This window comes from Setaria italica, chromosome III (genome assembly GCF_000263155.2).
Source record: "Setaria italica strain Yugu1 chromosome III, Setaria_italica_v2.0, whole genome shotgun sequence".
Classification (NCBI taxonomy): domain Eukaryota; kingdom Viridiplantae; phylum Streptophyta; class Magnoliopsida; order Poales; family Poaceae; genus Setaria; species Setaria italica.
Window position 1 is genome coordinate 11,436,785 of NC_028452.1, and position 68,270 is coordinate 11,505,054.

Below are 68,270 nucleotides of genomic sequence, written 5' to 3' on the forward strand. Positions count from 1 at the left end.
CCAGCGCCGCGCCCGTAGGTCTTCCCCAATCCCCAATCCACCACCGCAACCTCGGAGGCGACCTCCGTCCTCCCGCCTGGATCCCCGCCTCCGCCCCCTCGCCCGCCCGATCGCCAGCCTCCTCCTCCCTCTCGCCCGCCCGGGGTCGCCGGATTCGCTGCCGGGTGGCCACGTCTGGCCTGCGGCAGTCACGTTGGCGGCCTGGCGACCGCGCATCCGGCGCCCTTTCGGCGTGGATGTGGGCGGGGGACTCATGCCCACTGTTGAGGAAGCTGCCGCAGCCGCAGGCCCGCAGCTGGCACGCTGGATTGCCGGATAAGTCTTTGATTTCTTTGGGAGTCCTGAAATCCTGTCTTCTCTAGTGTTCGTTTTGGACTCGGGCTGAGACACCTCTCCGTGCCCGGTGCCCCTGCCCCCATCTTCTACAATAAAAGTTGAAAAAAAGGGAGAGATTTTTGCATCTTTGGGGGCAATTCATCTCACCTTAACCAAACGCCGCCGACGCCGTTCAAGCTAAGATTTTAAGGGTGCGTGTTTCTCTTCTCTACTCAAAATTTTCACAATATTTAGTGTCTCTTTTACGTATTATTACACTCGATAGTTAATACTCGATTTTCAGAATTCTCTTGTGTTTATTTCAGTGCAAGTTATCTCATCAAGTTGATCAATTTCGGGTGCCATGACGACGGGGAATAAGAGGGTTGGAACATCTGGCGGTGCACAGGTGCTGCCGGAGGAGATGATGACAGAAGTGTTCCTGCGGCTGCCCGTCAAATCCATCCTCCAGTGTCGGGCCGTCTGCCGGTCCTGGGCTGATGTGCTTTCTTCTGAGGAATTCTGCCGCCTTCACATGGCAAGGGCTGAGGCAGCGTCAGCGACACCTAAGCTGTTTTTCACCTCACCAACATCTGGTTTCGATGCCACATCGGTGTACTTAGGCTCATCATCGGGCCCTGATGATGGTCTGCTGTTCACTTTGAACAATGTACGTGGTGATTTCATGGATATGACATCTTCACCGTGCCATGGACTCACCCTTCTATACGATGCTGTGGCACCAGCTTACTATGTTTTCAATGCAGCCACAAGAACAGTCACCAGGTTGCCGCCTTGCCAAGATTCGGCATATGCCACTGCTGGACTCACGTTTGATGCCCGGACTAAGGAGTACAAGGTGGTGAGGTTGTTCAATGGGAAATATCTTGAGAAGCAGCATATTAAGTGTGAGATATACACGCTGGGTGGTAAGCAGGGGGATTGCTGGAGGCCAGCTGTTGGAGGAGTACCCTTCAGGTTTTGCCTTGCTGCTGATGTCGCTATTAGTCATGCAACATTAGATAAACTGCAGCCGGTGTTTGCAGATGGATTTCTGAATTGGCTTATACATCCTGATTTTCTAGTCATAAGACCACGAGCTGCCATCCTATCATTTTCCATCACAGACGAGTCCTTTAGATGGGTCCATTCACCTCCCTTCGTGGTATCTGGTGTTCATCTGGTGGAACTTACTGGTCACTTGTGTATGGTCCGGGATCTTCGTAATGTCTCACCTGATTGTAGCATGTTGGAGATTTGGAAGCTGAATGATTATAGCACTGGTGGTTGGTCGCTGAAGCATCGCATTGATTTATTACAGCATGCTGCTAGAGATTTAACTGACCCACAGATTATTAGAGTTATCGGTTCAGTTAATGCTTACGGGTCAACAAAGAAGGTAGTCATTGCTACATCCAAACGCAAGGTTATTGCCTACGATCCTGTGTTGGGAACTCTAGAAACCATTCTTGCAATTAGAGAAACCTATTCATCTTATCAAACTGAGCAATCTGCTCTTAGACTCTCTTTATTTAAAGAGAGTCTTGTTCCAGTGCATCAAACAAATGAAGAGATGGCATTGTCAACTCCCCTGGCTGAGGCGACTAGGGAGATCCTACTCCGACTCCCAGGTGATTATACCGTGCAAGCCAAACTTGTATGCAAGCAGTGGCTTAGGTTGATCGAGAATGAAAGCTTCATGCACTATTATTATTCACATAACAACATGGACAGGAGGCCAAAGATCATGCTTGTGGGCAAGGGTACTGGAGGATCGGGTTTCAGTTTTGCTCCCCTAAATGAATTGAAGCAGCACATTCCCAATCATGATACATGGCTTGACATGAAGGTGGTTTGCTCCAAGCCATGCCATGGTATGAATCTGATAAGCACTGAAATGAAGGACTACCTCTACAACCCTTGCACAGGTTACCGTTTTGTCTATCTCAGTCGAGAGCAGTTCACTCATATGCCCTGTAATAATCCTGGCTATGGCTATATGCCACAAGACCATGCTTTTGCTGTTGGCAATAAGAATGTTGGTTTGGGGTTCAATCTGTTGATGCAAGAGCATGTTATAGTCCGTTTTTCGTATCAACGAAAGGATTTCAAAACCCGCCAATATTTATTGACGAGTACAGTTATTACCTGTGGCATTGGCTGTACGCAATGCCACTTGTATCCGCCTTTGCCTGTGAATGACATGCCACCAACCTATATCAAAGGGCTGCTCTACTGGATGAGCGAACCAAGGTTGGGCCAGACTTATGAGAGAGCCATCGTGTCGTTCGACATAGCAGCAAATTCATTTGGTGTCATCTCCTGTCCTTCATGCATTGCAACATGGAACAATAGATGTTCTTCCCTAGCTTTTGTGGTAGAGCTTGAGGGAAGTTTGTGTGCTGTTCTTGCAAATCCAGTTGCAGAAGAGCTAGATATTTGGAAGCTGGAGAATGGTGAATGGAGTATAGCATATAAGGTAAATTTGAAAGGTTGGTCAGGCTATTCCCTCAGGGCAAATGTTGTCATGCCATTGGCTGTTGATCCTAAGGATGGGAGGATCTTGCTGAACACAGGAAAGAAACTAGGCATTTATGATCCAAGAAGGCATTCTATTGAAAGCTTGTACGATCTTGATGAGATGCTACATGCCAGAAGTGCAGAAAAATCGTCACGTTTTGGAGTTTGTGAAGGTTTTGACGTTAACAAATGCAAACATTCTGTGAAGAAGTCCTGTACGTGGAAGCCACCGGTAAGGCAGCTCAAGATCTTTAATGGGTCTTCGCCTGCTTTATCTTGGAAGATTTCTGCAAGCTCCAGTGGTGCACAACCTTTGGAGGAAACAAATCAATATACTAGAATTATGCCCTTGGTCCCTATATTATACGAGGAGAGCCTAGCAAGTTATCCCCGTGTGCGCAAAGCAAGGTGTTTAGAACGATAACATATTGTTAACTACAATCTGCTTCTTTTTTAGTTCATATTTAGAGCCTGGGATGTCGCAGACAAACCCTTCATTGCCAATGCTGTCTTTCTAGTATAGTTTGATAATGTATTAGGGTCTCTCCATGTTTCTTGTACATTTGATTTCTCTTTGGTTGTTATAATGAAATCAGTCTCCTAGTCAATGTTTCCAAGAAGATTAGTGTGTTTTTGCTTGTGTTTATATTCACAAAAAAGGGATAAATAGGTTTAACGAGCACAAGGGTGAATAAATATATTGATGCGCAGCTCTCTTGCGCGTTCCAGAAAAAAAATATTGAACTCGACATTGTATTGTAACTGAAGGAATATCAAGTGGGTGAATCGATTTCCCTACTTGGAGTTTGAAGAATGGCTTTGAGACAACATGGAAGCCATGCGCAGATGGCTTTAAAAATGGATGTAGGCCTTACCTTGGGATTGACTTAACAGCCTTGACCGGCTAGTACCAAGGACACCTAGCATCTGCTTGTTCCATGGATGGTCATAAATTGGAGTGCCCTGGATCCTGGTGTGTTTGATTTAGAATCTAAAGATTGCCGCACCTGGTTCATGAGAAGGTGGCAGCGCATCCAAGTCCAACAGGCAAATGTATATTAATATGAAGAGACGCATGCAAGGTCTTTAAAGAATGTATAATGTATTCGCTGGTAGTGCATTCAGCAATGAAATACATAGGGAGAGTAAAACCACAGCCCTCGCAAACTCAACGTAGTTACAGAGACAATCTCCAGATATTCAGCACTTTCAGTTTCAAGCATCAATAGCCGTTCCTTCAAAAAAAAAAACTACAGCCAGAATGACAATCTATCCCAAGAGGCACCCTCCACCGGCCTCCTACAGTTGCCACATAATCCACAGATATGACAAGTTCTCAGCATTGTGTATCTGTCTGCATGTTAACAGATCATCCGAGTAACATTCATCAGAATAGAAACATATCAGAGGCGCATGGACCAAAAACCGATACTTCCGTCTGAATATCTTGAATGCTACCTGAAACAAATTATTCCACGCAAACATTCATTGACACCATAACTCCTAGGAACCAGTTCATCTGAACATGTCAAGTAATCACTTGAATTACAAACGAGTCATAAAATCTACTGCTCAGCAAACATCACGACACAAGCGAAATAGAAGAATTTGCTCTCATCTCACAGCTAAGGCGCTAAGATGTTAGCCCGCGGCAACGACACTGTCCGACTCGTCACCTCCTGAATTCTGGTCGACCCCTCCATATCTTGAACCTTGAAGTTGTCGATCCGCACGTTCAGAACTTGATTGTTGCCAAACAGCTGATCGGTTTTAACGTAGTAGTAGATGATCCTGATCCTAAATCCCAAGCGGACTCCTCTAATGAGCATCCATGGAAAGGCAGGCACGAAAAAATACTGGTGAATTTGAAGGGCGGATAAGCTACTTCCATAGAGCGCTGGCTTAGGTAGATTCTGACGAGCGGGTTGTAGGCAGCCGCAGCCGCACTCGAAGCAGAATACCTGACTGCAACAACTGGTGTAAATTGCAGCAGGGTGGCGGCACAAGACGCATCGTACCAGCGGCAGTGGCCGAGGGAAGAATGCAGCCTCCTGTCCGCCACCGTTGCCGCCGCCACCGTCTCCGTTGCCGCCGCCACCGTCTCCGCCGTCTCCGTCTCCTCCTCCGTCGCCTTCTCCGCCATCCCCGCCGTCTCCGTCTCCTCCTCCGTCGCCGGGACCCGGACCACCTCCATTGCCAGGGCCCGGACCTGGACCTCCATCGCCGGGGCCCGCACCGGCTGGCACGCCACCAGCGCCTTCGCCAGGTCCTCCCACATGTCCGCCGACCCACGTCGCGATCGCCGGCGAAGAACCGAGGAGCGCCGCGCCATCCGCGCCCGCACGCACCGCCTCCATGCGGGTGCCGAAGCCGCCGCATCGCACGGTCCGCGCGACCTCGGATGCTGGGGGTGGCCCGCGCAGCGCGTCATCGCTCATGCTGGCGACGTCGATGCGGACGGCTCCGCCTTCGCCATGGGTGGTGTCGTCGTCAGCGGCCGTCGTGACCGCTCCGCCTCTGCCTGCTTCGACACCTCCTCCAAGGCCGGGGCTGGGACTGGCACCGCCGAACCGGGCCGCGCCAGCGCGAGTGGTGTTGGCGATGAGGGCCACAACGCTGCTCGGCACGGCGCGGTGCGGCCCGCGCATCGCGCGCGTGACTCCGTCGTCGTACGTGACGTCGGTGACGCGCTCATACGCCACCGACGTGTTCTTGCGCGCGGCGTCGCTTCGCCGTAGGGACTCCTTCGCCGCGCCGGGGCCTCCGCCTCCTCCACCGCCGCCGCGGCCTCCACAGCCACCGTGACGAGAGAGGCTTCTAGCCCCGTGCTCCGCGATCTCCGGCTTCGTATCTCTCAGGCGGGGAATCACCTTGGTCTCGGCGGCGATTCCTCGGCGGCCACGTCCGCCACCTGTCGCCGGCCTCGGGCTCCGCAAGACGTCGACGTAGGACGACGTCGTGCGCGTCTTGGGTGGCTTGCGTGCCGCCGGCGCCGGACCTGGGAAGCGCGGCACCTCCTCTCCTAGTCCTTCCAGGACGATGAATCGGTTCGCCGAGCGCGCGGCGCGGTGCGGCCCGTGAGGCGCGGGCAAGCCGCTCCTCACAACCGCACGTGAGAGCGCGCGGCCGGCGGCGCTGGTAGGCGATGGGAAGACGCCGCTCCCCCGAGCCGTACGCCGCACGAGTGGGCGGTCGGCGCCGCTCGTCGTCGAGCGGAAGCCACCGCTCCCCGCGGCCGTACGTCGGGCGAGCGGGCGAGCGGCGCCTGTGGTCGGAGAGTGGGTGGCCACTCGCGCGCGACGCTCGCGGGCGGCTGCTGCGTCGATCCAGAGGGACAGCGGCGGCGGAGCAGGGGCGGCGGCGGCGGCCATGCTCTGGAGGTGGGGTTTTGGAGAGGAGGGAGTTTTGCAAGAAGACGGGGGAAAAGGTGTTTGGGAGACGCGAGTCGGATTGGCGTGAATAGTGACAACCTTGTAGGAGAAGGTGGGCAGCTTTTAGGAAAACTCGCTAAACGACGTACCTCCAATTCAAGTTATCCAGGGCGTCCACGTAGTTGCATCGAGATACGTGCCGCGTCTTCTCTCCCTCGTGTTTCATCCTTCGCTTCCTCTTCTCTCCACGCCGCCAATAACAAACCAAAAGATCCATCAATTCGCCACTTCCCTCAATCTACCAATTCGCCACTTCCCTCAATCTACCACAGCAATCCACGGGACCCTAATTCATAGAGGGGGACTCGAACTGGCGGATTGGCGCTGGGGATTTCAGCCGTCTGGGCTTGATGGATTTGGATCTGTGGATCGCCAAGGTCAAGGAGGGGCAGCACCTCGCCGAGCACGAGCTTCAGTCCCTCTGCGAATACGTACGGTTCTCTCGACTCCCCGATGCTGTCCTCCATCCTCTAGGGTTTTTCCTCTGCCCATTACTGTCGGGCGGCCTGGGTAGCAGCGTTCCCGGGCATTCGCTTCTACCTGTTGTCTAATGAGCTGAGCTGGGAATCTGGGGCACGAGTGGGAGAAGTAGTTGCCTTCTCTGATTTCTGTGTTGTATTGGAGCTTTATATTTATGCGCTGAATGCGTGCGCTGTATTATTTTGATTATGATCGACGGCTCTGTGTTTGAATGTTTCAGGTGAAGGAGATTCTTATCGAGGAATCGAATGTGCAGCCTGTCAATAGCCCTGTGACAGTGTGTGGAGACATCCACGGGCAGTTTCATGACTTGATGAAACTCTTTGCGACCGGAGGACATGTCCCCGATACGAATTACATATTTATGGTCTGTTATTGAGCTATTGCTGTTCTGGTAGTTGAATATCTTGTTGGTTTGCTGCCCCGATTCCTGAACTGAGGTTGGATTGGCTTGCAGGGTGACTTTGTGGATCGCGGGTTCAACAGCCTAGAGGTCTTCACAATCCTTTTGCTTCTAAAAGCAAGGTACTGCACTAAATGCCTTTTGGTTGTTGTTTCGCCATGGTCGATGTGATGTCATAGAGTCTTGAGCATTTTACAAAGTATTTATTAATGATCCTGTTGCGATTTTGTTTCCTTGATGTCATGTAACTGAACAAAGGAGGATTGTTGAATTACATGAGAAATATCCAGATAACTTCTGCAGAAATAGGGCCTTCTTAATTAGGTCTGCAGTCTACAAACTATGGCAAACTGCCATGCATATATTGCCAATTAGCTGCTGGTTTCCTTTCTCCTTATTCAAAAATCAAAATAGTATCAAGGTCAATTTATCTTGTACTTCTAGTTTGTAAGCACTGTTTGAAAAAATTGGCTGCCTGGGCACTATGAGCCAATCGACTGCCTGACTTTGTAAAGCACTGCTTGCCAGTGATTTACCATGCTCTAGTTTATGATTGGGCGCATGGGATTTAGTATGAAATGCTTCTAAAGTCTATCTATTACTGTTAGCCACCTAAGTAGGTACACAAAGGTGGTCATGTTAGATGCTATATTTATCTACAGAAGGAAACATTGCTCCTCAATTCCTTATTAGAATTTTCTAAGAGTAACAAAATTGTTTTAGCTCCATTTTGGTTGATCTGTCTAATCAGTTATTTCTGTTTGATTCCAGACTTGTTTTGCCTTTCTGGAGGCTTCTTCTCAATACATCATTTTAGGAAGCTCGGATTATAAACATATTTAAAGCATCATTCAAATTTCTTGTTGTTTCATTCATTTTTTTGCTGTATGTTGTAGGTACCCTGCCCACATAACCCTTCTACGTGGGAATCATGAAAGCAGACAGTTGACACAGGTAATTCAATCTGTATAAAGATTGTTCTCCCACTTTGCAGTTTCCCTAATTTGCGTTCACAGATTTCTCTTGTAATAAGAATCTCATTTGGTTCGGTTCACTTCTGCATTTCATGACTTTCTGTCATTTTTTTTATCGAACACGCACGACTTTCTGTCATGGAAAAAGCTAATCTTTTTATTTCTTCTTTTAGGTGTATGGTTTTTATGATGAGTGTCAGAGGAAGTATGGAAATGCCAATGCATGGAGATATTGTACTGATGTTTTTGATTACCTTACTCTTTCAGCAATCATTAATGGCACTGTAAGTTACTGGTTAAGAAATTGTAAGCTGTGAGTTTATGCTGTGACAAGTGAGGAGCAACATGCTATCTAACAATACTTAATGACATGTTGAACATTAGGTCCTCTGTGTTCATGGTGGCCTTTCACCTGATGTACGGACTGTTGATCAGGTTAGTGATTCTCTTCGGTCGTCTTTATTTCATAGAGATGTTTCCATTTACATGGTCCTGATGAACTATCATAACATAAGATACGTTTATTTAGAAAAGCTCATTCCATATTAAGGCCTGCTATCCTTTCCTTTGCCAAACTAGTTGGGAGCATGTTGTACCCCTTTATGTTTTGAAGGACACATCGTTAATAGAAGCATCACTGCATGATAATAAGTGGCTGTAACTAGCATCAGAAAATAAGTGGTTGTCAGTTATTTTAACTCAGTTTCATGGATGTGGTTGTCTTTTTTGAATTTAATGCCACTAGAAATATTTGTGATAGTTATTTTCTTGGGGAGCAAAATGTGCAAGCCACCAACGCTGCCATGCATTTATGGAAAATGCTTGTTTAGTGGAACTGTACATTAACCTAAGGATAATCCACATTTTTGTTGTGGCCAGATACGAGTCATCGATCGCAATTGTGAAATTCCCCATGAAGGGCCTTTCTGTGATCTGATGTGGAGTGACCCGGAAGAGATAGATACATGGGCAGTTAGTCCCCGTGGAGCAGGTTGGCTTTTTGGAACAAGGGTGACTCAAGAGGTATGAAAATAAACTTGATTTTTTTGTTTCCATTTTTTTACTTTTGTTATTATACAAGCTTCTTACTGCTGTGCCTTTTCTAAATGCAGTTCAACCATATTAATAAGATTGAGTTAGTTTGCCGAGCCCATCAACTGGTCCAGGAAGGCCTAAAGTACATGTTTGATAACGGCCTTGTAACTGTGAGTTTTCATTTGCATGTCGACTCGCCTCAAAATGCAGTTCCATATGCTCACTAGATCTTTTCCTTCCTTTTCCAGGTGTGGTCTGCACCTAATTATTGCTACAGATGTGGCAATATTGCTTCTATACTAAGCTTCAGTGAAAATATGGTAGGTCACTTCATCCCTATTTATGCACCAGCTCTTAATCCCCCTTTTGTTATCTGTTTTATCTCATGGTATTTGGATGGTCAACTTCAAGTTGAGGATGTTTTACTTGCATTAGAAACATTCAAGGAATCCTTCCTTTTTGTTGAGCTTTGATAGTTTACATGAAACCAATTTTCTACTGTGTACATATTGGATGTAAGGTGACAATATTTTGTTTTTAGATGAGCTGTAGAAGCTCATTGAGTCCTGATAGCTTACTCATGTGGGCCGAAATCGCTCACTATAGCAATTTGCTTCTTCCTATGACATAGTGTACTTAATGCAGCTGGGAGTTGGATCAGTTCAAGTGTTGAAAGCTTTTTTTTTTGTGCCTCCATCTAATGTAGCTAAAAGTAACTTTTAAGCGGCCGGTTGTTGCAGCAACTTATACACTGGTCTACGCTTACAGTAGTTCCGGTTTTGTTATTTTCCTGTTCTTTCGCTGACCCTTTTTTCGCTCTGTTGGCAGGAAAGGGAGGTCAAGTTCTTCACAGAGACAGAGGAAAACAACCAGATGCGAGGGCCAAGGACTGCCGTCCCATATTTTCTTTGACCCTTTTCTGTACAATTCTTTTTGCCTGTGGCTCTTATTTGTGTGGGCTAAATGCCATGGGATAGGTGTTCATAGTTAAAGGTTTCAGCTCAACGCAATCTGGTGCATTGTATGTCAGGTTATTTTATCTGCCTGTACAATAGATATTGAAAGAAATACTGCTCCTGTTTACGACCTCCATTCTCGGTGTCACTATCACTTATCCTCTTCTTTTTAACCTTTGCCACCTCCTTTGCTCCTGAGCCATACATGATGCAATATTCTGCCGTTCATCCTAATTCCTAAATCACACGTGTAAATGTGCTTTGCTTTCCTGGATTTTTGCAGAAACTAAGATATATACTTCGCTAACCATGAGAGAAATTCTCCGACATGCTGACACGGAATGAGAATGGAAGATCATCAAGAAATAGAGCTTTTCACTATCTCCAGACTACGGGAAGGGCGAGCTGGCGCCCGCGGCGGCATTTCCCTGCCGCCGTGTCGTGACGGCGCGGCGGTGTCCTCGCCTGCCCCATCTTACGCGGCTGCGGCGCTCCTCCTGCCGTAGCCTGTGTTGTCGATTTCCTCGTCGGAGAACGACGACGTCGAGGCACTTGGAGCCAGCGCGCCCCGGGCGCGACGCGGCCGGACGCGGCAACAACCCCGCGCGAGCGCGAGCCACGCGCGCGCCGCGCAGCAGAGCGCGGCCACGGGCAGGCACGCGCACAGGACGCAGCACGCGGCCGTGCACTCCGCAGCCGCCGCCTCTGGCGTCGCGGCTGCAGCCTGCGGCTGCGGGTGGCCTCCGCGACCCGCGCCCGCCTCTCCTAGTCCTAGCCCTTTGCCATGGCCGCTGCTCTTCACGCCAGGGGCCATCTCGGGCATCTCGCTGCGTTTCTGCTGCAGCTGCTGCTGCCGTGGCAGGCGTGTCCTGGGCGTCCGTTACTGATTGCTCCTTCATTTCTCGCGTAACACCGGAACATGACGATGATTGGTGATCGAGACCGGCGAGTGTAGGAGCTTCTAACGATCATGGAGCTGTCAATTTTCGCTTCATTTTCTACTCGCCAAACAGGGCCCAGGAGCAGCCAATCGTGTCTCGCTTGCTGTGTCTCCTTGGCTCCTTGCTTGCACGCACGCACGCTCGTCACCGCTGATCTGATCTGGCCCGGCCGTGCCAGTATTTCCCAGCAAGAATCTCGCATAGCAATGGTGGTGTTTACACTTGCACGGTTTGTTTTTCTTTTTCTAGGATCGGGCTGGCTTGACGTACGCACAAGCGCCAAAAGGCAAAGCAAATTCGCCGGTTGTGGTGTCCGTGCTGCATTAGGAGTCTCCAAGGCACTAGCATTGTATCTTGCTCACGAAATGGCGAGCCTGATAGATGCAGTTAACTTGCGTGACGCAAGAGAAGAGCTGTGAGCCTGTGACGGCACATTTCGGAACCATAATTTTAGTTGCAGATTGCGAGCATCTCCTGCAGACTAGCAGATATTCAGAATTTCAGATTGATGAATATGACAGGGCCTGTTCGTTCAGTCAGTCAGTCACCCAAAATGTAAATAACACCAGTAAATCTGGTATATCCGCTAAACTCACTGTACTCCACCATGAACAGCAAAGGTCTCCAAAACTGTGTTCTGGCTCCTGAGGCTGCTGACTCACCGATCCAATCGAAGGCGTTGATTTTTTAGATAATGGAAGAGAGCATTCCAGCTTCAGACATTCTTTTACAAAGTGGCACATGTTCCAACCGAATACATAGCCAAAACATCAGAAAATCTTTTACAAGAAGGCGTTGGTGATTTGTTTTTTTCCGGCACGAAGTGATTTTGGGGGCTGTCATGTAAATGCTGCCCAATGCATCAGGAAAGCTGTTCAGAATTACCGCGGCGATACCCTGTCAGCTGAATTAACAAGGAAATGCGAGCTGGGGACAGATCACAATCACCGGCTTGGTACGCTGATTTCTAGGAGGAGGCCGTGACAGGAACAGGATGGATAATGTATAGCTGCGACTGCGATGTATTGTAGTGAACTCCTCTGAATTTTGCCAAGCATTCCGGCTTGGAATTGCAAACCCGACGGTTGTCTATCTCTGATAAGACACGGCTCTCCAGACTCCTCGAACTTCTTCTCCTCCTATATAGCCATAATCTTCCAGTTTCCAAGAGATCTTCCAAAGATATGGAGATGAGCAAAATGGAGCAGAACTCGGGAGAGAGCAGATTAGGAGAAGCCATGAGCATCTTTGGTCAGAGCATCGATGTGAGGAGGCCAGGAAGGAGCAGGAGAAGAGCAACCCAAAAGGTACTAGTGCCATCTGAATCCTGATTTTTTTTTCCCGATTTGTATTTGTTGTGTTTGTGTCTGACATCGACCACGGCGCGTGCAGAAATTTTCACCTGCGGTGGAATCACCGGCGAAACCCAGCGTGGAGAGGCTGCACCAGCGCATGGCCGTTGCGGAGCGAGAGCGCGCCCGTGCCGAGTCCGAGCTGTCAAGGGCAAGCACCATGGCTAGCGAGCTGGAGCGGAAGATCGAGCAGGCCAATGCCACGGCAAGGGCTCACAGGTCGGAGCTCCAAGGAACGCGTGCCGGCGGCAGCGGTAGCAGCAGAAGGAAGAAGGGGTTCATGGACGTCGAGGCACCAGGCGCCGACCATGCTCAGGATCAGGGCAACTCGCTGTATGTCGAGGTGATGCAGGAGCTGGACCTCGTCAAGAGGGAGCTCCGGAAGCTGCAGCGCGAGGTGAAGGCCGCAAGGAACGCCATGCCCGAGAGGGACGCGGCGACGCCGACTCCCTGGGTGTCGAGCTCTGGCTCGCGTCCCCTCGACAGTGTGAAGCGAGAGGCCGGCGACGAAAACGAGGGCCGCGGCATAGCAGAACTCGCCGCCGAAGCCGGCGGATCCCGCAAGGGCATGCGGGCGCAGGACACGCGGACGCATGCCAAGAGCCCGCAGGGAGATACGAGCTGGTCGAGTGACCCCGAAGAGAGGTTCGCCACGGCGAGCAGCTCCGACGTGGGGCTCGAGCCCGCGGAGATGGCGATGGTGCCAGCGACGGAGGCGACGACGGAACACGTCGAGAACGGTGAGTCCGCGCTGACAATCACCACGCGACACGAGGAACACGACGATCGCTCGTCGCTGCAGGCCGCGGCAGAGGCCGAGCTGACCTCGGCGAGGATGGAGCTGGAGACCATCAAAGAAGAGGGCGTCCGGTTCACGAACTCCATGGAACGCAGGCGCAGGGAGACGGCGCGGGTCGCCGAGGAGATCGACCGCCTCGTGGAGCAGGAGAAGAGGGCCAGCGCGCAGGTGCAGCAGCTGAACTCCAAGCTGCTCAGGGCCAGGTCCCGGCTGGACGCCGCCACGTCCGCTGACGAGGCGGCCGAGGCGGCGCTCGCCGAGCTGTCGGCCGCGCTGCGGCAGCTGGGCGAGGAGACCGAGGCTGCGGAGAAGGAGAGGGCGCTGACGGAGCTGGAGAACCGGTGCGTCAGGGAAGACGCGGAGGCCGTCGGCGTCGAGATCGCGGCGGCCGAGCTGAGGATCAGGGAGTCGGTCGAGGAGCTCGAGGCAGCGAGGGCGTCGGAGGCCGCCAAGGCGGAGAAGCTCAGGGCCGTCCTCGACAGCGCGATGCACGCCGTGATGGCGCAGAGTTCTGGGAACGTGACGATCCCCAGTTTCGAGTACGAGTACCTGACCGGCCGCGCCGAGGTCGTCCACGCGGTCGCCGAGAAGAAGGTGGCCGCGGCGGAGGCGTGGGTGGAGGCGCTGCGCGCCGGCGAGAAAGAGGTGGTCATGCGGGCTGAGGCGATCGAGAGGGAGATCGGAGAAATGACAGCTCGGAAAGCGGTGGCAGCGGATGATCCTCGTGGAGAAGTGAGTGAACGTGAACCGCGTGTTGGCTTGCAGCGCGCACAGACACGGAGGAGACGAGCACCGAAGGAGAACGAATTGCCCATCAAAGGAAAGAAGACACTGGCGTCGGACACTCGTCGCGAGGAAATGTAGGAGTGTTAATGGAGTTGCTCATGATTTCAGACTTCAAATGTTCAAATGCTATATGTACATAAAGAGCATTTTTCAACTGCCTTCCCATTAGTCTTCTCTTCTCGCCAATAACACATAAGATGCAGCAACTTTTTGAACAAAAAATTGTACTGAAGAACTAATGCAATCCGGCTATCATGCGTTGAACCATTATCACTAGATAGATACTCAATAGCCCATCGGGAAAAAGACATTGTACTTTCTATATGAAAAAAAAAACTCTTGGATGTGTGCTTGTACGAACCTATATGTAGAGGGCTGTACAACAACAAAAGAACTAACCCTTCACATTTTTAATTCAATTATACTCAATAAAAGTGTGGTTTAGACTCTAGAGTAGGACTTCAGATCTTTGAGACAGTGGTCTTGCAAACCGGGCAAGCATTCTTCCGAGAAAGCCACTGCTTAATGCAATGCACATGATAGCTGTGGCCACAACTCAGCTTCCCAGTTTCCTCATTTGCTTCAAACTCTTCCTGAAAAACGAAATATAATACACAGCTAAGTATCATCTGATGACCTGCTGATTCAAAGATACAGGAAGGGAGTAAAGAGAGACAAGGGACACACTTGACAAATGCTACATCTCCTATCCATTTCTGCAGAAAAATGCTTGGGATTGAACGCGGAGTATTTGACCATCCTAAGACTTCGAGTGATCTCATCCTCACGCAGCCCTGTACTTACATATCCAATTTGGTCCTCAAGATCAAGTAGTTCCTGCCAAGGGAAATAGTGTGAGCGATGATGACCATTAAACTTTCTGTTTTACATGATATTCAGTGCTGAGGGTACCTCATATGTCATGTTATCAACATCGAGGCGCCAATCCTGATACTGATCATACATACCCATTCTTCCCAATAATATCCTTGTTCGGAACATCATCATCTGCAAGTTGCAAATAAGAAGTTTGAAAATCATGGAAGAAAACATGACTTCATACTCTTAAGAGAAAGCACATCCTAACTCAATATATCAACAGGGACCCCCCATAGAAAAATACTGCTGGATCTACAACCCACATGGATGACTGAGATATGTATACTTGGAGTCACCAACAGCCAAGTGGCAACCTGTTAACTCCTTTACCTGAACAACTAAGTATTTTGACCGGTAATTGCAACACTCTAATCTAATACTAATTAAAGAACACTTACAAGAATGTTAGTTCACACTCTTTAATACCTTCTTATAGAGTAATAAACAGTTAAACACGTACTGCTACTACAGAACCCACTTTTAACTTTTTTTTACGGGCACTACAAAACCCACTTGAACAGCCAAATTTCAATCCGTGGTGAGGCGTATAATCCTTCATTGCCTCTGGCCTGCTCCAAAAAGCACAGTAAACAGCGAAAGAAGCATCATTCCACAACATGGTAGTTAGCCGAAAGAATCAGCAGGCAGCCCAGCACAATGATTCAGCAGTGATGCATGTAACCAGAAAAAGGAAGGCAGCTCTGCATCTACACTCAAAGGTCCCCTTGACCACCTAACTTATCTATTCTTGAGCCATGTTCTGCTATCACGGTGTCACCTGCTCTCATGTGAACCCCTCATATCTCTTGCCGACTCCTCAATAAACATGAGTACATTACCACCAAGTAGATAGCATGCGGTGCCACACGCTTCCCCGGGTGCAGCCTCTTAGCTATTGAATGTCTAACTGAAAGTCACACCTTAGTTGACACTCCATATTTCAAAAGGATGCTATCACGTGACATGCTCAACTAATAACAAAATGAGCCAAATCAGCACACACCGTCAGCTACCTATGAAGGGATCACCCTATTGATGCTGGCATCAACCTTTCTAACAACAAGGTTACAAGACTAGCGACATCACATTGTATTTGAAGTTTGGAAAGCTAAATGGTAGCACACGACACAACGGGGTAAGTTGAACAGATTCTGCATAATTGCATCGTTACCTCTTCCTCAAGCCGTGCGTGCGAGTGCCGGCGCCCACTCATATGTCGGTTTCGGACAGAAGGTGCACGGTCGGCATCAATGAACGGCATGCCATGGTGTGGCGGTGAATTCATCGGAGACGACGACATGTGCTCCCGCATGGTGACCCTCCGAGCCGGAGGCGCGCCAGGCCTCTGTCACCGAGCAATTTGAATGGATTAATGACGAAAACAGCCACGAAATGCGGATATTACAGAAACACAATGACGAATTGTGATAGATGACGCATCAAACATGACGAAATTAGTAAATTTGAACACATTAAGACAGGAAATCCAAGCGAGACAGGAATTGTTTGTAGAAACAGCTACAAACATTCAGCATCTAGAACTAAATCCACAAGGAGAAATAAGGCATACCTCTCTGCGCGGCCTCTCGGCCTCGGCGCGGCGGCGTGCACCCGCCGTCTGGTGCGGCGCCACCACGCAGTTCACCGATGAGGCCTCGGCGGCGAACGGTATCCCGGGAGTGCACCAGACGTCCCCGCCCACCCCACCACCACCACTGACGCCGCCGCCGCCGCCGCCTCCCGCGCCCCTCGCCTTCCGCCTCTCCCTCCCGTTCCTCCGCCGCCTCCCGCGCCACTCCTCCGACCGCCGCGCGGCGGCCGGCTCGTGGGCCTCCGACGCCGCCACCGCCGCGGCGGCTGGCGCGTGTGCCTGCGCCGCCGCCGCCGTGCACCCGAGGCCGCGCCAGTCCGCCGCAGCGGCCGGCACGATAGCCTGCGACGCCGCGGCCGACGTGCACCGGAGCCCGCGCAGCAGCCCCTTGCCCGACGTTCTCACGGCCTCCACCTCCGCCGCAGGCACCGCGGACGAGGACGCCTCCCCACCACCGGCGAGGAAGGCACGCAGCGCCACTCGCCGCCGCTCCGCGCCCGGCGAGCCGCCGCCGTCGCGTGCCATTCAAAGGCTGCTTGCTCGCGCGTGTGCTTCCTTCCGCCTCTCGGTAGCCGGTAGGCGAGGACTCGGGAAGTTCTCGGAGAACAAGTGGGCAGTCGCCGAGCACGAGCAGTCGATAAAACACGCGCATCGAACCGTCACGATCGGCCACAGCCGTCCGATCCGCGCGGTTTCTTTCGATCCGACGGGCGTTGGACCGGCTGACCGTCAAAGGAATCACACGTCGGCTACACAAAAAGGCAACTGCCAAACAGCAGCACATAGATTAGTGTCCAGAAAACACGAGGGTTAGTTGACGACTAACCTGCCTAAGCCTTGGATAAGGATTGGAGTAGAGACACCTCCCTTTACCGTGGCACGCAGGAGCGCAGGGAGCTTCTCAGCACGGCAGCTCAATCAATTGGCTCCAAATATCTGACGGGAATGTCAGCCTCTGAAACTTCAGTACTACTTCATTACAGAGCGATGTCGTCTTCTGAAAAACATGTCCGAAAGCAACGTTGTGTTACTGCAAATTGGTGCCCGTCCGTCTGCATGATGGTGGACGGACTAGCAGTTGAGCAATTAGCACGGAGCTGACGGAACCGCTGCTGCCGTGTCTTTGTTTGTACTCCGCCAGCTGCTCCGGCAGCGAAGTGTTCTTTAGTGTTAGGACGAGACTGAAGGTCAGACGTCGTGGTCGTGGATCGGTACAAATACATGGGGTCGATTGTTGTCTCTGCCTAGCGTGGATCCCAGGACGTGAGGATTGACAGGTGTGATTGATGGGCACTGAACGGGCCGATGTGTTTGTGTTGGCGTGGTGATTGTTCGGTAGCGCACGTGAACTGTCAACTTTGTTGGGCTTCGCTGGTTGCATGGGCCACAGAAATGATGCACACCTCTGAAGTTCTGCGTCTCATCGTGCGCCGTGCTCTCCGTGTTGAGACGGATTAGGAGTATACGCTAATTATAAAATTAATTAGGAGTATTAAATATAGGTTAATTACAAAATTAATTGTATAAACGAAGGCTAATTCGTGAGACGAATCTATTAAGTCTAATTAGTATATGATTTGACCATGTGATGCTACAGTAAATATGAGCTAATAATAAATTAATTAGGCTTAATAGATTCGTCTCATGAATTAGCCACGGCTTATGCAATTAGTTTTAGAATTAGCTCACGTTTAATACCCCTAATTAGTATCTAAACATTCGATGTGACACGTGGTAAAAATAAGCAAAGGGAACCAAACGCCACCTTAGTCCATGGATCCAAATACCCATACGCGTCACAGAAGTAATCAGATCAGATCACGCTAGTTTATGAATCCGTGTCTTCGTTTCCATGATACGATCTGAAGATTCTCTTGAATTTGAGTTTTCTTGTGATGTTCGAACCCCGGCCATGTAACTACCCAGTACTCAGTATCCTGTCTTCGTGCTTCCTTAACTGCTAAGGGTCGTGGGACATATCTATAAAATATAGCCGTGTTTGTCCTCATCGGAGAGGGTACAATCTCCTTGTCCAGTCCGAGGTTGGATGTCAGCATTGAACAGCTTTTCCTCCCCTGAAGATCAAGGACGGAGAAACTTCTCACGATAAAAGTTCTCGTGACTTCGGGGGTGTTTGGATACACCCCCATAAATTTTAGTACCCGTCACATCGGATGTTTGGATACTAATTAGGAGTATTAAATATAGTCTAATTACAAAACTAATTACACAGATGGAGTCTAATTCGCGAGACGAATCTATTAAGCCTAATTAGTCCATGATTTGACAATGTGGTGCTACAGTAACCATTTGCTAATGATGGATTAATTAGGCTTAATAGATTCGTCTCGCGAATTAGTATAGGGGTTCTGCAGTTAGTTTTATAATTAGCTCATGTTTAGTCTTCCTAATTAGCATCCGAATATCCGATGTGACCCCTCCTAAAGTTTAGTACCCCGCATCCAAACACCCCCTTCATATGGAAAGAAAAGGCTAAATTTATTAAAAAATCCAGTTTTCTAAGCTTTTTTACTTTTCTGAACTAAGAAAACTAAAAACATACTCCACAAAATATTGTTGGCCCAAAGTCTCCTGGATCGAAGCTTCTCGTCTACGAATGAATTGGCACACTCTTCAACCTGCCCTGGTTGATTATCGGCATCCCCAAATAATGCAGTGCCTACTCCATGGTGCTCCATGACGTAATTTACTTGTATCATAATTTGGATTAGAAGTTACCAAAATTATTTAGTGTCAAGATGTCTTTTTTTGTAAATTATGGTACAATCGATTTATAATTGATTTATAGTAAATTACGAAATATAAGAATGGACATATCAATTCTAATAAGTTGACTACATTATTGTCCGAATCATTCAAGAGTGTGTTGGATGGCTAGTTACAGAATAAGCTATTCTATACTCTTCATATACATGTGTACTGATCACAATCAGCCTGTTTCGATGCTCTGTTCTTCGCTGCTGTCGTGCCGTGCAGGGGAGGATCGGGGTTCGGAGAGGACCTCGCTGCGGGGGGCGTTGACTTGTAGGCGCAGGAGGCAACTCTTCTCCCCTCATCCCCTGTGAGTTCTGCGTGCTAATCTCATGTCGTCTCTCTCTTACTTTCTTTCTCCCGAAATTGGCAATTGCATGTTCGGATCACGGCAGTTGCTGAACCAACAGGCAACTTGGCCGTTGCAGCTGCCGTGTAGTAGTACCATCCGTCGTCTTAATTTCTGCAACTGTCCTCCTGTCCATGCGATCGAACGATCGTTCACCCTGTCATTCTTCAATCGACATGGGTCGATTTGTTGTCTCTGCCTAGCGTAGATTGTAGGACGTGACAGTGGACAGGTGTGATTGAACGGGACGACGAATTATGATTGTGCAGAACTGGAGGGACATTGTCTTCCCAAGTTTTGGGAAGAGAGTTTGCTCTTTTGTAGTCCGTCAATTTGTGCTCCGCAAGGACTAATAATAATTTTAAGAGACATCTATATTAGAACATATAGCTCTGTTTAGTCTCTCGTTTGTTAAACATTCTTACACAGTTTTTTGATGAAAATCTCCCCTCCCCCATACACTTGTTCATCAATGTTCATAATTTTCCTCTCCTCATCACATCTTTAATATAGAAATCAGTAGTCTCATTGCTTCCTCTATGTGAGTGCATGGTGGCACGTATCATGCATATATTCTTTATTTATTATTTTTTTTATTAAATTTGACATAAACAAATGATACGTGTATTTTTTTAATGACATGTGTTGGTAATTTAGATCCACTACTTCTCATTTGCATAGTCACTAAGAGTCAGTTAGAACAACCAGGACTTACGTTCCAACTAGTGATGGCCAGGCTTAACACCAAGTAATGGCCGCATGCATTCCTGGTAACTTTGGGCTTCATTGGCTGCAAAGGCCAGATCGAAATGGTGCGCATTTGCGCTGAGATGGCGTAGTAGCAATGCAGATAAGCCGAGGCATCTCACGGTCACCTGTTTCCGGAATATATCTTCACAGCACCGTTTCTGGTACTAGCGAACGGTGAGGAGCCAGATCGCTGCTGCCGATCCAGATTTAGTTCTGCACATGAGTGAGATGGCATTAGCTTATGATGAACCCGCGCCGTCCATTCACAGGATCCTCTGAATTTTGGTACCTGACCGTGGAACCGGTCAATGCAATGATACGATCCAGATATTTTCCATAGCAACCCTCGTTGATTGAAATGAGTAAATGACTAATAGCATTTATGTTGAACTGGGACGCGATCTTCCTGGTTGGTTGGTTCCAAACCTACACGCCACAGATGCAGCAGCAGCTGCTTTGCTTGCTTCCCCTGACGAACAAGCGCGGGAAGCTAATCTGAAGCCACGAGCAGTAGCAGCAGGCGGCTACCAAGTCTTCGGCCTTCTCTTCGACGAACCCCCGCGGCCGGAAAACCCCTGGCACCCTTCCCAACCTGCTCTGCCTGGTTGGTCACCAATCTGGCAATTCCACTTAAAAAAATACAGCAAAAGGCGCATTCCATGTTCGTTTATTCAAGCGGTCTTGCTGATCTGTTCATCGCTTCTGTCGTGCAGGGGAGGACGAGGATCCAAGAGGAGCTCGTCTCGTGGCCGATGCCCGAGCCCCGAGGCCGTTGACCTCAAGACTCAAGAGCTCAGGACGCAACGCCTCTTCTTCTGTGAGTAACCTGTTGTAATTCCATGTGCGTCGTGTCGTCTCTCCCCTGAGCTCGAGATGTCCGGAACTCCGGATCGCGGCAGTTGCAACCTGCCGGTTGCCGAACCGGCGGTTGCAGCTGCCATGTACTCGCAGCAAGCAGTGCTCACCTTAACTCCTGCAGCTGTCCTGTCCGATCAGGCGATCAAGTGGAGAAGGAGAAGGAGATGCCGCCGCCGCCGCCCATCCGCCTGGGCCCTCCGCACCCGTACCTGAAGACCCACGGAGGCAAGGTCGCGACGGTGCACCTGTTCGACTGGGTCGTGCTGGCCCTCCTCGTCGCCATCGACGTCGGGCTCAACCTCATCGAGCCGTTCCACCGGTTCGTCGGCAAGGACATGATGGCCGACCTCCGGTACCCGATGAAGAGGAACACCGTGCCCGTCTGGGCCGTGCCGGTACGTGCTGCCCTCCCTGCAGAAGAACAAGAAAGTTGTTTCGCTGGATTATTAAAAATTTGCTGTTTTTTTTTGGGATTGCGCAGATATACGCAGTCATCGGGCCGATCATCATCATCGTCGGGATATACATGAAGCGGAGGAACGTGTATGACATGCACCATGCCATTCTAGGCAAGTTCTTCTTGCAGTGGATTCACAGTTTGTTTCAGCTGTTCTTCTGCAGCTCAGCTGTGCCCAGTCAGGTGTGCTGTTTCTGACATGTGGTTGCTGCGGCTGAACAGGCCTCCTGTTCTCGGTGCTCATCACCGGCGTCCTGACCGACGCGATCAAGGACGGCGTTGGCCGGCCGCGCCCCAATTTCTTCTGGCGCTGCTTCCCTGACGGAGTGCCGGTGAGCTCTGCTCTGAACCTCCATCAATGATTTCATCTGTCATGAAGCGCCTGGTTGAGTTCAGAGCTAAGCTAAGCTGGTTTCATCTTATCACCACGGCGAAAATGAACGATTTACTCGCTCCATTTCAGAAGTACGACAACATCACTGGAGGAGTCATATGCCATGGAGTCCCGAGCGTGATCAAAGAAGGGCACAAGAGCTTCCCGAGCGGCCATTCTTCATGTAAGCAGCCACCTGCAGCTCTGAAAGCCATTTGCTGTATGCAAAGCAACCTACCACTGGATCCTGAAAACTCCGGATAAAAATCATTACAGGGTCCTTCGCGGGGCTAGGCTTCCTGTCGTGGTACCTGGCCGGCAAGATCAAGGCGTTCGACCGGCGCGGCCATGTGGCCAAGCTCTGCATCGTCCTGCTGCCGTTGCTGCTCGCGGCCATGGTCGCGGTCTCGAGGGTGGATGACTACTGGCACCACTGGCAGGACGTGTTTGCCGGTGGGATTCTCGGTAGGCTGGCTCCCCGTTTCAATTTGGCTCACCTGGCCACCTACCTCGCATCTGTTGCCAACTACTGTTCTGAACAGAGATCTCTCGTTGGCGTAACTTGCAGGATTGGTGGTTGCGTCCTTCTGCTACCTGCAGTTTTTTCCACCACCCTCTGGTGAACAAGGTACAGTGCATCATTCCGTACAAAAACCTACTCCCTCCCTTCGAAAAAGAATAACTTTCTAAGCTTTTTCAGGCATATTAGGGGTGAATGAAAAAGACGCATGATCCTTAATTAGTTCAGTTTGCATATAGAAAATGAGAAAATATGTTTCCATTTAATCATGCATGCATGAGATCAAACACACCAAATTATGCATGCATAAGATTTAAGTCCTAAACCGCATTATATTTGGGACAAATTTTGAATACCAAAACATCATTCTTTTTGGGACGGAAGGAGTACTCCCTCGTCCCAAATTAGTATTTGTTTTGATTTTTTTTAATACATAAATTTTGTTATGTATCTAGACATAGTATATATCTGGTGCATATCAAAATGTATGTACGTAGGAAAGTCAAAATGAATAGTAATTTGGGACGGAGGGTGTAGTACCTTTTCTTAAAAAAATAGTACTTTGTTGACTAGTTCGGGAAAAAAAATAGTACCTTTTTTCTATCTATAAAAAAAGAAACGAAGAAAGCTACTAGCAGTACTTTGTTGACTATAGGCACTAACGTTTTAGTTTATTTGCAATAAAAATGGGCCTGAAAAAGCCCAGTTTCTTGGACAAGGCCTTACACTAATAATGGGCCGAAGTATGCTCGGCGTCTTGTCCCAGTCCATTTATGGTGCCCTTTGTGTTAAGTTTTTTTTTTCTTTTCTTTTCCGAATCTTTGTTAAGATTTTTCTTTATGAGCATTCCTTATTTCAGCCCAAATGAAAAAAAAAACTTCTCTCTATCTTTATACACCTGCCAATACAAGACTACAATATACAATCCATATTGAATCCAAGTTTTGTTTGCTAGCGATTTATCGGTTTAATGGAATTAATGTTCCATCCATCCATAAATAAATACAAGTGTACAAGACTAAAGGCAGCAAGAGAAAAAAGAACAATAGCACAAGACTTGTTGAACATTACAATAGCACAAGACTAGATAGCTGATGTTTTACCTGTGGAGTTGCAGGATTTTGGCCTCATGCGTACTTTGAGCACATTCTTAACCCCGAGGGCGAGGGACAAGTACAGTCAACAACCAACTCGAATCACCATCAATCACTGTCCGGAGGCCCAGTTGCAATGGAGATGAGAAGCACGGGCCAAGAATCGCTGGATTCCATAGAAGAAGGCCGCAGAGCTCGGTGACCGGATGCTGCCGCTGCCGTTATGAACAGAATTCAGTCGTTTTTTCTTGTTTGATACTAGATTTTTCCCATTTGTTAATTGCGTCTTGTAAATAAAGGTAGGTGAAATTCATCCACAATGTTCGTATGTTTGAGGAGATGATGGCCACCACACCAACCAACGCGTCCGCATGATTAGCACAACGGTAGCACGCGCAAAACTCAGATTCCTGTTTCCCGGATGAGTTCATCTGCATCTCGCCTAGTTCTGATTGCCAGAGTACAAAAGGACGTGGTATTTTGCATAGTTTCCCCGTGGTCTTGTCACATGTTAGGTGTTTCATCAGAAAGATGCCAGTGCCAGTGCCAGACATAGCAGAGAACATATACATAGTACAAACAAGTCTAGGTTCAGCGAAGACTGATATCTTTAGTCTAGGAAGTGTCGATCATGACTATCGATCGCATGCTATTGTGACCTGTATTCAGCTAGAAAAAGATGTGCAGCTGCTGGGTTTTGACTTGTATAGCCAGTCCATCTGAATGAGATACTGCGGCACACTATCCATGACCGCTAAGTAGGAAGCCTATCATCACGATTTCTACAGCACAGACGACTTGATTAGTTCAAGACTTAAGTCAACTACCGGATAATCTCACTACTATTCTTGATGCCATACTTATATTGTGAATTACTGAATTACCCATGGAGTGCCGTTGCAAAGACTCGGAGGCAGCTGGTGACTTTGAGATCACAGCCAGCTAGCTCGTATGTTGCTTCTGCTTTCTTCTTCCACGTGATTTCCCTTTGATTTTGCTCGGGAGAAATTATCACCTAGCTAGTACTCTATTGTCATGATCTGTCTGCTATGTGATCCAGACATTCAGGTGATAAACGTTTCTAGCACCTCCAGCAGGATTGCAGCCATCCGATCGAAGGCCAAAGATAATCGGCAAAACTTTTGCCGAAACAGTGAACCCTGCCGCTGCAGGTTCTCGTACATACGTGCAGTTCATTCTCCGCTATGCATGTGATGTGTGTTGTGTAGGACTGTAGGTCATCATGGTCTCGTGGAGACGCATCAGCTGCAGAGAAGAAACACATGCGCACCGGCTGCTTGACCATGTGGTTCTTTTTTTTTTAAGGAAGAGGAGGGTGTGTCCCTACTGATTAATATATTGCAAATAAAAGGTAAAACAAAGGTTCAAAATTACAAAGCCGCAGGAAGGATAAACTAAAGGAAGACTACAGAGCAGAAGAATCAGACAAGAGGAAAACAAATAACAAGGAATTTAGCCAAGCTTCCACGGATGGCAAAAGAACTGACTTTGCTCTCAGGAGCACCAGGGCAAATTCTGACATAAATTTCCTTTTGCACCTTTCCACCGTGGGGTCAATGTGATTGAACATCCGGTCGTTCCTAGTTGTCCAAATACTCTAGGACATCAGTACAATAATTTTCATGAAGAAGGGGCCAGTTGCTGCTTGATTCTCATCCGTGTCTGAAAGACTGTTCTTGTTGTTATTACTGTAACACCAATGAATGCCCAACATGCTCTTGCAAAATTACATCGAAGGAAGAGGTGTGCTGAAATTTCTGATCTTTGAAGGATGCATAAGTCACAGGTGTATGAGTCTAGAATCATTCCTTTTCTTCTTAGCAGATCTCTGGTGTTAACCATCTCCTTAAGTAGAAGCCAGAAGAATACTTTGTGCTTCATTTGGCATCTGGATTTTCAAATCCACAGAAATGCTGGGTGGGTACTTCTGTAACCAATAAAACTTTTATAGGCTTTAGCCGCTGAGCAAAGTGCATTTCCCCAAATGTAACCCCAGACATCATTGGTATCCTGTCGGTGTGAGTTTGGTACTAGGAGGGATAACTGTAGAAATTGTTGATGACCCTGAATGGACAGTGGTAAGTGAAAGTTTTGGGAAGGTGCTGGTTGGAGTAGAACTTGCTTGAAGGTGACGTTGGTGTTTTTGGCAAAGGAGAAAAGTTTTGGGAATTGTAGTCTAGGGATCTGACCATTCCAATTGTCTTGCCAAAGAAGAACTTGAGGGATATGGGTACCCCATGGGTCCCCACCGATCAGGATACTAGCCGGTCCTGACAAGTGGCTCGCTTGATCAGGGCGTGTGGGTCAAGGACATGAAGATACTTGGAGTACAAATCAAGGAAGCCGAACAATTCAAATCAGCCCGGATATTGCAGGATACGTATTGTAATCCGACTCAGATCACCTTCCATGTAACAACCAAGTAGATTAGATTCAAACCGACTTATAACTCTAAATTGTCATCCTATATAAGGTGGCCAAGGGCACCCCCGAGGGTATCCCAACACATCAACTCTCGAGCAATACAAACCACTAACATACAGGACGTAGGGTATTACTCTCCGGAGGTCCGAACTTGTCTAAAACCCTCGTGTCCCTTTGTGTTCTCGCGATCACCTTCGAGTTCTTGGTTTTGCAATCGCCTCCACCTACAAATCAACCACTTGGGTAACCTCTAGGTGGACTGCCGGGCTTATAAATCTGACAGTTGGCGTGTCAGGTAGGGGTGATTGTGAGATCCTCCCTAGGGAGCTCGATGGCATCCCGCCCCGACGTTGTTTTTCCTGAGAGCATAAAGAAGTTCCTCCCACCTTCCCTGCGTCGGTGCCTCTCTTGCGCGGCTGCGCCCGCCGACCGTCGTGTCTGGCCTCTTTTGCGTCCGTTCTCCCTGGCCCCGTCGACCGCCCGCCTAGCCGCTGGGCAACTTCCCTAAGTGGCTACGCCTGCCGGTTGTGGGCTACCCACGCGCTACCGGCGCGGCATGAACAAGCCTGCAGGTGCTGGCGAGCACCTGCAAGCCATGCGTCCACAGCCAGTCGGGCATAGGTAGGTGCGGGAGGATTAGGAGATGATGGCATTTTCGATGTGATTCTTGTGAACCTTAGGGGCATTTGTGTACTTGTGCCTGCAGGCTTGGGGAAGCCGTGGGGAGCCGCTATTTTTGACTCCCGCTCCCCCGCATCGCTTCAGTCAGCAGATTTTGTGAAGCTCCTCATGCGGAGTCGTTCTCCACCTTACCTTTTGGCACGACTTCATCCGAAGCCGATGGAGAAGCTGTCGGTGAAGTCCTGCCAAAGGGACCTTTGAATGGATCAATCAGGCACCCACCATGCAGTCTGCTGCTGCACAGCTCGATCAGACTGCTGGCGCTCCTGCGCCAGGATCCATCGCCCCACATGCGAACAGAGGGAAAAAAAAAACGCGAGCTGGAGGAGAACCTGGCACGGCGACTTGACTTTTCACTTTCTTTGCCCGCAAGGCTGAGCAAGGTCACTCAACAGAAACTTCCTCCCATCTGATGTGCAAGCTTTGTCTGGGCGAGCGGTGACCGGTTGATGTTTCTGTCGTCAACGCATTCCCTTTGAACAGTGGAAAAGTTAGCGCTGAACAGAGAGTGTACTCGCGCCATTAGTATTCTTTGTATTTCTATCAGAAGAGGATTCGGCGGTGGAACAGTATAATTCTCGTAAGATCTTTACATAATTCTGGTGTTCTAAATGCTGCTACCAATGAACTCTTGTAATAACGACAAATTTTACGTCAGATAGAGATGCTTAGATAGAAGTTTGCGTAAGCTGCATTCCTTTATTTGCTTGTCGCGTCAGGGATGTCTCTTTGGCAAAATCAAGTTGCACTCTCAGTCTCTGATCAAGCTTCACAAGCAAGAAAACCAGTCATTCCTCAATTCCTGTTTGTCCCATTCGGGAACCTCTCGATCCAGCGATTTAACGGCGAATCGACGGCACAAGACCAAGATAAACACACACATAAATCCGGTCACCGTCTTCTCCTACCTGTCATTCTCCTATTTTAACAGTCGCTGCGTTGCTTGCGCTCTCTGAACTCTCTGACCGGCACCTGATGCTTTGCTTGCCAAAGCAGCAGCTAGCACCAGAGCACGCCCACACAGGACAGGCCAAAGCAGCCAGCACATGGCTTCGGAGCTTGGACGGACGAATTGGCTGGATGGATGGCCGAGGAATATTGTAAGCAGATGGCTACCCATTTGAGAAGTCCTAAATCTTGGACTAGGTCCATGGGTGGCTCGCTTGCGCGGCACCCAAAGATGCCAGTTACTGTAGATGGATACCGACCTGATTTGTTTAGGACTCTGATGAACCGACGACCTGAGACGAGATCAGGTCGCCTTTTTGTTAGGTTAGAAAGGTACAGTGTGGCAGCGACAAGCGGTGGCTCATGAGACACTCCGCCGGTGGCATGTGGGATTTGTAGATTTGTATCATCATCTCATGGCTAGAGAGTAGCTAAGCTAGCAGAACATATCTGCAGTTCTCTGAAGATGACAGGCACAATGCAGCTAGCTAGCTGTGCTGATGGCCAGTGTACAGCGAACTGAAGTGTATGGCTAACTGAAAGCCATCGTTGAAACTTGAACTTCGCAACTGTATTTTGCTTTTGAGGCGTTTTGTTTTTACCTGCCGAAAGCGCACTGAAGAGTGAGGACAGAGCTGCTGCCATCAGGCATTTGGATTCCGTCATCTCTGTTGTGTTGGATAGCTTGAGGATCATTAATTATTTTTCTGAGGATTACTGCTAGTGGTGTGGTTTACGCACTAGCTGTATCTGTCTGACCAAGTTTGGTTCCGATGCGCTAAGCATGGGCTCCCAAGTTTGACGTCTGTCCAGACCCCACCAATGGCATGGCATGCTCTCCCAACTTGCAACCACGTACTTATCCACCCCTATATATGCATCCACTTCAAAACTAACTTTTGGCCCCGTGGGTGACACAAGTGGCACATGTTTTATTTACCGCGTCTATCCGTGCTCCCCAAGCACCTGCAAAAAATTTACTGCAACTTGTTGCATGCACACACATAGCTTCAACTGCATATATGATTAGAAAAACTGCATAGCATAGGAGTAGAAAGTAAACATCCTTATGGAGACTAACAGGCAAAGAAACACTGGTGTTGCTTCTTGATGGGGCTAAGTGAGTAAGAACGGGTCAAGGGATCATAAGTTCCACAGTAGATCTGCTCGGAGATAAGTTTCTCTTTCACCGGGATTGAACATTTTTAACAGCGACCCGGTTAGCGTTGACTCCAGCTCCCCGACATTAACGCACGCCGAGTCAAGCAGTGCCGCAGGCACGACTCACAGGCTAGAGGCTACTACTGCACTACACAGCAGGCTTCTTGCATTGCATGTCAAATGAGAAACAAGAAACTACACATGGCGAGAGAAGACGGAACGGAACCAGACGAAAACGACCTAAACCGGCGCAGCGATCGATCTGGGCCATGGCCACGCAGTGGAGGCAAGGCGCAAGGGTGGTCAGCCGGCGGCCCAAGCTGCAGGTCGGTCGTCAGGGCATCGCCCACGCAGGGTTGACTCGCCATCAATACCCGGCGTCCGCGTCTCCACGTCCAGATGAGCCTGGCACTCGTCGTTCACCGATATGATCAACGAGAGCAACAGCGCCTCATGGTCATGGCTTATTGCAGATGTGTGTGCCTGTCTGTGACTGTGACTCCGGCCGGCCGATCCAACCTCAGGTACTGTTGCGAAGCTCGTGCAGAGAGAGAGAGAGAGAGAGAGAGAGAGAGAGAGAGAGAGATCGTGGCCCCGGATAGGTAGGTCCAGGGCTTTGTCAACGGTCGCAGAAGTCGGGCCGCCTCTGCGCCAGTCTGGTGTGCTGTCTCTGACTACGTTGAGCGAGACTCCCCTAATAAGCTGTGTGTGTCCCATGTCTGTGCAAGTGTCGCTGGCAAGCTATATCTCGAGGGTATCCTGGATCGATCTCAGCCGACGAGAAGAATTCCAACAAGGAACAGTGGGGGAGGCTTTGATCGATCAGGATTTGGTGGCAGGGTTGCAGGATGGCCATGATGAGTTGACGACTACGCGTACTCGCTAGCTGCTTTGCGACTGTGGCCGCTGAAAACGAGACTCCGGGCGCTGATGCATCGAAATGGCAAGGATTATTGTGGGCTATACATGAACGGTTCAACATACATACCAGAGTGTGTGTTGACTTGTAGAGCCGATACAAGAGAAGTGCTAAAGTACAAGTGGATTGGCTATTTTTACTTAGTATTAGGATGTGCTTTTTTTTTTGAAGTGATTAGGATGTGCTTTTGCCGTCAACTTATACGACAATGAGACATCTTCTGATGAGGCCGATCGATCTACAGTTTCAGCTAACAGTCATTGTGACTTTGTTTTTGTTTTTGTTTTGTCCAGTGCAAAAGGCATTGCTTCCTTATCTTAACTTTAGTTAGTGATTACTCTATATTTTTTCTTTCAGTTAATAGTTTTTTTCCTTGTGCATCACACCTCCAATTGTATTTGATAATTTTTGTTGAAACGTTAGCTTTGAGTTATGTGTTTGACATGGAAATTGATATACTCAATGCTTCCTGCATACATGCATGGCACGCATGGTGACACACGCATCATGCATGTATTCAAGCTTTTTCTTTAATATTATAAAACATACGAGTAATTAGAAGCACATATAGACGTACTTTAGGATATTTCTCATAATGATTTAGGTACATAATTTAGATGCGTATATTTAGAGGTTACTTTTAGTTATTTTTTACAACCACTAGGAAATTTATATGTTAATTTAAAGAGTTACTTTAGACAACGAGGATTAGTATAGAGACTCTAAAAGAATACTCTAATTTAGTAACAGTAAGATTCAAAGGGATTTTGGTATCCAAAATTCAAACATATGTGTTGATTACAAGCAACTTAAAAGTGATGACATTCATTCAGTTATGACTGGCAGGAGTGTATCTTCGAAAGCTCGAATGATCGATCCGTCCTTCTACAAGAAGGTCAAGCTCCCAAAGCAAGCTAAATGAGCATCCGTTTTTGCCAAACTTTTTCTTGACGTCACGTTGAGCATCCAATGCACATTGATCGGATCGTCGTACAAAGCAGCAGTAAGCCAGTACGGCATGCGTTCGCCTTTGCCCTCCCCTCTCGACCTTTTTTTCTCGAAGAAGAGACGTGTAGGCTCGTCTGTCTTCACAGATGACAGATGGCGGCCATAGTTTATCCTGTTCCAGGAGTCGGCGACGACGGCGAGAAGCAGTGGCTGATATGTTTACCCTCGCGTCTAGGGCCTGTCACTTCTCTCCCCGAATCCACACATACTTCAAATGGAGAAGGTATGGACAGATAATTATATACCTATTAAAAATCAGAAGAGGAGAGTATAAGGAAGGTACAATTTATCCATTGAATATGTATATATATGTAGCACAAAGTTAATTATTCAGTCGATATGGGTGAGATTAGAAAGGATAAAGAGTGAATAATAATTATTTGAATTTAGTTACGAACAAGAGTGGATTTGACGATACAGTCTCGGGCAGATATACTCGCCAGATATACTCGCGTCACCGGAATATGAGCTCATCTCTATCCAGTGGGTCTAAAACCGTTGAACGGCGTGTCTCTTCCCATTGGAATTTACCACGCAACAAAATTAACTTGGAGATGCATATGGCACAGCTAACCATTTGTTGAACTAGAGAATTAAGAATCAGAGGAAGTAAAACGACAACAGTATTGCATAATGCTTATCGACCTGCATTCTAGAAACCGGCGTGCGTGCTTCCTGGATGCCACGCACTGTTTTTCTCTGCAGCATGTTCTTTATCTCGATCAAAGTCTCCAAACAGTCTGAAAGTTTATTTCTCCGTTGCTTTCTGGCCAGAGTAGTCTCTCGATAGTAAGATTCACACAAGGAAGAAATCTCACCTTATCACTTCAAGATTCACCCGGAAAATTCCCCAACATTGCATAGCACTTCCGATTATCTGTGTGAAGTGACCACTAGCAAGCAGCTAGTACACGTGTAGAGGGAATAGGCTATGAACTTTCAAACTTGCTGTAAATGACGAAACACATATGCCTACGCTTTCAAAACAGTTACCGTTGTTTGTTTCCGGAGATTCTTCTGATCATCTGTTGCTGGTAACCTTATCTACTGGCCTACATATACATCATCTCTCAGTGAAGTATATGTTGTTCGTTCCACTTTATTTTTCCGGCTGTTGCACATATATGTCGATCGGTATCACATCACACTGTGCAGATATATCAGGTGCATGCACACATGCAATTATGGGCACCTCCCTTTCCTTTCCGCACTTGGGATCAGATAACTCCCGGAGCTTTTCGCACTTCAGGTGATACATGCAATGCACCTGGGTGCAGCACACACACACACACACACCCATCACATCTTAACCCACATGAAAGCGCCAGAGCAAGAGAGTCAAAATTGCAGCATGTAGCAGCAGCAGATCGACAGCTTTAGTTTTTTTTTCTTCCTCATTAATTGCAAAAGGAAGGAGTTCTTGAAGAGGAAGAGAGAGATGAGTTCCAAACATTGCTCCTTATGGCATGTAGTAATCTCCATGGCTTTTTGATTAGTATAGTATACACTTGCCACCAAAAAGGAAGAACGCATGTCTAATTTACGGCGAGTTATGCGAGATTAGGACAGGGTATGTAGAAGAAAGAAGAAACAAAATGAACAATCAAAAGGAAGAGATGAAGGTTTAAGCAAGAGGCGCTAAGCTAGCTAGTACCACCATGCATGATCTCCGAGAGTGAAGCAAGCAAGAGGGCTGGAGCAAAAAATTTAGCTAGGTCAGCGCGAAGTCTATGCATTGCTTCTTGAAAACCATGTGTGGGGTAGACGCGGCGATGGCGTCCCTAGCTCTCTTGTTCGTCACGGCCACCATCTCCTCCTGCTTCGGCAGCGCCGCCGCCGGCCTCGCCGCCGTGAGCAGGTCCACGCCGAAAAGCCTCACCGCCTTCACGGGGGGCGGCGTGGTCGCCGCGGTGGTCTTCGGCCGGACCTTGCAGTCGATGAAGAGCTGCTTGCCGGCGGAGCGGTAGAACCCGACGGCGTCGCCGGCGTGCAGGCCCTTCTCCTTGACGAAGCGGCTCCAGCCCTTGGTGAGGACGTAGCTCTGGCTGCTGTTCCAGTAGGAGTACCGGAACCTCCACACCTTCCCCGCGGCGTCCTCGAAGTTGAGGAGCACGCCCTTGCACTCGCCGGTGACCGCGGCGGCGGCCGGGAGCTGGAGCGGGAAGTGCTTCTCCGCGTGCTGCTTCGGTATCACCAGCCGGTTCAGCTTCCCCACGTCGCTCGGCGTCACCGTCTTGTCGAAGAGGTGCTCGCGCGCCGCGGCCGCGGAGGAGGCCGCCGCGGGCGACGACGGGTTGTTCTTGGGCGGCGGCGAGGGGGACGCGGCGGCGAAGGCGCGCCTGTTCTGCGCGAGCTCCTCGAGGTAGGTGTGCTTGCGGAGCATGTCGACGACCTCGGCCTTGGACCGGGACGCGAGGAACCGGAGCTCGGCGGCGGCCTCCGGATCGGACTCGGCGAGCGGGCGGAAGTTGGTGACGGCGTCGCGGCCCCGGAACCGCTGCGCGGCGACGTCGTAGGCGCGCGCGGCCTCGGACTCGCCCGTGAACGTGCCGAGCCACACGCGCTGGTGCCGCTCGTAGATCTGCGCGCCCCACCGCCCGTTGGGCTGCGGCACCACGCCCTTGTACTTGGACGACGGCAGCTTCCCGCCGACCGCGGCGCCGCCACCACCGCCTCCCGCGCGGGCTGCGCCGCCGGAGTCCGCCTCCGCGCCTGGCTCCGCGGCGTCCATCACCGCGCTGGCCCCGCTGCCGACGCGCTGCAGAGGCCTGCTGCTCGGCGCCGACGCCGGCGCCTGCTTCTTGCCCGTGGACGCGGCGCTGCTCGAGTCGTCCACGAGGCAGCTCGTGCTGTCCATCCGATCACTACACCCACGCGGAAGAGAGGGATGTGCTTGCCTTGGGGAAGATTCAATTCAAGCTGTGGAAATGGTGGGGGGGAAGGACAAGTGAAGGGGGGGTGCGTGTGATATATAGGGGGCGGGGGGAGGTCAGGTCAGGTGAGTGTAGCATAACACTAAACCACACTTCTCACTCCATATATACTAAAGTGTACATGGGCATATGTTCCTTTTTGTTGCGTTTTAATTAGTATAGATTTGCTTTTTATGTATGATGATAGTTTTTATGATGGATTAATAATTAATTGAACTGTGTGTCATGGCCTCTTGCATGGGTGTATAGTACCTCATGGGCTTGTGTTGGTGTGGGTCAACTCAAAGTGAAGATGATGTGATGGTGCACCCCAGGGACCATGCATAGATGGGTCCTCACTGATTATACTGGTGTAATTATCCTTGCAAAAAAAATAAAATAAAGAGCTTAGATTTCATTTTGTAGGTTGTGTGTGTGCTGTTCTAGCTTTTGGGAGGAAGAGTAAAAGTAAAAAAAAAAGCTTGTGGAATGTGGACTAGCACTAGCAGTCTGCTAGCTTATTAGCTACCAGTCATGCTTGGCTTTTGTGCTCCAGCTACTACAGGCATGTTGTTGTGTGCAGGTCTTGGTGATGGTAAATGGTGACCGTGACGGCGTGGTAGAGTTTTCCGGAGTTTCTAGAGGATGGATATGCATCTCTACGTCAACAGTGTTCTCGATTCCGATATATTTTTACTTGACTATTCACTGTGTATGCAGGACTTTTGCTTGATTACCCGAAATGCCCCTGGTAGTGTGTTGATCTTGGGAGCCTCCTATAGCTAGAATATTTCTGTTTGTATTCTGCTAGAGAGACTGCAGCTTCCAAAGTATTCCTTCTCATTGCAACAATCACTAAGTTGAGTTTAGCACATTTGTGTGAACCAAGTGATCCCTACTCAAGGTGCTGACAAAGTCCTGGCCACGATCTCCAGAGAGGTCAAAATCAATGCATATTGCGCATTGGGACTTGAGAGATCAGAGGCACCTTTGGTGTTAAGCCTTTTGTTTTTGACAAATGGTTTTGGCATCTTTATCAGCTAGTAGCCTCTAGCCATTTATTTTTTCTGAAATAGATGTATATCTAGCTAGACTAGACACACATGTTGTGTAAAAGAAAATTAGGTACAGACATCAACATATTAGTAGCGATCATGCTCACTGACCTTACTTAAATAAGGTCAATGGTCCATCCAATATATACTCTCCCACATGATGTTTGAACTGAAGTAGTCGGCTCACAGCATTGGAATTTAGCGTGCATAATACAAGTGTCGTTTCAACAGATAAGCGTGGATCTGATGTTCACATAATTCAGAGCTAGTTGACAAATGACAAGTCATAAAGCAGATGATAGCTCAGGCGCAAGTTGCCCGGTTCAGAATCAAGTTTCAGCGTGCGCTAGCTGGACGGATTAGATATGCATGGACACCCGGCCCATGAAGATACGTTAGCAGGTAGTACCACAGAATTTAATCTGGTCAGGTTTGACATTGCTGTTGATGATGTTGTTGGCCGCTTGTGCTGTCGATCATGTCGCTGGTTGAGGAGGAGGAGGAGGAGGAGTAAATTAAGTGCACGGTGGTCGAAGCAAACGACTTGGTACACATGCATCTTACAGCTCGTGGAATGACCCCTGGTTTCATCGACTATGCACAGTAATAATGAGATTTGTTTGCAAGGGTTTTAGTTTTACTTATCTTTTTAGTGTTTTTTCGTTATACTCCAGCCAGTCATTTTTAATTTAATCTAAACTCAACATATAAACATGTAATTTGTAACCGCACAATGCAATTTAAAATGATGGACTGCGTCTCTTTGGAGAGGCATCAGATAAAAATGGTTGGAGTGCAGATTGCATCCAAAACAAGTACTACTTCTTTTTTATCAGATGGAGTATGTATTCGCATACCTCCTCCGACCATAAATAGAAATCGCTCTATATTTGTCTTAAGTCAAACATTTCTAATTCTGGCTAGCAATATTTGTAGAATATTGTGTTTTCCTAAATGAAAAATTTTATACTCCATCTGTCCCCAAATATAGCTACGTTTAGAGTTCAAAATTTGTCCCAAAATACAACTACATTTGAGTTGACAACTCTAATTGAATGGATGAATGGACAAAAAAACCCTATGGTAATCAATTGTCTTGTGGTCGTGACTGTCAATAAATCGCAGCATGCACAATTTATTTGTGTGGATAATTGCCATACATAAATCACATGCGTATGAATGGACAGGTTTAATGAAGGGCATATTAGACATTTAGCACTCTTCTTAATCTGTCTTAAAGAGGAGGGCTATATTTTGGGACGGCAGTATATATTATGAAAAATATTTTTGTGATGAACTTAGTAGTAATTTATATATATTATGAAAAATATTTTTGTGATGAACTCAGTAGCGCCAATCTTGTGTTATCAAGCTATACAAATCTTTTTCGCATTGATGGTCAAATTTAGAAATGTTTTAGGCCAAATCAGATGGACTTATGTTTACGATTGAACGAAGTATACTAGATGGCTGCAACTGCAACGTGCAAATTGCGCTGGTTCCACCTGCTAAAAACAGATAAGCCAGCCCCAATCAAGTCCCAACAGGCGTACGCGATTATTTGATTAATAAGTCGAGCCAGGAGAGCGACGACCCAGGTCCACATGCCAATGATTGTACATGGTCGCCGGGGGGCCGCTCGTGCTGGCGATCGGGAACCGAACCGAACCTTACTTACCAAGGCGAAAAAGCAAAGCAAAGCCATCCCGCGCCGCGAACGAGCGCGACATGCGCCATGCGCCCGGCCGGCCGGTCCATGCGGCGGCCGATGGCAAAGGGGAAGGCCGCCCCGCCGCCGAGGCCACAGCTAGCCCACCAGACCAATGGAGGCGGGGGCGGGGCCGGGGCCGCGTGGTATTGGGGGTGCTGCGCAGGTGCCTGCGGGGTCCAGGCCAGGCGCCCGCGGCCGCGGGCGACGAGGGGAGGGGAGGCAGGCGCGCGCGGCCGCGGCGTGGCGTTCACATGAAGGGTGGACCAGGCCACCAGCCGCGGCGCGACGCGACCCGGGCGGGGCGGGGCAGCTCTCCCTGTCCGCCGTGCGCCTGTGTGTGCTCGCCAGATGCATCCCCCCCTGGGCTGGCTGGCCTGGGGCGCAGCTGTATCGGCAACAGTGGCCGTAGCCTTTGCCCATTAGCTGCGGGTGCCCATCCACGCTCCGCGCCTCCATCACTGCCAGTCTGCCACTGCCGATGATGCCTACCGATCGTATCTGCCGGCCTCATCTCTCCCTCGCACTGTGAACGAATCCATGCAATCCAAGCCTCCGATCCCCCAAAATCTTTCTCTCTAGTATTTGCCAGGCGATTTCGACCAGTTTCTTAGTTAGTACTAATTTGCTGCCAAAAAAAAAAATTAAAAGGGGAGAGACATGGAGCATTTTATCTCATTAGCTCTTGTGGAAAAAAAGCGCCGCAGTAGGATCAGGAGAGCTGGATGGCGTGGCGTATATTAGGCTATTAGCTAGCTTTCCGAAAAGTGGCCTGTACTACGTGATCGGTGGCCGGATCGGATTAGTTTAGCTACGATCCGCGATGTGGGTGGTTAAGAGCATATCAGCGCGTGGCTGACGACCGCATTTTTTCTTCCTATTGAGCGTGCGCATTATATTGAAAGGCCCGGAGTCGTTTCAAAAAAAAAAAAGGCCCGGCGCCATTGGATCGCGTTGCGCCGTGCTGTTACGTTGCCGTCGTGTCGCTTTTTATCCATTCCTATTCTACGCGCCGTGACATCATATATAAGAGGTCCCCGGGCTGTTCTTTATGTGCAGCACAAGAGACGCACGCCACATCGATCTCTCTCCAACTTGCTTGCCGACTGTTTGCGAGAGCAAGAGGCCGGCCGGCCGGTGGTGCTGCAGCATAAAATATTGCGCGCGCACGGGCGATGCGGCAGCAGCAGCACACGGCCATATCCTTATCTCGCGGCCGCGGCGTGCGTGCGTGCGTGCCGACCGAGGTCGTACGTACACACCTCTTTCTTCCTGTGATTCTTTCCACGGGGTTTTATTTTCACGTCGTTTATGCCACCAGCTTTCCTTAACCGCGTACGTCATCATCTTTAATACCCGATACGATCACACATTCACACGCCTTGCTGACACATAATTAGATCCGATAATCCAGATTAAGCCCAAGCACGCGCACGTATCTGCACGCGAATATATCGACCACATCTCTGATCGATGCTCTCCTGCAGCTGCAAGTGCGAGAGTGCGACGCAATGCCTGCTGTCGTATCGCACCAAAAGAGAGGCCGAGTGCTTTAATTTTTTTTTTTGTCGATCAAGTGCTTGCTTACTCATCCTCGGGTTACATGTCATCAAACATGGGCAATGATCGCGTCGCTGGTTGGGGGATCCGCGATCCGGGCGTTTGTTAATTGCGGGGGGTTTATCCAACTGATGTGGCGCTTTTAGTTTGGTGGCAGCATCATACGTAGACGCACTAAGCTCTTGATCAGCAGTCAGCAGATGTTTAATAAATTAATATAAGGGCCCAACGTGAGCAGATAGATAGATAGATAGATAGATAGATAGATAGAGATATGATGCTGCGAGATCGATCAAAAGAGTTTGGGTTCTTTCCAACGTGGGAAGCCGATGGATAACAATCATTTGGCGCACATTTTACTTGACCGGAATTCCAATTCTCGCTCTGCTCTTTTGACCAATGGCCGGGATCCTGCTGTCCGTGCATGATTAGTCCGCCGTGTCCATATCACGGTAATAATTAAGGTGCTTTTAATTCAAATTTTGGGATTAACCGCAGGCTTTCTTCGGACAGTACATGTTAATAGCACTACAGCTGCTTGAGTAACATTTCTGTTTCTTTTCTTTTGTTTTGTTATTTTTTAACAGGAGTATATCTTGAAATGAATAATCCAGTACTGAGTGAGCTCCACATGCATGTGGATGGCGCCACAGCCTTAATTTTAATTGTTATCTTCAGGAAAAGGGGGAAACAATGCATCTAATTCAAGCTGATCTCGTCCCGGAATGGGTATGTTGATACGCATGCTTGGAAAAATGCATGCATGCATGTTTCTGGCACAGATGGGTTCGGTGATGACGACGTCTCAGTCATCACATGCATGTGGTGGTCATACCGAAATGCTCCATCGGACTGTTTCCTTTTCTTACGAGTAAAGAGAGATCTTTATTAATTGCTCATAGGAGGATTACACCCTTGATCAATGAAGTGCTCGATACATACTGGGAAGCGGTCACGCCACACTGCACCATGGTTTAGCCGCTTTGCCATCTGCGCAAGCTCATTAGCTTTACATGACTCAACACGCAACAGGGAAGTCTGCTTTGGGCCGCACTCCTCGTCTCTTGGATGGTGGCGAAGCATGCCGGCTTCATATTCTCCTCCTTTAGGTACTGGATGACCATCGCACGATCAGACTCAAGGATAACTGGAGCACGAATCCATTCTGCTGCCAAATCAGCTCCTTCTTTACAGGCCCGGGCTTCCACCTCTTCTGCATTGGAGGCGCCAAAAATGACTCGCCATGCTGCAAGCTTGACTGCTCCAAGGTGGTCTCTGATAACCACTCCTACCCCTCCTGCTCCCGATCTTTCTGAGAAGGCACCATCAACATTGATTTTGAACCAACCTGGGTCTGGTGGTTTCCACTGCGCTGTGCTCTTTGAATGGCTTGCCTCTCTCTTGCCAGCTGGTGGTTCCTGGAACATCTGTTTTTTGCCTTTATGATCATCCTGGACCTGTTGTCGGATAATGCACAGCTCTACCCTATAGCACGTCAAGAATTTAACTGACCCAACAATAGATGCTCCTTTTCCTCCGTGCGTGATTTCATTACGATTAAACCATGCCCTCCATAATACCAGTAGAAGCTGACCTCACGCATGATATGTCATGTCTTCTTCCTCCCTTGGCAAGGTCCATACCTCACGCATTGCAGCCCCCAGAGTCGAAGCCATATTGCACCTCACCACCGCATGGTGTTCATCCTCCGCTTCCATCCCACACACATCGCAGGTGCTCAACTCCTCTAATGGGCTGTTTCCTTTTACGTAAACTGGATACTGGATAGCCATAGCACTTTGATCCACAGTCCACACAGCGAAAGTTGAAACGCGTGGCGGTTTGTTTATCCAATGGCTAAATTAACCCGGGTGGTTTCTTCATCAACTACTTTTTGGCTTGCATATACCACGTACGCGTGTCATACCGCCATATGCCGTGATACAACAACAATCATATCGCTGATCGAATCATCATCCATACGATTTCCTTGGAAATCAAAAGACTAAAACATCATGGAAATATAAGAAACAAACTGTATGTATGTATATATGATATGTGCGGGTGTAGAGGCCGGAATATTTTTCCTTTATCTAAAAATATATGTATATATGATATGTATTTCTAGAAATGAAATAATATTAAGATTTTTAAATTCTTTTTCTGATTTTGTCAGAAAATAAAAGGAGTTGCTTATAATTGCTTTCCTCCAGTTGTGCTGCACTACGCATTAACACACATTAATTCACCCTGCCAATTTTTAAGTTCCATGCATGTGGACTGAATTGGGCAGGTGTTTGTCGACCCAAAGATGCGTTAAATGTGACGCGTGGCAGTAACCCACGCGGCGCCGCAAACCTCCCTTGGCATGCATCTGATTGGGGCATTGACAAAACGGCCCGGACATCTGACACGCCCTTGACGAATCCATACGTATAGACTGCAAGTTGCCTGCACACAGACAGTATCATAGCACAGCCCTGCTTGCAATTTGGACGATCCTTCTGGGAAGTTGCATTGCATGCTTGCGTCCAGCATGCTTCTCTGCTACACGGTTGGTTGGTGCCGGGAGGAACAACACACTGTAGTTGCATAAACAATAGGTTTTGCACGATCGAGACCATCTCACTGCATTGACCAACAATTACATTGGAGTAGACTCCGGGAAATCCTACATGGCTCGGTACCTATGCAGCCACACGCGATGCAACATTACAACAACGATTCAGCATGCATCCAGTACACATGCATGTCATGTGAGTCGGTCAATGTTGGCTCCACTTGCTTTATCCTACGGCACCGCTAGTCGTCGTTGATCTTGACCTCGGGCTCTGCCACAAGTCTCCTTCACAGGTTAAAAAGTCTTCACAGGTAAAAAAGGAAAAAAAAAATCCCAGCGTGTTGTTTGTGTTGTCATCGTGTGAGGGTGTGTGTGAGGCGACAGTAAGCGACCCGGCCCGTCTCGCATCTCAAGTCTTGGACTCTAAGGTAACTCACGACGTGACAAGCGGTAAAAAAGACGGGTGCTTCTCTGTAGATGTTAATTAACGCTATCTTTGAATAGAAGAAGTTGCGCCATGCATGCCGCGGGTGCTATGCTAGCTAGGTCGTCGTCGTCACCGCAGGCGGCCGTTTCAAGCAAGGAGCTGCAGCTGGTTGGGAACTCGATCGGGATCGATGAAGCGTGAGTGAATACGTACATACTATACGCCACCCCTTCATCCACATGTTGGATCATATGAGACAAGTTTCCCCATCTCGATCGATCGGCTTTAATTTGCCACTTGCTGAGCTTTGTCCGTGAAAGTACGCACTGCACGCAACGCGGACGAAACCGGTGCTGCTAGATCGCGTAGTAGGATGTGCCTGTACTTGGTACGCCACTAGCCACGCGCATGGATGGGCCTAAACTCGTTGCAAAAGTTACGCGGTTTTCTTTTGGCAAGCTCGTGTTCCATTTTTCTTTTCTTTTCTTTTCTTTTTCTGAGAGAGAGGTTTTGGCAAACTCATGTTTGTGGGTCGGGCTTTCGGCCTAGTTGAAACCTCACTGTATATTAGTATACGGCCTACTACTAGCCCGTTCTGCGGCCCCGGCCGGACGGGCAGCACCGCCACAACATGGCGGGCCGAGCATTTCCCTCCAGGGGCATTATTGGGCCGGCTGACGAGCCCGCCGACGACAGACAGCGTAGCTGAAATATGAAAAAAAAACCCTGAAATATGCCCTGAATAGGAACAACGTCTAGAATGATGATGGGACGCAAGAAAAGAGCAACAGCCAACAGGGTAGAGTTATGGGAAGCGAGTTCAAAGCGGCAAGCGCTCAGCATAAACGATGCCCCCTACTAACAATTGAAAGAACATCCAGATTCCAGAACCAGGATAGCTGTTCACAGTTCAGGATCCCTACTTTCCAGCCTGCTTGCAAAGTTCCTAGCGCTTCCTCTCTTCTGTCAGCTTTGGAGAGCTGCTGCTCCTCCTCCGATTGACATTGACTCCATCTTCTCACATCACCCCTTAAACACAGCTTTTCAGATGCATTGTAAATTCAGAAATGACACCATAGGCTGCATAGTTTTGATCGATAGGTATGTTTATCGATCTAGGTATCTAGTACTACTGCTCTTATAACAGTACAACTCCTAAGCACCTGTGACCGGGCAGCAACCGCAAGTACATAAAGTCAAGGACTTTGGAGTTGCAACAGGCGTAGATGGATTGGTTTTGATTCGTCTAGCGCACTAGTAGTTACAACAATTTTCAGAAACGAAGAAATTGGCGCAAAAGGAAGATTGGTTCTCAAGAAATAGACCAATAGTCAAGGACTGGCACGGCATAAAAAAATAGGGATGCGGTGAGCGTGGATCGAACACGCGACCTTCAGATCTTCAGTCTGACGCTCTCCCAACTGAGCTATCCCCGCGTCTTTAAAATGGTCATCCTTTAATATTATCTGACGCATTAGTTAGGCACGGGTTCAGTAATTGAGAGTGGCGAGGGTATCATCTTCGAATTCTCCAAGAATTCAGTGATTCAGTGCCTACTAAGCTATATATATGTGTGCATGTGCTTCCTGTAAGCCATGCATGTTTTCTTACCAATCCCAAACATTCAGGTTGAATCCTTGCTTCGTTGCTTGCCACCACACCAAGTCAAGAACACATGGCACCATTCTAACTCAGCATTCAGTACTGAAACGCACAGCATTTAGCAGGTTTTCCGGATTGGAATTAACCTTACTTTCCCCCACCGTAAACCGGCAACTGTATAATAATATAATACAACGGTCATACATTACATGATCCACCAGCTATCATCTATATATGCTAACACTAAAAGAAAGGTCAAAACAGGTATTGCCATACAGGCAAGGCAGGCACATTGCCTCAAAAAGAAGCAAGGTAGGAGGAAGGGAAGGAGCTTTACATTTAATGGTGTAGTTCACTAGCATCATCGTCAATGATCAGCCTCTCGTATGGTTGTGTCGTTTACACAGAACACCAGAACACCAGCCGTGGTGAATGGTGATGGTGCCATGCCACTATACGTCTATACCTACCACGGCTTCAGGTCAGCCGGTTCCCCCTCGGTCCAGTTCAGCACCTTCTGCCCGGGCTTCAGGAACACGCCCTTGCCGTGCGGCAGCTTCCGCGCCAGCCCGTTCAGGATCTGGTGGAAGGCGTCCCGGGGCTCGGTCGGCTGTGGGAACAGCATGGCCTGCTTCATCGATGGGTTCGCGAGCAGCCTCTGCTTCCGAAGGATTTCCTCCATCGGTATGGAGGTCAAGATGGTATCAAGCTTGGTGACGTCGTCCTCAGCCACAAAGACACCAATCTCCTCCCATGGGATAGCATCCGCAAAGGGAAGAACAATGTCATCGGCAATGATCACGGGGATGCAGCCGAACACCACAGCTTCCACCAAACGGGGGCTCCATGGGGCCCAGCCAAGTGGGCACAAGCAGAAGACGGAACGCTGCATGTCCTCATAGTAGGTTGGTGGATGGTCTGTCGAGATGTCGAACATTGGGTTGTTCTTGAAGTTCTCCCAAACTGATGCACGGGCGCCCCTGCATTGCATATGGTAGGTGCATCAAGGCTTTCGAGTCAATGATTCATCAAGACTGCTTGTCAGTTACATAATTCAGTTTTAGGAGCATACCTTGCATAGTAACCACCCTCAGGATCATTTGAAGTATCATAGAACAAACCACGGAAATAGACAAAGATTGACCGAGGGGTCTCTGGTGGAACAAGGTGAGTTCTCATCTTATAAGGAGGAGTATATGGTGGGATGGTGATGGAGCCTTCCTTGAGGCATACATGATCCTTCTGCCCGAAAGTCTGGACCAGTGTAGCACGGCGCAGCACTGGAAGGATACCTCGCTCGATAGCCTTCGCTTCCTAAACAATAGGAATTCTGAATACATGTTAGATGGATGATGCTTGAAGTAAATATGAGTAACGGATAGCAAATGGTGTACAAGGAAATGACTAGACTGGAATTTCCATTTTAGGAGTTTACATTCCATGCTGCATCGGTAATTATATAGGAGGTTAGATGGATGGTGCTTGAAGTAAATATGAGTAACGGATAGCAAATGGTGCACGAGGAACTGACTAGACTGGAATTTCCATTTTAGGAGTTTACATTCCACGTTGCATCGGTAATTATATAGGAGGATTCATAGTTTATGGCTCTATGACGCACCTGGAAATAGAAGCATGCTCCAAAGTCATGTGGGGTGACAAAGAAATGATCTGCTCCCTCCGTCCTGTTCCAGTAGGGCCAACGCTTGGAAATGTACTGAATCGCACTTCTTATCATACGCGGAGACTTGGTGGTCAAGGGATGGCCCCATGGTGTAAGGTCACATGTTGTGTATACTGGAGTGTAGAACCAATCAGCTTCTTCCGGATTTAAAGTCCGGACTGCACTCGATAATAGGAAGCGATGTATGAAGATCTCCGTAGCAAACATGTGCTTGAGGCATCTAGAATCTTTTGCCAAAATATTCTTGTTGTATTTGGGCGGCAACTCATAGACATATACCTTGAGCCTTCCAACAGGATCATCTTCTAGCACATCACCAGCACTTCCTGGAATTTAATCATATCCACAGTGAAATATCAGGATTATGCACCGCAATACCATGATCCCAGTAAGATGGAGTTAAATAGTTTTTCTCCCCCAAAGTAAATTATTTTCTTAAGGCAAAGCATAATTGAAATTATACAGCAAGTAGGCACACAAGCAACTTATGAAACAGGTACCATATCTTGAGGAGCGGAACTCTTTTAGTAGGGCCAGGGTGTGGCTAAATATCGCGTCAAGTAAGAAATTCGAGGGATCCCTGACTGTTTTATGAAGTCGAGAAGCTCGATAAGTGTAGTTAGTGGACTCCAATTCAAAACGATAAATAATAATAGCACTACTAAATAAAGCTTTGCTAATCTCCAGTAGAAGTATGTTATAAGGAGTTCGGCCACACTTGGAAAAGAATCAGACTTCATTTATGCTCATCTTCTCAGCATAGGCAAGGAAGGATCTACCACAATCCATGGCAGATGCATCGTGTAGTAATAACAGGTTTGACTGATCTCAAGATTTGGAGCACTGCCCTTGCCAGGATGGAATTCATTGTGCACTCTGAGCAATTGACTGAATGCGGAAGCTAGTTCGTTCATGGACTAACAAAGGAAGCGTGGAAGCATCCGTGCCAGTAAGAGCTGATCTATCTCCCCAACCAGGCAACCACCCGCCCGCCCGCTCGTCTCCCCAACGCCTCGTAGGATTACGCGCGCGCGATCAGATCCATTCCGGCCACCACAAACGCGACGAGGAGCACGGCTTCCCCGGATCAACGACCGAGGGAGCGCGCGCAATGCATAATCATCCACCAATCGGAGCATGGCTCGAGCAAGAGACTGAGGAAGGAAGGGAGGGAGGGAGAGCGAGGGGCCGCGTACCCTGGATCCGCTCGGTGACCTGCGCCGCGACGACGGCGACGTCGGAGCAGGCGAGGAGCAAGGTGAGCGCCAGGGGCAGCGCCCGCGCCCTCGCCGTCCCCATTAGTCCCGTCACCCGCACCGACGCCTCGTCCCTTCCCTCCACGCTCGGCGGCTCGGGGGCAGCGGGGAGAGACGGAGAGGCTCCAGCCGAGACTCGAGAGGGTTGCGGGGGAGGTGGGAGGGAGCTAGCGGGATTCTCCGTTCTCGGCAGGCGGGGAGAATAGGGACCCGGAGTCAAAGAGGATGGCAGAGGTGTGGGAGCGCTGGGACTGGAGGTTGGTGGTGACGGTGACCGCGGCTTCTTCGCGCCCGGCGGGCACCCCCTGTCGGCGGAGGTAGTGGGTACCACCGTACCAGGCTCCCCGCGTTTGCAAGTTTTTTTCTTCTTTTTGTCGACAACCTGCGTTTGCAATATTTTTTTATAATTACGTTTGCAAGATTGAATTTTCATTCCCATGTACTAGCAGGTGCTTCGTCCGGGATTTAAGAAAATTCCAGGAACATTAACGTCGGCATCCGTATGAACGTGACACGACGAGCGGACGTCGATCCTGGCTTACTGCACGGCGTGATGGTGTCACTGCAGGGGTCCACACGGCAGTGACCACGTCACGGCGTACAGAAAGTCAGATCATCCCCATTTGGCCATTTCCATTTCCATTTCCATCCGAAGTTCTGGTACGAGCATGGCGTCCAGGTAAAACACGCAAAAGCTTAAACTAGGTTTGGCAGCTGTGCCTGTACGGCCTCCTCCTTCCAAGATCGCTTTGCTTCGGTCACAATTCATGCCATCTTTTTTTAGTTTCTTCTCCTCGTTGCCTACCATACTTTGACTCGGATCACCTGCCGTTGTTAGGTGGTCGCTTTCGTCGTCTTCTCCAACTATAGTTAGGTCACGGCACACCAGAATGTTGTTTGTATTGTACATCGTTGACCTTACTAACCATTCACACCTTACCGGAAGCTTTTACCAGGATCGAATTTGAACCTCGAATCCTTGAATCTTTCATGGAGGTGAACCGAATCTCACCAGGAGGCAGGAGCTGTGCAAAATTCCAGAACCAAAAAACAAAACCAGCAAGAATGGTTCTTGACAAATTCCCACCAGTTCCAATGTTTGTGGCATTTATGAACACAACCTTAATTCCAGCAGGAAACCTTGTTCGGAGGTATATTTCTGAACTACGGTTCCTTACCATTCAGTTGGTGGCATCCCAACCAAGTGCAGGTGGAGGGTGCAATAGCTCAGTAACACCAGCTGATGGCCTCACGGAGGACACAAAAGCAAAAAAGGCCCTGATGTTGACCTCGTTTCCCTATCAATCTACCTACCTACCTGTTTTGCACCAACAACCAGCAATCTTAGGTTACAGCGCTCACATCACACGCGCAATTTGACACGACATTCCTTCAGAGCTCAGCAACATTCAGCTAAAGACTGAAGCGACATGCTGCCTGATCAGCGAATCAGACAGGCTTCCCTATCATCTTGCTTCAGACAGCAGTTTCACCTTTCTCATCGAATTGTGGAGAGGCACAAACAAATCAAAGGGGACCAAAATCAGCAAGGTGTAACATCACAAACCCAATGGCAGGGTTGTTGCAGGAATACTGGAACAGTATGGCAACTGGCAGTTCAGAGGGTAATGAAATGAGGTCAGACAATCAGCATGGGTAAAATCTTGTATATTTTTTATTATGATGATGTATCCACATACGATTGACAAGGCCTGGCATTCTCATCATCTAATGAATGGGATAAAGAGAAAGAAAAAAGAAATGAAGATATGAGGTGTATATAACAGCTATAGAAGAAAGAGCATACAGAAATGTACATTTGCTTGTGGTCAGCACTATGCATCCATGGTAATTCAAAGGTGCAACTATATCATATTCTCAGTTTTTCCTTTCCAAAAGGTTATTTATCCATCTGAGATCCGCAAGATGCTACCAAGGCTTCAGGTCGCCTGGTGGTCCAGCGGTCCAGTTCAGGATCCTCTCCCCGGGCTTCAAGAAGACATTGTCACCGTGTGGGAGCTTGCGCGCAAGTCCATTTAGAATCTGGTGGAATGCATCTCCTGGCTGAGCAGGCTGGGGGAACAGCATGGCCTGCTTCATCGACGGGTTCGCAAGGAGACGTTGCTTCCTCAGTATAACATCTGTGGGAATGGACGTCAGGATACTGTCCAGCCTCGGGACATCCTCCTCGGCAACGAACACACCAATCTCCTCCCATGGGATGGCATCCGCAAAGGGCAGGACGATGTCATCTGCGATGATCACTGGGATGCAGCCAAAGACCACGGCTTCGACTAGCCTGGGACTCCAGGGTGCCCAGCCCAATGGGCACAGGCAGAACACTGAACGCTGCATGTCTTCGTAGTATGTTGGTGGGTGATCGGTCGAGATATCAAAGAGCGGGTTGTTCTTGAAGTTCTCCCAGACTGACGCACGAGCTCCTCTGTAGAACATGCAGATGCAGTGTCATCAGCCACTAGATCAATGATGCAATGGGAGGGAAGACAAAACGATAGGAAGATATAGAAAGGTGTCCACTGCATCGCTTGTACGCAGATAGATGATTACCTAGCATAGTAACCACCTTCAGGATCGTTGCCGGTGTCATAGAACAAACCACGGAAGTACACAAAGATGGATCGAGGGGTGTCTGGGGGTATAAGGTGAGTTTGCATTTTCTGGGGAGGCGCAAAAGGTGGGATGGTGATGGATCCATCCTTCAGGCATACATGGTTCTTCTGTCCAAAGGTCTGAACCAGTGTAGCCCGCTGAAGCAAGGGAAGGATTCCCCGTCCGATTGCTTTCTCTTCCTGAAAAATGAAAGATCTTGTTACAGAAAGATCAATATATTGAAACAGCCAGTAACAGGAGTCAATTGGAAGTCTATTAAGTGGTTATTTCTATTACATGGTTAGTTAACCATGAATATAGTTATCACTTATCAGCATGACATATAAGGAAATTGCAATCTTGGACATGTTTCTTCTACAAGGGACAAACAACATGTGAGCCTGACTTAATTAAGTGTACTAGATTAGTTCAGTCATACTGAAACAAGCATCTTGATACCGCTATTGCCCCCATGTTCAGTGTCACAATTAGATATGTCCCAGTTGTTCCAAATGGTGATATTCGCTATTTCGTACTAAACTATTATTGCTGAAGATCTAATCTTCATTAGTAGAAGTATAAATAAATGCACACAACAGCTACTTAATGTACTATTGTTTGTACCTGGTAATGAAAGCAAGCACCAAAGTCATGTGGTGTGACAAAGAAATGATCTGCGCCCTCTGATCTATTCCAGTAAGGCCAGTTCGTGGCAATCAGCTGGATTGCACTTCGCATCATTCGAGGAGACTTGAAAGGCAAGGGAAGACCCGAAGGAGTCAGATCGCATGTTGTGTATACAGGTGTGTAGAACCAATCTGCTTCCTCGGGATTAAAAGTTCGGACAGCGCTTGACAGCAGGAACCGGTGCATGAAGATCTCAGCAGCAAACATGTGGTTCAGGCACCTAGGGTCCTTCTTCAGCAGTTTCTTGTTGTATTTGCTGGGGAGATCATAGACATAGACCTTGAGCCTCCCAACAGGGTTATCTTCTAATACATCACCAGCACTTCCTGCATTTTATTATCCATGGCATTAGGGCGTGAACAGAAGTGGGGAAAAGAATATACCTAGTTGTAGAACCATGCTAGGGATCACAGGATCATAGAACATACTGATCAAAAGTAAGGTATGCTAGCTAAGCAATGTAAACAGGTCTAAAGTGAATTTCGCACCTACGCTAAACTGAACGAATCATGATTAACTGATTATCATCATGTATCATTGCATACCAAAGGATCCACCTGCATTCGGCTTATCAGCTAACCCATAAGCATATGAAGTCAGGATGGAACTCCCATGAATTCAGAGGCCTAACAGATCAAACGGACATACTAATATATGCCAAAATTGTTGCTTTACCAATTTACAAGATGTACTACAGGCGACAACAAGGTATGCAAACAAACAGCTGAGTTGTAGACACTGACAAGAATGTGCTTATCATGATCAGAAGCAAGATGGAAACAGGCAAAAGCAAAACGATGGGAACAAACACGAATCACGCCGCGTACCTTCGATCCGCTCGGTGTCCTGCGCCGTGACGACAGCGACGTCGGAGCAGGCGAGGAGCACGGCGAGCGCCAGGGCCAGCGCCCACGCGCTCCCCTTCCCCATCGGTCCTCACCCGCGCCGCCGCCTTCCTTCCCACAATCCCACCCTCCCTCCCACTTCACGCTCGGCTGGCCAGAGGAATGCGGAGAGATCGATCGGGAGGCTGGGGGGAAGTAGTAGGATCCCCGGCAGGCGGGGAGGAGAGGGATCCCGGAGTCAAAAAGGATGGCAGGCAGAGCAGGGATGTGGGAGCCTGGGAGGCGGTGGTGGTGATGGCTGCCGCTTGCTCGCGGGCTCTCGCTGTCGGCGGGAGGAGGTGGTGGGTGCCAAGTTCCCCTCCCTCCCTTCCTCAGTAGTCAATGCCGAGTAGGCAAGGCAAGGGCCATGCCTAGCAGGCTAGCAGCGGAGCCATGGATGGATGGTTTGGTGAGGGGTTTGCCTCCACATCAGATTTCAGGTTCCTTTCTCTTTCCTCTCACCAAACTTGGACTGGGCTTTACTTAAAAACAAAAACTTGGACTGCACCTGCACCTCTCGCACTTGTCTTATAGTCTTACTAACCTTGATAAAAAAAATTGTCAAGTCTCTACTTCAACCATTCTTTGGTTCCTTTAAACTAGTTGTTACTGTGGTGGTGTATCTTTGCATCTCTGTCATGGTGTCATTTTCTTCTTCCACTCTCTATCCCTCATCTCATCATCCCTAGCAATCTGTTTCCTTTTTCCGGAAAAAAATAGACCATGGTGATTGGGATTGTTCCTTTGCACGTGGGGCACGCACGCATGATGGTTGTTCACTGTCCTGCTCATGAGGATTTTTTTCCCCTTCCTTTTGGTGATAATAATTGCAGCCATGCCAAGTGGTTTAGACGTTCAGTGCTTTCCCTTTTTTTCTAATAACAATCAAAAGAAAGAAAAAATCGGGGAGGGGAAAAACAAAAGAATTGGTGTGGTGCTTGCTGAATGCTGATGGCGTAGCGGATTTGGGGAAAGAGATTAGGGGGCCAGGGGTTTGTTGAACTTGAACGTTAGTACCGGTAGGGAGAGCTCCACTAGCGTTAAGCAAAGTCGAGACGGGACCCGGCGGACCAGAAAACGTACATCCGCTGCTCTTCAACGGCTTGCCAGTATCATCAGATTCCCTTGTTCAGAGGGGCAATGTCCCCCCTTTCTTTAGCTGCTTTCAATTGTCCGTCCCTTCTTTTCAGCTGCCTTGATCGTCTGGTTGTTGTTAGTTGCCTAATTTGAATGCGAGGAAAATGAGAAGCAAACACAATGCCCCCGCAGCATTTTGGATCGTCTCTCTCTCTCTCTCTGCGCGCGCGCGCGCGCGCGTCTTTCTTTTCCTTTTCTTTTTCTAATCTGGATGGTTTATCTTGGTTGCGGCAAAATTGTAGGTTCCGCGTCCTTGGATGATTAAGTTTGACGTCGGTCCAACACGGCGACGTTGTTAGATGAGTTAGTCGTCGTGGCAGCCTGGCAGGCGGGCAGTCAGACAGGTAGACAGTGTCGGACTGCAGCTAGCGTCGGTGGCGTATGGACAGGTCGTGTGGCCGCAATGCCGCGCACGTACGTGGACATGTGTGGTGTTGGAACGGACTCCCTCCTTTTGAACTGTAGGTTGTTTTGATTTTTTAAATTTATAGATATTATTATACATCTAAACATAGAGACACATACTAAGTGTGGCTGGAAAAGATGATTTCACCCTTCCTAAGTCAGGCCCCACCTGTCGGTGCACCTTTCAATCCCCCTCCCTCTCTCTCCCTCTCGTCTCTCTATTCCTCGTCCCCTCTTTGTTCATCCCGTGACCAATCCGCAATCCCCTCTCTGGCTCTCTCCCTTGATGGCGGCACGAGGCAGGGAGGACGTAGGTGAGCTGCGAGAGGCACGAGCGGAGCGCGAGCGCCGGAGGGTGCGGACGGATGGAGCGCGGAAGGGGCTTGACGGATTGGAATTGCCGGTCGCTGCTCGCTGGTGGGGAGAGGCAGGCAGGCCGCAGCTCGCGCCTTGGCGCGCCCGGGTGAGCAGCTACCGGCATGTCGCCTGGCGAGCGCGGCCCAGGGCATGCGCGTGGCGCTAGGCATGTGACGGAGCAGTGCTGGGCGTGGGAGACGCGGTGTGCGCGGCGGCGCCTGGCCGTGGAGTCTGCATGAGCGCTGCACGAGGGGACCTAGCTGCCTGCCTGCCTGCCTGCGCAAGGGTAATTGCGATTTGTGGATCAATTTAGCTTTCAATGTCATATGTTTACGGGCTGTTTTTCCCAAACATGGACTGGGCAACATCCCCAGAGTCCATCCGTACTCGTTCTCTTCATTTTTCGACGAGCTCACCGGCACTCTTCTTCCGTGTTATCTTCGAGTGGCAGCCGAACCGACCGCCCCACGCCGCGCGGCCGGACGGGATTGGCCACGCCCTCCCCGTCAGAGCAAAGCGCCGAGGCGGATGGCGGGCCGGGCGCGGAGGGATTGGACGCCTGGACCCTCGCCGGTGGGGCAGAGCAGGAGAGAGGAGAGGAGCAGAGAGGCTGCCAGTGGGAGATAAGGAGAAGAGAGACATGGGAGATAGGATAGAGAGGAGTGCCAACAGGTGGGGCCTGACTTAAAAGGGGTAAAATCGTCTTTTCTAACCACACTAGGCATGTTTGGTTCGTTAGAACCTCCTAAAATTCATATCATATCGAATGTTTAGATACTAATTAGAAGTGTTAAACATAGACTAATTACAAAACTAATTGCACAGATGGAGGCTAATTTGCGAGACAAAGCTATTAAGCCTAATTAGTTCATGATTTGACAATGTGATGCTACCGTAAATATGTGCTAATGATGGATTAATTAGGCTTAATAGATTCATCTCGCGAATTAGCCTCCGTCTGTGTAATTAGTTTTATAATTAGTTCATATTTAGTCCTCCTAATTAACCTCCGAATATTCGATGTGACATGTCCGGACTAAAGATCCAAACACCGCCTTAATAAATGGAAATTGGCAATGAGTGGATAAATTAAAATTTTAATGGCACTGAAGGGATTTCTCAAAATTTTATGGCATACAAGGTAGTTATCAAAATTTCTATGACACCGAGGGAATTTACTCAAACTCATTTGGGTCCTGTTTAGTTACCCCAAAATTCCAACTTTGTCACTATGCAAAAAGAAGATTCCCCATCACATCAAACTTACGGTACATGCATGGAGTACTGAATGTAGACAAAATCAAAAACTAATTGTACAGTTTGGTTGTACTTTGCAAGATGAATCTTTTGAGCCTAATTAGTCAATATTTGGACAATAATTTACAAATACAAACGAAACGCTACAATATGTTACAGTGCTGACGTAGTGATTTTGGTTGCCCGAAATCAGGCAACTAAGGCCTTGCCTCTGTTATTTCTAGCTGCATACAGTAGACAGTAGCACTCCTACGTACAGTACTACTGTACCTAGTTGTTACTGTGTCTTGGATTGTTTCATGTTTGCTGAAGAAATGGCAAGCATCTGGCATTCTGGCCCCTGTGTTGCCATGCCATGTCGACATGTTTTGGAATCTGGACCAGGCCACGTCCAGCCGTGCATTCTTGCCCCTTGGGCGGATACAAAGAGGAGGGCCCTCCAGCGTGTCCATCCGGGCCATCCCTGTCTGTGTGCCCTTCAGGCCATGGTGCTTTGGGCTGTTCCCTTCCACGCTGCTCTCTCGCGGGCTTTTGCTTGATTACTCTGTGGTGTTTGGATACGAGGTGACAGTGTCACATCGGATATGTTAATTAGGAGAACTACATATGAATTAATTATAAAACTAATTGTAGAACCATGTGCTAATTCGCGAGACGAATCTATTAAGCCTAATTAATCCATCATTAGCAAATGGTTACTGTAGCACCACATTGTCAAATCATGGATTAATTAGGCTTAATAGATTCGTCTCGCGAATTATACTCCATCTGTGCAATTAGTTTTGTAATTAGCCTATGTTTAATACTCCTACTTAACATCAAACATCCGATGTGACAGGTGTTAAACTTTAACAGGGTGTTCCCAAACTTTAACAGGATCTTCTACCCCCTTTAAATTCAGGCAGCACACTTCATGGACCTTCTAGATACAATACAGGGAGGGAAATGGTCAGGATATGGGGGTTCTCAGTTCCACACGGCCGGCCACGCACGGGTCTTCAATGTGATCCACTCATCCACCGTAAACTACCAGCTACATTTGGCCACAGTACTCAGAATCTCAGATAAATGCAGTTCACAATCACAACCATGCCAGTAGTTGGCACCTTGAGCAAAGTGGCCAAGAAGAGGACCGGGGTCCATGGAGGACCACTCGGGTACGTAAATGCAACAACAGAGAAGGGCCAACATGGTACTCACAAGCCTCCAACTGCGTCATAAACTTCATTCATCAGCCATCACGAGGTGCAGTCTTTGCTACAGCCAAAAAGGCTGCATGGCCAATCATGGTGCCAAGCCGCCAAGGCCAAGTGACCTGTCACGGAATCTTGTACACCACATGTGGAAGAAGACGGTTCCGGTGCAGAAAGCTACGACAGCACCAATCACAGGTTAATCAGGCCGGCGCCCAGCCGAGTGCTCATGATGAACTTATGACAAGGATCTCAAAAATTGCGATGCTTAAGTGCATATGCAAATTATTTACATCTATACATCGTGTTACTGCAGTCTTCCAGGCAAATTGTACTCACCAGTCACCAGCAAGTATACGAAGTAAGCAGTATAGTATATCAATCATACCATTACCAATGCTATTGGGCGACGTTTTATACAGAAGAAGAAGTGGACAATGTACAGGTGCGCCGGCCTACTCCTCCCTCGGTATCCACCGGCTCCACCAGATGCTTTTGCGCTGGCTGGTGAGATCGTCCATGCTCTCGTTGATCGTTCTCACGATCTTCCTCTGCACGCGCAGCAGGGAGGCCAGCACGTTCCGCTGGGCGCTGCCTTTCTTCGGCTTTATTTCCTACACGAAAAGAGAGAGACACATACACAAGTGGTGAGTCTTTGGTGTGTTCTCCTCACCGATTATATGTTTATCCCTGGAGTCAGCATTCAGATATCGAAATGAAACCCTGTCTTCTAACTGCTGCAACAAGTCAACAACTCCTGATATTTCAAACCTTTTGTGTGCTCTACGTAAGGTTAGTGATTTCAAATGAAAAGCTTGTTTGTCTGGGAACTGCTGCAATAAATCATCAACTCCAGTACGCATTTCAAATCTTTGTGTTCCACGTACTGGTTATTATGTTATCATGCTTGCCTCAGAAAAGGTACAAAGGTAAGGCTGCCATACGTACCCTAAGCTCTTGAAGCTGTGCTTCTGTAAAGCCTCCCACATCTTCAGTTCCTGACCTTGCCATGAGGCCGACAACCCAACGAGCTGCTTCACTGTAGTCCTTCTGGGTTGCCCGGAACAGTTGCAGCCGTACGTTTTGCATGACAGAGAGGCCAAGAAGGCCTTCACGGTTGAAGTATGGGTGCGCCAATGCAGCCTCAGCACTGATCCTTTGCCGCGCTTTGTAACGGACCATCGACGTGAGGAGTTCCCATCCAATACCATCGTCCAAATCCATGATATCAAAGCCCCTCCGAAGCTCAGCGGTTGCTCGTGGCTCCACCAGATTCCTCCAAGCTTCTAAGTCGTAATTGCACCTCTTCAGTTGGCGGTTGAATTGTATGAGGCTGCTGTCAGTTCGTAAAGAAGGGAATGCCTGCAAAAGAATGTTAAGTTGAAAGATTAACAACTACAAGGTGTTTTATGAAATTCCACTGAATGATGCTGCCATGATATGTCTTGAACCAGGAAGAGGCAAAACAAAACAAGAGTCTGGAGATGTAGCTAGCTGCAGAGCATATTCCACCTACATCAGAGCTAGAAAAGGAGGTTGAATAAAGAGAAGAAATCACACTTGAATGCAATATAACACTGTGCCATGAGTGACATGTGTTATGTTGCAACCCAACATAACTCCGATTCCAACAAGATATAACTCTGTCATATGTTAATAAATGCAATGTGTTCATAACAATCAGATGAGCAAATACCACCATCTTCTATGACAGTAATCAGTAATAACTAAATACAAGCTTTGCAGCAAGCAAGTACTAGCTAAATACTGGATGGTGTTTTGACAAGAGACAAGAGTAGAAGAGCCTATCCAAGCAACAGTGTAGGGTAGGGGGGAAGATCAGCATTATGAGATTCAAACCAATCAACAAGAAGAATCACTCTAGTCTGCGGAGATTGGAAAAAGGCCAGTTTTAGATCGTTGCATTTTTCCTAGCTGTGCGCTCTAAGATGTACCTGCTCCAAGCATGCAATGTAAATCTGTACTAATTTTCAATACATACTAATTGAATGCCCATGCATTGCTACGGGCAGCAGATAATTTCACGAGACATCATGTGTTGTATAATCGGCAAATTTTCAATACATATACTTACAAGTATATGCTAATATGTGGCTCCCAGTAATCACTTACCATCTGTAAGAATATAAGGCCCAAGCTATATATGTCAAATCTGTCAGGAAGATTCAGCTGTAAAAGATAAATATTACTGCATCAGCTCAAGCAGTTATCTGATTGGACCAATTTCTCAGAGGACTGACATGAAAAAAAAATCAGTTTGGAGTATACCTGCCATAGGACTGGAGACAAAGTAGTTGCAACTGGAACAGAAGGAGCAGATGGCGTTTGTGTGCTCATGATGTATTGCTCTGGTGCAGCATACCTGCCAAGTATTGGTAAAGCTTCAACAACCTTTCTAGTGGAATCATTAGCACAAACAGCATTCGCAAGGCAAAATGTTTGACTAGCGGAAAACTTTTTCTTTAACTTTGCCATGTTGAGCACTTATTGATAATGAAGGTAGCTGCAAGTACCTTGGATCCAAAAGGAACTCTTTGGGAATGTAGTTGATTCCTACTCGTAAGTCAGCTGCTGCTCCAAGATCGATAATTTTGAAGGTTCGTGATCCTATCAGAGGAAAAAAAGAAGAAGAAAATTAGAGCAAATATTTTGTCATGAAATTACAAGTGAACTGAGATTTTATGATTACCCTCTGAAAATATCACATTTTGAGGTTTTATATCTCTGTGAACAATCCCCGTCGAATGAAGTCCATCAAGAGCAAATAAGAGTTGTCTCATTACCGTTTGAATGATCTTATTCTCTCTTCCTATTCCCTTTGGCAAGTTCTGGACACCACCAAGAATCTTTGTCTCCACCTGATTGAAAAAGAAACAAAACAAAAAAAATCACAATTCATTCTGGCTTATGTAAATTTATTATGGTTTATGTTTACTCAAAAGCTGAAAAAAAAATCAAATGGAAGATTTAAGTCGTATCCTTAGCAATAGATGGGTATAAAATGCTGCAATCTACCATGCCATGAGAACAATAACTTTACAAAAGGAAGAAATGTCTGACTATTCTCACTAACAGTTGATCCTAACAAACTAAAATTCATACTTATGTCGCCAAATTAGCATAGTTCCAAACGAATACAACTGATCACACACAAATTTGACTGGAACTGGTTAATCAACTCGACCATTATAGTGCAGTTCAGCTAGTCAACACAGTACAAGAAACCGCAGCTGAGATGATGGCAGCATCAAGCTGGTGATCATCAGTTAAATTAACTGCAGTTCATTCAAAAAGCAAATAGCATGACAAACCAGAGAAAAGAAACTTGTTCAACTGGAGTTTAGGGAACCAAGCAAGTAAGTTGACTGACTTAAGACACTATCTTTCAAGCTGGATGGCAGAGCTTACATTGTAAGGGAATTCCTTGCTTTGCATTAGATCATAAAGTGTATCCTCGCCTTCAAAACGCCAAATAATCCAATATTCTTCAGCCCCCTTACCTTTCACTTTGCTCTAGAAGGCAACACGCAACCAGTGTCAGGAATCAATCAAATTCTATTAAAGAAAGCCAAGGCTGTCTTTTATACGTAATTATCTAACTGTGACTGTGAATATACCTCGCGAAATCCATATAGAAAATCCGCACAACTACTAGCGCAAGCCCTCCTGACACGCTCATTCATCCAAATCTCCACTGCACCGTACTCTGTCGCCTTCTTCACAACCACATCCCCTTGCTTCAAGATGAACAAAAGAAGGTTTTAGATATTCATTCATATGACCGCTTTCTTTCACAAACTTTCCAGGGTTTTAGATATCCTGAAACCTTCAAATCCAACAGTGTCAGTAAACTATGCAAGCGATTCACATATAACAGCAACAACATCAGTGCACAGTGCGCTATTGTGGCCACATTATCGAGCTTACATCCATTTTTTTACATTTTCCTCAGGAGCACAACTCATCACCCTATCTTTTCTGATGTTAAAACCACGCACGCACACTGAAGTGAACACGCCGAAGTCCTAAGCATTTCAATATACCCTACTTTGTCCTCTAAGCCAAAGAGCAAGTGCGAATTGGCAATCAGAATTCTAAAAAATCGAAGCGTTTACATGCGGATACGACATTAGCCTTTACCTTCTCCGCAGCTTCGGGGTTGGCGAGTGACGCCTTATACACGACCCCGAACGCGCCCTCCCCGAGCTTCTTCCCGAGCACGAAGTCGTCCTGCACGCGCATCAAATCAGCACAAACGGTGGCGGTAGAGGACTTAGGTTTCGGAATTGATGCGCGAACACACCTTGCGGAAGGTAGGGCGGAAGAGGCGCTCTGCGAAGGCGAGCACGAACATGTCGAAGAACCCCGGCGCGACGCCGGGGGTCGCCCAGAGGTAGGACGCGGCGGCGAGGGCAAGCGCGACGCCGGGGGCCGTGATGGTGAGCCCGTCGTTCCGGGGGAGCGTGCTGCGGTAGATGACGTCGCCGCACTGCATGACGGTGCAGGGGAGCCCCACGCCCACCGCCTCCACCAGCTGCCGCCCCAGCTCCGTCGCGACGCCGCCGAGCTCCGCCGTCACCGGCCGGAACGAGGCGGCCGCGGGGCTCGCCGGCCGCCGGCGCCGGCGCCGGAGGAGGGTGTCGTGGCCGGGGAGGAAGGAGGTGGCGAGGCCAAGGCCACTAGCGGCCATTTTGGATTTTTGCTTTCCGCGGTTCAAAAAATGTGGCTCAAGCTTTATTCTTCTGTGAGTATGGTCGTATATGGAATTATCGCTCGCGAGATAATTCAAGCGTGCGGGGGGATGGATGAGCCCAACACGTGGCCGAGGGCCTACCGGCCAGTGGCAGAATATGCGTGTGGCCCGTCGCGTGGGCTCCGAGCTTGCAGCTAGATTTGGTTTGGGTGACAATGAAATCAGCAACAGCAAAGTTTATATGTGCCATGCTTTTTAGTAACATAAATCATTTTGTATGGCTCAACTTCCTTAAAATTTGGAAGAAAATTTGCATTCCAAACGAGGCTTAATCAAAGCATGTTTTTGCTTGTGAGTAGACTGTCACACGTACTAGTGCTTCCTAAACAGTGCATGTTGGAGTAGATTACGGGCGGCAATTATCTTAAGAAGCTGTAAAGATTTTTCTCTGAGCTTACTTATGGGACGAAAATAAAAAAACGAGGAGACCATAATTTGTGGCTGCGGGAAGATAGACGTGGAGTGGAAGCATCGGATCGTTCCGTGAGCTAGTGGCTAGGATCACCTCTCGCCTCTCGCTCTCAGCTCCCCCGCTGATACAAGACACGCTGGTCCATTCTTTGGCAGCGGAGTTTTGCACTCAAACACCTCGTAGATGCAGAGGTAGGAATTTATCGAATGAACTAAGAAGTTGGGAGTTAGAAAAAAATAACTTCTATAATTATGTAGAGTGATTCTCCATCCCGATTTTAAAAGTTTATGATAGAGAATAAAAAAAATCAAATCAAAGAATCTGCTCCTATAAAAAATTAAAATTAAATTAGCTTTCATATAGAATCAAAATTAAAAAAACTCTAACCTGACTCGCAGGACTACTGGTCGAGTTCGCGCGGTGAAAATATCTACCTGCCGGTGCAAACTGCAGCGGTCACGTACTCACACTACTACTGTAGTACCAGGGGCGGACCCGGTACGTTGACATCTCTAAAGACCGAAACCTGACACATAGATCGGCCACGGGATTGGGCCACGTTGCCCGCAGTTCATGACCGTTCGATTGCTGGTTGCGCGAGATCGAGCGGTCATCCCATGTTAGGCGCAAGCGAATAGTCGCGAACGCACGCGTCGTCGCCTCCGCCTCGACCTGCCGCTGCTCCGCCGCTCGCATCGTCCACGCAGCCACGCCTCCCTCTGCCCGTCGTCCTTAGCTCGTCCCTCTCATTGTCCCGAGCTCGACTTGCTCCCGGACGCCGGCCACATCACTGACGCGCCGCAAGTGGCCCTGCGGGGCTTGAGTGCGCCGGCGTCCACGACGGCGGGGCAGAGACGCATGGGGCGAGCGCTAGCTAGGGGGCCGAGACCGAGGCTAGAGGCATGCGCACTTTGCGCAGAGGCGGTCCTCCACGGTTGGGGAAGGCGGTTCGGTCTAACGGCGGCGGCATCGCGCCAGCGCGCCCTCCGTGCTTGCGGCCCCGACGTCGCCGTCGCGCGCGGGGCTCGAGAGAGGCCCGTCTGTCACGCGGCAGCACTAGGCACGCGGCAGCACTAGGCCTGCGCGCGATGGCATCCGCGACGCGTCCGAGGAGTCGTGGTTGAGCACTTGACCACCGTGTGCACGCCACGGCGGAGCCTCGACGAGGGAGGGCGCTGCGGGGGCCTGCAGACGCGGAGCAAATGAGAAGTTTACCTGATCCAGTGGCGCAAGCTTTCGGCGGACCTGGCAAAGACACCGACGATGGCCCTGCTATGGCCAATCTACTCGCCTCGTCGCTCGCAAGACACCATGCGCATGCGGCATGCCATGAACGCATCAGCTACTAGACAGCAGCCTCGTCGCTCGCAACCTGTTTGACAGAATGATTGAATGAGCAGGCATTCCTTTTCCTTGCCCGTGGCTTTCCTTTTTTCAAGTGACCGTGCCTTCTCATTTTCCATTTTCTCTTACTCAATGTGCTGGGATGTAATCCGATGAAGGAGACGACAAGAATGCATATATTTGTTTGACAAGAATGTCCCCTTCTAATCCTCTGTATTTATTTACAAACAAAAATTCTTTATAGGATTAGAAGGGGACGATAAGAGCACGCGGCCCTTGCAATAGAACTTCCTCTCTGTTGACGCCCAAAAGTGGCAGTACCGCCGATCAGGCTTGAAAGCTGATCTGGCAGGCGAAATCGGTCTGACCAGTTTCCCTGACCAGTCAAACCGGTCTGACCAGTTTCCCTGACCAGTCAAACCGGTCTGCCCTAGTCCGAGAAGAAATCAAGAGTCCTAGTTGAATTGGAGTTGAAACGGGTCTTTCATGCAGAAAAAGACCTCCCACCCTATAAATATAGAGGACCTAGCCGATTGAGGGCTAATACCCAATCGTCAAACAAATCTTTTTACCTTTTATTTCCAAACCCTAGCTTTTCCAACCTCCTTACTTTCCTCCTTCATCTCGACGGCGGTTGAGGAAACTCTGAGTGGCCTGACCGATCTCAGAGCAACCCTAGGTGCGCCATCTCCGACGGGGTCCCTCCAAGGCTTAGTTCTTAGGTTTTCGAGACGCCCAGTAGCATACAGGTTTGATCGGCCTACCTAACCGGTCTGACCGACCAGTTGCTGAGGCGCCGACGAGGTGATTGCTTAACACACGTGCGAACTAGCGCACTCGTGTGTTGACCAGAAAAAGTGCCAACACATTTTGGCGACTCCGCTGGGGACATAAAGATCTGGTTTCCATAACCGTTCCGAAAAACCCTAGCAAGATGGGATCTACTATGGACATCGACAAAGACAACATCATCATGGCTTCCGTGGAAGATCTCAGTGAGGAGGAGGAGTGGAATCTGGCGGCGCTCCAGGAATACGTCAAGATGCAATATCTCGTGGGCGTCAAGAAAGATCGCAAGGGCAAGACGACGAGAGTGCAAGACTTTGAGCTGCCCGCGATCAAGATGAAAGACATGATGGTCGAAGAAGTACACAATGTAAGTAATTTCCCCTCCGACCAAGCCACTGTTAATGATGAGCTCCGTAAAAGTCTTGCTGATCAAAATAGGATCACTAATACATTAATGGCTCGGATAGATCAACTTGTAAGAAATAAATCCGTTTCTTATGATAAAAATGATTTTTCGCAAGTTGACTCATGTGGGGCTGCACAAACTAGTACATCGGCAAATATGGGAGCCATTCCTGAAAACAATGCATACGGCATGTCGTTGAGTTCCTATTCGGGGCAAACATCGCCTCGGACCCAGCCGCAATAGCAGAGCACGGCTAGAGCAGTCAGACCGGTCCAGGCAACCAGTCATACCGGTCAGGCCTTTCAGGCCGGCCAGCTGACCGTCATCCCCGAACGCTAGTGCTGATCACTGTCGTGCCTAGCTCGGTCGTTCCTGACCGCGTTGGCGAGTTTGGGGTTAACCCATCCTCGTTCGGCACGATAGCATACACGTCTCCTCTAATCCCCAACAACATTGTGGCATCTAGAGGGATCTCGAATGATGTGTTTTCTGATTTGCATCGCATTCAGAACGACAACCCACCCCATGCGAGCACCTTGAATACATCAGCCCAAGAGCATTCAGAGATACCCTCCCTTCGCGAGATTAGGAAATTTAGAGAGGAGGTGTTAGCTTTGATGCAAAGCAAATACGACATAAATACTAGAAGTTCGAAATTATATCAAAAGCCGTATCAAGCCGATTTTGACTATGTTCCCTACCCAGTCGGTTGGCGCATGCCCGATTTTGTTAAATTTAGTGGCGAAGATAACCGAACTACTTGGGAACATATTAGTCAATATCTGGCTCAACTAGGCGAGGCGGGATATTATAATGCTTTGCACGTTCGTTTGTTTTCCTTGTTTTTAACCGGAACCGCTTTCGCTTGGTACTCGTCCTTAGCTCCCGTCTCTATTGATTCATGGGAATAATTAGAGAAGATTTTTCATGATCATTTTTATACTGGGAATTTTCAATTAAAGTTGACGGGTTTGACATCGGTGAGACAAGGCAAAGAAGAATCTATCTTTGATTACATAAGACAATTCAAAAAAAACAAAAATCGGTGCTTTAATTTATCACTAACCAATAGTGATTTAGCCAACCTTGCGCTTAAGGGTTTAAAATCCTCCATTAGAGATCGGCTAGAAGGTTTCGAGCTTCACACTATCGCGCAAGTGTTAATGAAGGCCTCAACAATGGAACTTAGAATTGCTAAAGAAAAAGATAGCTTCAAGTCGCGTCGGTCTAATATGCATGCCATCGAGTATGATTCTGATAGTTCGAACAACGATGACAATGAAGTTTACATTACTAAATTTGTATGGCCTTCTAAACCTAAATCTTACTCTTGTGCATCACTTAAACCAGCTCAAAAGAGTCGGCAAGAAGAAGTAAAATTTACTTTTGACATTTCCAAGTGTGATCGTATTTTTGATGAATTACTTAAACTTGGGCACTTGAAAATAACTCATACCATGCCTCCACTTGAGGAATTGAAAAGGAAAGCATATTGCAAATTCCATAACAGTTTTTCTCATGCTACCAATGACTGCAATATGTTTCGTCGACAGGTTCAATCGGCTATAAATGAAGGACGGTTGACTTTCCATGAGATGCAAGTGGATAAGACACCTTTTCATGTCAACACAATGGATATTCAGCAACCTAAGGTACTGGTTCGGCCGCATCAAGCTGAAGCAACTAAGGGGAAGAATGTGATAATCGGGGAAGAGAAGCCCGATTTGAGAGGCAAAGAGTTGGCAAGGGAAGTGGTGTATGAAAAGACTCCATATGGCAGAGAGTCGTTCAAAATTACTGTGAAAACCTCTAGACACGAGGGGCAAGCTTCGCACTCACGATCTGGCCAAAAGCCGTCCGAGCCGATCGGTCAGGCTAGACCGGTTCAGGAGACCAATCAGACCGGTTCAGGAGACTGATCAGACCGGTCTAACACAAGGTCGTCCCCGAATGCTAAAACCCAAGCGCCCGGAAATTGGGACCTGGAAGCTTAATGTAGCAAAAGATCAGGGGAGCAGCCCCAGGCAGAAAGTCACCTCTGATATGCTTCTGGACAAGTATACCAAAGAAAAAGCCGTTACAAGTGATCGGCCGGTAAAAAAAGAATGAGGTCACCTGCCTGCCAAGAGAAGCAAGGTTCGCCGTTGAGAGCGGTTGTTAGACAGAGGGGCGACCAGGTGAAGCACAGGCAGCATCCCTCCACATCTTGGGCTCCCCAGACATCGAATCCTCCATGCCCATTGTGGGATGATAATGGGGTGATGTGGGTGTCTTATCAGTCTTTCCATCTAGATAGGGAGGCTTCAGAAAGTCAGATTTAGACAGAGTCTCGCATCCCGTGCACGGCCAGTGGGCTCCTCGCCTATCTGGTTAGGGTCAGCAGACCCGACCGGTCAGACCGGTCTCCCATGACCAGTCAAACTGGTCTGTACAGACATCGCGTGCTTCTTCCCCCAGGCAAGTGTATCGTCCCAAGCAAAAGGAAGGGGAAGTTTAGAAGACGGAGATAGACTCAGAGAAGGGCAGAGGAGAAGTTGCTATCCAAATTGGGTCTATGAAAATTCTTGTTGAAGCTAATGTGGAAAGATTGATTGATATGAACAATCCGGTCGCAGCTCCTGTTCAGAAAGTATCCGCTGCCAATGATCATGAGGCTAGCAGCAGTGGGTCAAGTTCTAAATCTCCTACCAAGGTGGTGTCCTCCTCGGTTAACTCGCACACAAAGGAGGAAATTGCAGAGACTAAGGCTGCAGGAGAGAAGGGAACAGGAGCTGGAAAAATAGAAGGATGAGACATTCAACAAGTGCAGACCCATGGTGTCTCAAAAGAAGGAGTGGAGAGCAAAGGCTGATGTTCAGGCTGAACCGGTTAGACCGGATAAGGAATCGGTCAGACCGGTCAAGACGTCTGAGCTAGCCCCTAAACCGGTCAGACCGGTCTAGGAACTGGTCAGACCGGTCTCGTTAGAAACTTCGCCCGCTTCCGCTCTTTCTGACCCTATGGCGTGCGATGAAGAGTTGGCATCAGTCCATGAGACAGAGGACGATGAACAACTTGTTGATTACAGTTCTTCTCCTGAGAGGATGACGCTGGATATAAATGTGGTTCATATGTCAATGGATGGCTATGTGCTCTTGTAGGAAGATTTGGCTCACCTTGACTTTGGGCCTAAGGAAGCAGTATTTCAGAAGCCTAAAGCCACTAAAAATCATCTGAAGGCGTTGTACATGCGAGGCCACATCAATGGGAAGCCAATTTATTGGATGTTGGTTGATGGAGGGGCAATTGTCAATTTTGATGCCCTATTCTTTGTTCAAGAAATTGGGAGGTTCAGATGAGGAGCTGATCAAGACCAACATGATTGTTAGTGGTGTGGGAGGAGGCGAGCCTATGGGAGCTAAAGGCGTCATCTCTATGGAGCTCACCGTTGGGAGTAAGACGTTGGCTACTGCTTTCTTCATCGTCGAAACCCAAGGTAACTTCAGCTTGATCTTGGGTCGTGATTGGATACATGCAACTCAATTTGTTCCTTCTACGTTGCATCAATGCTTGATTCAGTGGATTGGCGACGAAGTGGAGGTCATTCATGGTGATACGTCGGCTTGTGTTGCTGTGGCCGATAGTTCTACCATGAGTGCTCATGATAATTTTATATGCTTATCTGGCGTAGATCTTTCTGATTGTGAGTATATTAGTTGCACAAAGGATGGCTTTGTCGCTGCTATACGAAAGCCGATTGATGGTCGGCTAGCTCATCACATATGATATAATGGATACAAATCTAGAATGGCTGCAGCAAAGGCTAGAGCACAATCGGACGTGAAAGAACGATATGTGTGAAGACATTGAAGATCTTGATGACATGAGTAAATTAGGACAAGGGTTTACGTTGGCTGATCCTTTAGAGGAGGGGGATATTGGTAATGGTACTGTACCAAGGCCGGCGTTTGTAAACAAGAATCTTGAGCTTGTTTTTAAGGCCGATTTAATAAAATTATTGAAAGAGTATGTCGACTATTTTGTATGGAATTATACTGAAATGCCTGGTTTAAGCCCCGAGCTAGTTGAGCATCGGCTGCCTATCAAACCTGGTTTTAGGCCTCATAAACTACCTGCTAGACGTTTTAATCCTATTATTTATGACCGAGTGAAAGAGGAAATCAATCGGTTACTTGATGCTGAGTTATTAGGCCTTGTTGATATGCTGATTGGGTTTCTAACATTGTGCCTATTGGCTCCGTGTGTGTATCGATTTTAGAGATCTTAATAGGGTTTCGCCTAAAGATAAATATCCCATGCCTATAGCTGATGTACTCATTAATGCTGCATCTATTCATAGAATGATTAGCTTTCTTGATGGCAAGTCTGGATACAATCAAATTTTTATGGCTGAAGAGGATGTATCCAAAATGGCTTTTGTGTGTCCAGGATTTGTCAGTTTGTTTGAGTGGATTGTTATGACGTTTTGTCTGAAAAATGCTGGTGCTACTTATCAAAGGGCTATGAATTTGATTTTTCATGATTTGCTTGGAGTAGTGCTAAAAGTATATATTGATGACATTGTTGTGAAATCGGCCGGGCCTGAATCCCATTTGGCTGATTTGAGACTTGCATTGGAAAGAATGCGTCGGTATGGTTTAAAGATGAATCCACTCAAATGTGCTTTTGGTGTATCGGTTGAGAAATTCTTGGGCTTTATAGTGCATGAGAAAGGAGTTGAAATTGATCCTAAGAAGATTGAGTCTATTAGAAAATTACAAGACCCTACTTGCAAAAAAGAGTTGCAGAAGTTCTTGGGCAAGGTGAATTATTTGAGGAGATTTATTTGCAACTTGTCGGGAAGGTGAATGCATTTACTCCTTTAGTTCGGTTGAAGAATGAAACTGATTTTACTTGGGGGGCAAAACAACAAGAAGCATTTGAGGAAATTAAGAGTTATTTATCTTCACTGCCCGTTCTTCAGGCTCCGAAGCATGGTATTCCTTTTAAATTATATATAGCTGCCGAAGAGGGTGTTATTAGGGCTGTTTTGACTCAAGAAACCGAAGGGAAGGAGCATGTTGTTACTTATGTGAGTAGAAGACTATTAGATGCCGAGATGAGGTACACTTTTATTGAAAAATTACATTTATTATTATATAATGCTTGCACCAAGTTGAGGCATTGTTTATTATCAAATACTTGCATAGTTGCTTGTCAAATCGATATAATTAAATACATGTTGCAAAAACCTATTTTGAGTGATAGAATCGGCAAATGGGCTTATGCTCTCATCGAGTATGATCTGGTTTGCGAACCGTTGACATCGATGAAAGGACAAATTGTAGCCTATTTTATCGTTGAGCATAGGATTAATGAGCAACTTGATTGGGATGTTGAAGCGTCCCCACATAAGTAGAGACTAAATGTGATACAAATATCAGTCCCAGGAGGCTGATAACACATTTATTCGACAGATAATTCAGTTACCGTACAACTCCCGTGGGAGTGGGCGTGAAAGCCACGCAGCGATAAACAGTAAATAGATAACGGCGGCTAACCAAGCGACTGTCAAAAGACAGCACTCGGGACTACACGGCAGCAGCAGCATCTTGGGCAGGACAACACCACAGGCAGCGTCGGGTGCGGACACAACCTCTACTCGAGGTCTTCTGCGACGAACTTAGGGTCTTCCTCTGTAGCAATGAAGCAAGGGTGAGTACTAACGTACTCAACAAGTCCAACCCCATCCACGGAGGGGATACAAGCAAGATCATGCACAAGTATAACAAGGGTAGGCTAGGGTTTATTTTGCGGAAAAGCTAATTTTTAACACATGCAGGGGATCGTTTTCGGAAAGGTTTTTGTAAAGTTCCCTTTAATACCCGAAATACTGAGTAGGGTTGATCCTACACAAAGGATCCAAGCTTTTATCGCTATCGGACTCCCCGTCCGTCATAGCGCACGGCACAACTGCCGGACTCTTCTGAAATTCCACACACACACACACACACACTCATGACATTCTTGCCCAAACACTAGTTATGTGACCAAGCCGTAATTCGTCCAATACCGTGGACACGGCTACCCGGATAGGTTTTCACTCTGCAGAGGGTGTACACTTTTCCCACAAGTAGGGTACCGTAGCACAATCACCTTAGTGATGGTACGGATCCTAACGAAGCCATTACCCACCTTAGCTAAGACTGGCTAGTTCTCACGGAACACCCAAGGGGTCCACAGCTCATTCAGGAGACCGTAACCGGGACTCAAGTCACCAAGATCTTACTCCTTTTCCATGGGTTCCCGTTGCTCACCAGCACTCCTGAGGACTAACCATCCAGCTAGTGGGATTTATGCTAAGCCGTTGCCCATACAACGGTCGAGTGGTTGCACGATAGTGGAATTAGGCAAGATGACACATCAACTTGGTCCTTAATTACGACCGGATGGATATCTCCCGACATTGCTCAAC

General features: G+C 48.2%; 8 protein-coding genes and 1 non-coding gene across 12 annotated transcripts; 4 read left to right on the plus strand and 5 right to left on the minus strand.

Moving 5' to 3' along the window:
* Nucleotides 1–23: 23 nt before the first annotated feature.
* Nucleotides 24–3,460, plus strand: LOC101780640. Its single transcript, XM_004961263.3, has 2 exons — nt 24–527; nt 642–3,460. Exon 2 carries the CDS (start codon nt 680–682, stop codon nt 3,257–3,259), a length of 2,580 nt encoding a protein of 859 aa, XP_004961320.1. The 5' UTR covers nt 24–527; nt 642–679; the 3' UTR covers nt 3,260–3,460.
* A 2,943-nt stretch (nt 3,461–6,403) lies between these two features.
* Nucleotides 6,404–10,250, plus strand: LOC101781309 (phytochrome-associated serine/threonine-protein phosphatase 3). Its single transcript, XM_004961265.2, has 10 exons — nt 6,404–6,697; nt 6,967–7,113; nt 7,204–7,271; nt 8,046–8,103; nt 8,297–8,407; nt 8,508–8,558; nt 9,003–9,146; nt 9,236–9,328; nt 9,407–9,478; nt 9,987–10,250. Exons 1-10 carry the CDS (start codon nt 6,617–6,619, stop codon nt 10,068–10,070), a joined length of 909 nt encoding a protein of 302 aa, XP_004961322.1. The 5' UTR covers nt 6,404–6,616; the 3' UTR covers nt 10,071–10,250.
* Nucleotides 10,251–11,826: 1,576 nt separating this feature from the next.
* LOC101775513 (protein PLASTID MOVEMENT IMPAIRED 2) lies at nt 11,827–14,086 on the plus strand. The gene is made up of 2 exons (XM_012844365.2): nt 11,827–12,362; nt 12,448–14,086. The coding sequence occupies exons 1-2, from the start codon at nt 12,240–12,242 to the stop codon at nt 14,068–14,070; spliced, it is 1,746 nt and encodes a 581-aa protein (XP_012699819.2). The 5' UTR covers nt 11,827–12,239; the 3' UTR covers nt 14,071–14,086.
* A 131-nt stretch (nt 14,087–14,217) lies between these two features.
* LOC101781705 (E3 ubiquitin-protein ligase Arkadia) lies at nt 14,218–17,375 on the minus strand. The gene is made up of 5 exons (XM_022824838.1): nt 16,442–17,375; nt 16,043–16,216; nt 14,905–15,000; nt 14,680–14,829; nt 14,218–14,585 (listed from the first exon to the last, which is right to left on the minus strand). The coding sequence occupies exons 1-5, from the start codon at nt 16,985–16,987 to the stop codon at nt 14,454–14,456; spliced, it is 1,098 nt and encodes a 365-aa protein (XP_022680573.1). The 5' UTR covers nt 16,988–17,375; the 3' UTR covers nt 14,218–14,453.
* A 3,336-nt stretch (nt 17,376–20,711) lies between these two features.
* LOC101782102 (lipid phosphate phosphatase 2) lies at nt 20,712–24,065 on the plus strand. Of its 2 annotated transcripts, none has more exons than XM_004961268.4 (9): nt 20,712–20,937; nt 21,047–21,150; nt 21,330–21,586; nt 21,673–21,760; nt 21,871–21,980; nt 22,112–22,205; nt 22,298–22,486; nt 22,590–22,649; nt 23,659–24,065. In XM_004961268.4, exons 3-9 carry the CDS (start codon nt 21,356–21,358, stop codon nt 23,835–23,837), a joined length of 951 nt encoding a protein of 316 aa, XP_004961325.1. In that variant the 5' UTR covers nt 20,712–20,937; nt 21,047–21,150; nt 21,330–21,355; the 3' UTR covers nt 23,838–24,065. The 2 variants fall into 2 exon arrangements, with proteins under 2 accessions (XP_004961325.1, XP_004961324.1); XM_004961267.4 differs by having other exon boundaries at nt 20,713–20,937; nt 21,313–21,586.
* Nucleotides 24,066–32,236: 8,171 nt separating this feature from the next.
* On the minus strand, nt 32,237–33,754 carry LOC101782792 (AP2/ERF and B3 domain-containing protein Os05g0549800). The gene has a single exon (XM_004961269.2). The coding sequence runs from the start codon at nt 33,652–33,654 to the stop codon at nt 32,509–32,511; it is 1,146 nt and encodes a 381-aa protein (XP_004961326.1). The 5' UTR covers nt 33,655–33,754; the 3' UTR covers nt 32,237–32,508.
* An 8,628-nt stretch (nt 33,755–42,382) lies between these two features.
* Nucleotides 42,383–42,455, minus strand: TRNAF-GAA. Its single transcript has one exon. It is a non-coding gene; the product is annotated as a tRNA-Phe (tRNA).
* A 283-nt stretch (nt 42,456–42,738) lies between these two features.
* Nucleotides 42,739–50,188, minus strand: LOC101783200 (probable glucuronosyltransferase Os01g0926700). 3 transcript variants are annotated; one of them, XM_022824968.1, is made up of 4 exons: nt 49,686–50,188; nt 44,243–44,631; nt 43,694–43,935; nt 42,739–43,601 (listed from the first exon to the last, which is right to left on the minus strand). In XM_022824968.1, the coding sequence occupies exons 1-4, from the start codon at nt 49,786–49,788 to the stop codon at nt 43,088–43,090; spliced, it is 1,248 nt and encodes a 415-aa protein (XP_022680703.1). In that variant the 5' UTR covers nt 49,789–50,188; the 3' UTR covers nt 42,739–43,087. The 3 variants fall into 3 exon arrangements, with proteins under 3 accessions (XP_022680703.1, XP_004961327.1, XP_004961328.1); XM_004961270.4 differs by lacking the exon at nt 49,686–50,188 and adding an exon at nt 45,502–45,828; XM_004961271.4 differs by lacking the exons at nt 42,739–43,601; nt 43,694–43,935; nt 44,243–44,631 and adding exons at nt 47,215–48,004; nt 48,130–48,371; nt 48,796–49,184 and having other exon boundaries at nt 49,686–50,169.
* Nucleotides 50,189–54,329: 4,141 nt separating this feature from the next.
* LOC101784002 (serine/threonine-protein kinase STN7, chloroplastic) lies at nt 54,330–58,841 on the minus strand. Its single transcript, XM_004961272.4, has 10 exons — nt 58,416–58,841; nt 58,253–58,342; nt 57,730–57,849; nt 57,521–57,625; nt 56,802–56,970; nt 56,626–56,719; nt 56,381–56,474; nt 56,225–56,281; nt 55,040–55,453; nt 54,330–54,705 (listed from the first exon to the last, which is right to left on the minus strand). Exons 1-10 carry the CDS (start codon nt 58,800–58,802, stop codon nt 54,547–54,549), a joined length of 1,689 nt encoding a protein of 562 aa, XP_004961329.1. The 5' UTR covers nt 58,803–58,841; the 3' UTR covers nt 54,330–54,546.
* Between the last annotated feature and the right edge of the window lie 9,429 nt (nt 58,842–68,270).

Bases quoted from the DNA above. Each gene is read 5' to 3' on its own strand.
- LOC101780640 (XM_004961263.3), top strand. From the start codon at position 680: ATGACGACGGGGAATAAGAGGGTTGGAACATCTGGCGGTGCACAGGTG.
- LOC101781309 (XM_004961265.2), top strand. From the start codon at position 6,617: ATGGATTTGGATCTGTGGATCGCCAAGGTCAAGGAGGGGCAGCACCTC. The intron at 8,408-8,507 runs GTAAGTTACTGG...GTTGAACATTAG, and splicing joins CAGCAATCATTAATGGCACT to GTCCTCTGTGTTCATGGTGG. The intron at 8,559-9,002 runs GTTAGTGATTCT...TGTTGTGGCCAG, and splicing joins ATGTACGGACTGTTGATCAG to ATACGAGTCATCGATCGCAA.
- LOC101775513 (XM_012844365.2), top strand. From the start codon at position 12,240: ATGGAGATGAGCAAAATGGAGCAGAACTCGGGAGAGAGCAGATTAGGA. The intron at 12,363-12,447 runs GTACTAGTGCCA...CGGCGCGTGCAG, and splicing joins GGAGAAGAGCAACCCAAAAG to AAATTTTCACCTGCGGTGGA.
- LOC101781705 (XM_022824838.1), bottom strand. From the start codon at position 16,987: ATGGCACGCGACGGCGGCGGCTCGCCGGGCGCGGAGCGGCGGCGAGTG. The intron at 16,217-16,441 runs GTATGCCTTATT...GCTCGGTGACAG, and splicing joins CCGAGAGGCCGCGCAGAGAG to AGGCCTGGCGCGCCTCCGGC. The intron at 14,586-14,679 runs GTGTGTCCCTTG...TTCGTTTTTCAG, and splicing joins GGAGATGTAGCATTTGTCAA to GAAGAGTTTGAAGCAAATGA.
- LOC101782102 (XM_004961268.4), top strand. From the start codon at position 21,356: ATGCCGCCGCCGCCGCCCATCCGCCTGGGCCCTCCGCACCCGTACCTG. The intron at 22,206-22,297 runs GTAAGCAGCCAC...AAATCATTACAG, and splicing joins CCCGAGCGGCCATTCTTCAT to GGTCCTTCGCGGGGCTAGGC. The intron at 22,487-22,589 runs GTAGGCTGGCTC...CGTAACTTGCAG, and splicing joins GTTTGCCGGTGGGATTCTCG to GATTGGTGGTTGCGTCCTTC.
- LOC101782792 (XM_004961269.2), bottom strand. From the start codon at position 33,654: ATGGACAGCACGAGCTGCCTCGTGGACGACTCGAGCAGCGCCGCGTCC.
- LOC101783200 (XM_022824968.1), bottom strand. From the start codon at position 49,788: ATGGGGAAGGGGAGCGCGTGGGCGCTGGCCCTGGCGCTCGCCGTGCTC. The intron at 44,632-49,685 runs GTACGCGGCGTG...ATTAAATTCCAG, and splicing joins GGACACCGAGCGGATCGAAG to GAAGTGCTGGTGATGTGCTA. The intron at 43,936-44,242 runs GTGCGTCATAGA...CCTATTGTTTAG, and splicing joins GAGCATGCTTCTATTTCCAG to GAAGCGAAGGCTATCGAGCG.
- LOC101784002 (XM_004961272.4), bottom strand. From the start codon at position 58,802: ATGGCCGCTAGTGGCCTTGGCCTCGCCACCTCCTTCCTCCCCGGCCAC. The intron at 57,850-58,252 runs GTAAAGGCTAAT...TTCATCTTGAAG, and splicing joins ACCCCGAAGCTGCGGAGAAG to CAAGGGGATGTGGTTGTGAA. The intron at 56,971-57,520 runs GTAAGCTCTGCC...TTTTTCAATCAG, and splicing joins GCAAGGAATTCCCTTACAAT to GTGGAGACAAAGATTCTTGG.